This window comes from Telopea speciosissima, chromosome 11 (genome assembly GCF_018873765.1).
Source record: "Telopea speciosissima isolate NSW1024214 ecotype Mountain lineage chromosome 11, Tspe_v1, whole genome shotgun sequence".
Classification (NCBI taxonomy): Eukaryota; Viridiplantae; Streptophyta; class Magnoliopsida; order Proteales; family Proteaceae; genus Telopea; species Telopea speciosissima.
The window spans coordinates 42580130-42636670 of NC_057926.1; the positions used below are offsets into that span (position 1 = coordinate 42580130).

Sequence of the window (56541 nt, forward strand, 5' to 3'; positions counted from 1 at the left end):
TCCAATTCCTGCCCGCTCCAATTCCTCACATAGGAGCGGAAATGACCACCTTATCCACTGCCCAAGGTGGGGTTGGGTGGTCATTTCTGTTCCTATATGAGTGATTGGAGGGAATTGGAGGGGGCAGCGAATTAGAGGTGATAAAAATTTGGCCTTTGCCTTATCCGGATACCCGACCGGCCCAAAAAGATCAACCCCACACGCAATGGAATCCCATAATCAGCTTCCATGGATCTTAAAAGATCCGGCCCGCACAAGCTGTTTCTTGATTCCTCCACTAACTTTGAATGTTTCTCTCCATTCTGGTTTTTCACTCTAATTTGGGCTTGGATTTTAAAAAAATCCGGCCCCTCGGTCCAACTGCAGCACTTACTAACACCCATAGGATTCGACTCCTCTACTTCCAAGACTGGTACTTCCATCCTACTTCTAAGCTTTGTGATGGTGACACCTGGCCTGGCAACCATCTAACGGTTGCAAGACTGTGTTTTTAGAATTAAAGTGAAAAACGGTTGGGAGATGGGATAAGTCACTTAAACCATTGTAAACCCACCCGACTGATCGGTTCACTGACTCTCAAACCGGATTCGGCTTACTCTACTTCCAATCGAGAGCAGTTAGGGTTACCAAAAATCCCAAATCACTTATCCTCTTCTTCTTCCACCGAGCTCAGTTTTCCTCTTCTCCATCAAGCTGCCATCTCTGAACTCCATTCCTTCAAATCCCCTGTTGCTCGGCCGACGAAGAAACTTCTCCCTACACCGAGCTGCCTGACCCCTGTTGCTCACTCTACTTCCAATCGAGAGTTAGGGTTCCCGGAAATCCCTAATCACTTCTCCTCTTCTTCTTCTACTGAGCTCATTTCTCATATTCTCCACCAAGCTCTCGGCCGACGAAGAAACTTCTCCCTTCTCCTCTTCTCCTTTCATCTCTTTTCTGTTGTTCCTTCTTCTTTATGTTTTGCCCATTTCGTTTTTGGGTGGAAGAGACTTTAGACTTTGAAGACTATGAATTTCTTTAATGGTGAATCGAGGGAGAATGGTAAAGACTAAAGAAAGAAGAAGAAGAAGAATCCATTAAATTATTCAATTTATCATTGGAGGCCGGGACAGCAAAAGACCATATCCTCTTCTTCAGAGTTCAAAACTTTAGACTAAGATCTGTCATGTTCGTAGCTATCAAGTCCTTTCTGCTCTGCCTCTTCTTCCCTCTCTATGCCTAATACCTATTGAATGTACATACTATTGGGGCTTTCTCCCTCTTTTCTAAGGAGTCAAAGTGAATAGATATAAAGTGAAACAGCGAAAGCCTAAAAGGGTTTAGTTTTTGAGAAACATAATCTGGTATGAATCTCACAAAAATTTCCCAAATCCAAACCCAAACAAAAGTTATTCAAATTCATGTATTTTCTTGTTTTTCGTCTTCTTCTTAGATTGAACCACAAACATTTTAATCATGATCTGTATAGACCTAAATTTGGATCATGGGTTTTGAGTCCATAAGAAGATAAATTGAAGAAACCGCTGAAATTTGCAATTGATTCTGACCAACCAATAAAAAGTTTGGAAGAGAAAAGCATGGTTTTCAATATTTTAGATTTTTACAAAAGGGAAAAGAGTGTAGTCGAAAATGTGATACGGCTCTCGCCTTCAATGTCCGTTGCTTGGACTCAGAGATTGAAAATTTCATTTAATTTCCCCCCAATTTTCTCCTGCAACACTCTTAGTCACATTGATTGCAGTTTGAGAATCGAAATATGTTGATTCCTGCAAATTTTTTAGTCTTCTTCCCTTGTGTTATCATTGTACTTCTATTTCGATCTTGGAACCGTTCTCTCTATCTTAAAGGAGATTCGGGTTGACATAGTCGGGTGACATTGATTTGCTTTCTCTTTCTGTTGTTCTTCCTTGGTCCATTCTCGGCCGGCTTTCCTGTCTGGTTTTAGTGGTTCCTCCGGCGAGGGAACCTCGTGAAGCTGAAAATCTGGCAGGGGGAGGGATTTGAAGGAATGGTTTCAATCGTTTCAGGTGTTTGGTCTCAATCGCCTCCGTGGAAGAAGAGAGCCGCAGTGGGAAAGTTCTCTTAAATGAATGAACGAATGAACCCTAACTCTCGGTTTGGGGTTATGATACGTTTTGGTTCTGGAAAGAGTGAACCAACTGGTTTTGGTTTGGAATGAAACGGGTTTAAGGGAGTCTCTCTCTTCTCCCTCCCAAATTCACTTTAATTTGAATTTAAGAGATTCTTAACCGTTAGATATTTAATAGGCCAGGTGTCACGATCCTAGCTCATGGAAGTAGGATGGAAGTAGGAGCAATGGAAGTAGAGGAGTCGAATCCGCCACGCATACGAATTACGAACTGTCCATAATCATGGAGCAAAAACTCGACCGAAACCTGTCGAAACCACCAAGGTAACTCGGTTTCCCAGGTTTCTGAGACGAGTTGAAGGGGGATTTTATAAAATCCTTGGTTTCGATCATATTTCGGTGGTTTCAACACATTTGTCTATCGAAACTAGGGGAAACTTGGCTCGAAACTAGGACAGACAAGTATTTATGCCAGAAACTACATAAATACCCCCTATTTGAATCCAATAAAAATAGTTAAAAAATCAAATTCCAAAAGGATAAAAAATCAACCCCCTAGTTCAAGAACAAAAACTGGATTTTTAACGGGGTAGGTTAAATTTTCAACTTTCTAATGCTGGGGTTTTTCTCAAATCTAAAAACTCCATAAATCTTAATATGGTAAAATATTGCTAAAAACCAAAAGTGTAGTAAAATATATTTGTTTTGATTTCCAAAAAAATATTTTCATTCAGAGCGATTTTGACAGCATTTGCGCACGTCAATTAAGTTTGACCGGTACATAACTCCTTCAATATAAATCAGATTTAAGCAATCTTGGACTTATTGGAAAGCTATCAAAACAAAGCTGTCTAACAAATCTAAAATTTCTTAAATCTCATTTATATTGAAGGAGTTATGTTCCGGTTAAACCTTATTTGATACCATTTCCAAGAACAATATATAGTATTAAACGTGGATCAAAACCACAAGTAATATTTTTTGTATTCTTTATGTGAACTATTGCATTGATTGAATTTAAAATGTCAAAAATAGGCAACACAACAAGAATTAGGGCAAAAAAACAATTTTTGGGCCTCGAAACTAAGGTTCGAGTTAGCCTGGAGAAAATCTCAAGTTTCAACCGAGATATGGTCGAAACCGAGACGAACTCGTTTTCTGGTTGATCGAAACCTAGTCGAAACCCGAGTTTTAGAACTTTTCCATAATAAACTCATTGCCTTTTCCCGCGCTGTTTGAGATTGATGAGTTTTATGCTCCGCTTACATTCTTCTTCTCAGAACTCTCTTAGATCTAAAACCTTCCAATCCTTCCTCTCCAACTGTTTGAACCCTCCATGGATCACTCGCCATTGCTATTACTATTCTTTCTCTCTATCTCTGTTAGAAAAGTCCCAACACCCGTCAATTAAATCAAATCCTCTCTCAGGCCATCACCAGCGGCCGCTTCACAGACCCTTTTATATCAAGTAGGCTCCTTTTATCTCTCTCATCTTCTGATCTCACCTCTGCTCGCATCCTTTTCTCCCAAACCTCAAACCCCAATATTTTCGCCTGGAATTTCATGTTCAGAGCTTACGCTTTTAGCTCTTTGCCTTGGGAATCGATCTCTCTTTACAATTTAATGCGAAAGAATGATGTTTTACCAGATAACTATACTTTCCCTTTCATCCTTAGAGCTTGTAGCCGAATCCAATTCCTCGAGAAGGGTGTAGAAATTCATGGGTCGAGTCTGAAATTGGGATTTTAGTTTGATGTCTTTGTGCAGAATTCTCTTATTTCGATGTATTCAGCTTGTGGTGTGATTGAAATTGTTCGCAGGGTATTTGATTTGGTTCCTGTTTGGGTCCGAGACTTGGTGTCTTGGAATAGTATGATTTCAGGGTATTTGCAGAGGGATTTTTGTGGGAAAGCATTGGAATTGTTTGGTGAAATGATTGATGCTAGTTCAGAGAGGCCGAATGAGTTAACTACAGTTAGTGCCATAACGGCTTGTGCAAGGATTGGAGACCTGGATTTGGGTAGGAGGGTTCATGGATTTGTTACGGTTAATGGATTTGTCCTGGATGTTTTTTTGGGTTCATCACTGATTGATATGTATGCAAAATGTGGCCGCGTAGAGGATGCTCGGAATGTGTTTGATAGATTGCCGGATAGAAATGTGGTTTGTTGGACATCTATGATTGCAGGTTATTCGCAGTTGGGCTTGTTTAAGGAAGCAATTCAGTTGTTTAGGGTGACGCAGATTGAGAATGTGATGGCAGATGAATTGACAATTGATTGTGTTGCTTCTGCATGTGGGCATTTGGGTGCACTAGACCAGGGGAAGTGGGTACACGCTTACTGTGAAAGGAATCGAATCGAGATGAACCTTACTGTGAAGAATTCATTGATTGATTTGTATGCAAAGAGTGGCGATATTAATAAGGCTCTTGAAATTTTTCATAAGTTAATTCAACGGGATGTGTTCTCATGGAGTGTTATGATTTCTGGGCTTGCCATGAATGGTAAGTCTGATGAAGCACTGGACTTGTTCTCTGATAGGTTATTGTCAAGTGAAGTTAGACCAAATGATGTCACATTTCTTGGGGTGCTATCTGCTTGTAGTCATGGTGGGTTGGTGGAAAAGGGAATTTACTATTTCAATTTGATGACCAAAACGTATAACCTCACCCCTGGAATTGAGCACTATGGCTGTATGGTTGATCTTCTTGGACGTGCCAACCTTTTGGCAGAAGCAGAAGTTTTAAGATAATATCAAAATGCTCATCTTTACGAACAACAGAGACTTGAGTAAGATATACAATCATAAAGTTTTAAGATAATATCAAAATGTTCAAGAGGCCAGCCTTTCTGATTCCCCTACCAAAATTAATGAGACAGTTGCATAGGAATTTCAAAATGTTGCAGCTGTTACCTTATTCTAATATTTTATTAACTATTTCAGTTAGGAGTTTATTGATGGCATGTCTACTCACTTCACTCAGTATACGAGACTTCAACAGAGTTACACATTGTCTCAAACAGTGACACAGATTAAATCCGAGTCACCATTGCAAGTTTTATGGTTTTGATTTGTATTCTTAAATATTCTTTGAGTGGGAAGGCAAATACAGCAACAACAACAACAACTACAACTACTACTACTACTACTACTACTACTACTACTACTATACAGTTTTATCCCAATAGAGAGAGAGAGAGATGGAAGGGGTTGCATCCATGATAAGGTTGTTTTTGCCACACCAGAGTTTGATTTAAAGATCACTACTAATTGTTCTTCTGGTGTACTCGTTCTTTTCTCAATTTCTTCCTATATATCGAGCCAAGACAACTCTCTCAAAGAACTGAAAATAATGGGTGACAAGCCCGCCAAGGTTAGTCATCGTCGCGGGCAAGATGAGTTGCATGTTAGGGCTTCTCCTTACCAGAGATGGGAGAGACGATGCGTCCATGGATGATTCTCTGCCGTTAGGGTTCTTGAAGAATAGAAATAAGGGAAATAATAGAAGCAAAGGTTACATGAAGGGCAATTTGGTAAATATATGATATATTCTAACGTTTTCATACCAGATTAACGGACTACATTAGCTTATTCAATATTTTGAAAAGTAGGGGAGGTACATGTAAATAATGAAGCATCATGAATGCATTGGTAATTAATAGATACCTCAGGGGAGGCATGTGTAAATTTCCCTTATTTTCATTACAGAGAAAGAACAAATAAATAATATAAATGGGGTGACTTTCAGCCAAAACCCCAAACAACAGATAAGCTTACAATGCCTCTCTACAACAACCCAAGTAGGGTAGAATCAGTCCTAAAACCCAGGGAAAAAACCACCACTCCAACTCCAAGATTATACAAATGTTGTATTATTATTTTATAGAAGCACTTTTTCAGTCAAAGCACTTGTTTCAAAAAGCACTTTTTCAAGTGTGTCAAAGTTTCAAAATTGTGTTTTGTTTCATTCCTTCCTCTTTTGTTTCCCTCCTCTATTTTGTTTGAAATTGGTTGTACTCTCTTGTGTGCAAGAGGCTAGAATTGAGCTCAAGAATAGTCCCACATTGGTTGTGGGAGAGTTACTTGAAGGGTATATATATAGGATTGTTTCCTTAAGGTGTGAGCCCTTTGGAGAGGAAGTCACCCTACTCTCTAGTGTGTGGGGGGTCCTTGGGGTGCTTTTGAATCGCGCGCCCCCGCCGGGCAGGACCTTGGCCAAGGTCGGGGTCGGAGTGTGGGTGTGGGCAAAACCTTATAGGAGTTTTGCACGTTTGAGTTTTAATGTTTTATTTAAAACTCGGTTTGGTTCATCCGTGGTTCATCTATACGGTTGAACCATACTTGTCTATTCGAACATATATATGAATAGTTACACCCCCTCCCTGTAAGTGGAGGTATACATACGGTCACACCTCCCTTGTAAGAGTTACACCCCTATACGTATATCACCTGTATTCATACGGATGTATCCCTTCATGAAAGGGTACTCCAACATTATATATACACCATATCATGCCTGCATTTCAGATACACAACAGAAACGTATTATCTCTGCAACAGTCCGTTCCAGAGACAGATACTTACTGTATTTTCGTTTAAGTAATAAGAGGGTTGTATAGCCGTTTGGTATCCTTGGTACTCGTATTAGGTTCTGCAACCTATACGTTTAAGAGTTGTATTTATCTTGGAGGGTAAGGTGCAAGGTCAACCCCATTGCAGAAGAGGGGGCATCTAAATCCTTAAGGAAAGTATCTTTCAGATACGACTCAACTCGGTCGTCCGTGCTTCTTCCTTTCTGGTTCGTTTCACTTTGCAACTGTTGTGCGATAACAGGTATTTCTCTATTTTTGTATACCTGATTTGTCTTACAGTTTATGCCTAGTATAACAACAAACATTACAAAAGAAAGAAAAAAACAAAATCTCAATATTTTTTCCAAATTGAAAATCTTTAGAGCTTTGAACTTATTCTGTAAATTTTTCGAATCGTGCATTACATCTGTTACATTTATATGCCTGACGTAGAGGTTATTGCTTGATTTAGCTTCTCCACAGTACAGTATGAGATCTTCTTAATTACCTTTTCTGGAAATTGAACAACCTTATTGAGATAGCAAATACGAAAATAAATATTATGATGAACCCAACAATCACAGAAGCAACAACTCCAAGGAAACTGTGTTCATAGCCAAAATAGTTCTTCACAAATTCTTCTACTGTCTCCCCTGTTTCCAACCTTTCCTGTATATCTCCAAATTGAGACGCAACCAATCCATACATTGTCCAAGCAACAGGGGTCATCCAGTAACACCAAACCCACCACATTGGAAGTTTCTGTTAAGAATCAAATGGTAGAAACATAAAAGAGAGGAATTTCATGCACAATCACCAAAATAAATAATTACAGGGACGGATTTCGTGCAGGCTATTGCGTGAGTCGTCGAATAATGGAGTATGGTATTTCAGCAGGGCATTGGTCTCCATTATACGGTTATATGTATGAACGTGCACCATGAACAGCCAAACATATAAACTTTTGTCATAATTAAATAATTATGAGGAAGGTATTCGTACACGGGAGATTCTCCCATCAATTCCGTCAAATAGAGGGGGCAGAGGTGTTTATGTCACTTCGAATGGGCATTTATGCTAATCTAACCACATTTAATGCCGGTTGAACATCTACACAGCAGTGCATGAAAACGTCTGCAAGTAACTATAATAAAAATAAAAGTTAAAAATTTGTGTTTCTTCTATTATTTTTTGTGCTTTTGTTCTCTTAGATTGGTAAAACATTGATGTAACTTACTGATTTTGGAATTATGAATCCAGAGAAGAGGTTCCACATTGCATAGAATGCCGCAGAAATTAGAGCAGCAATGTTACAGTTGGGTGTCATGTATGGCCACTGTCATCATACCATAGAAGGTAAAAGTATAACAGTGTAATAAAGTATATGAAGAAGAGATACCAAAAGAAATTTTCAACCTCCCAATGAAACCCAATCATTGCATACACAATAACAGCATATACTACACTTTGTATGAAGACATATGGAAGCTCAATGAAAATCTGAAATAGAAACAAGATTTTTTGGTTAATGTGTTATTGAAAATCAAGTAACTCTTTGTATGAAGACATACGAAAGCTCAGTGAAGATCTGAAATAGAAACAGGAATTTTTTGTTAATGTGTTGTTGAAAATGAAGTAATTACCGCTTATACTCTTTATCTTACAATCTTCTTCTAAACAGATGGATATCGTTAAATACTTGAGCAAAGGCATATGGCATATACAGCTGAATACATTCCAACAGCCCTTTCTCTAAATAAAATTAAAAAAAAAAAACAGTTCTTTCAATATCCACAACTGGTTGCGCACGCATTCTGTATCCCAAGAAAGATAACAGCAGCATACATAGAACCCATTGCATTTAGTATATCTTGTTGCTTCTGCCTGCAGTTTTCATCATCATTTAATCTAGTTTGAAAAAGAAATAAAAATAAAATATGACAAGAATGTAAAATATTGATATCTCCTTCCTAACATAGATTATTACCTTTTGGATCCAAGATTCTAAAAGATTGTCCCAAACAATGAGGGCTACGAAGGTTGTGAAGAGGAACCTTATGCGCGGCAGTGTATGATGATGGGTTACGCCAGTAGGACCACTGCTGTTTCAAAAGGCAAGTAAGGCATTGGTTGATGAAAGATTGAGAGTATTGGGTAGAGAAATGGAGTTCTTGTGAACCAGGACTAGGTTTGCTTAGTTCCTCCTCGATCGTTGCTTTGCTTTGTTCCTCCTCCTGAATGGTTCAATATAAAAAAGAAAGGAAGAAAGAAAAATTACAATTGAGATTATAATAACATCAGTATATATTATATTAACTCACACACCTTATTAGAAATTTAGAATCAGGAATTAAACTCAGCTGTTTATATCTGAGTTCTTATATATATCTGCAAAGTTGACTGATCCATGTTGCTGGATTTTGACCATCTTTTATTTTACTTATTTATTCCCTCAATTGCCTTCATGATGGAGATACAATTGAGATATATTGCATAATAAGTATTAATCGATCTGAGATTGGAAAAATCTGCTTGGAAGTACAATTTGTATTATGTACTTTCTATTGTATAGGTCAGCATACATAATAAAATTGATAAAAGGCTCAAAATCCATTGACCTTTGCACTAGCATCATCATCAACTTCTGTTTAGCAGAGATTCATATACTGTGACATTGGGGGAGTGGATGTCATTTTGCTCACAATATCCTGCTATACCAGCAAATGTCTCTTGTTTCTTTGGGTAACCTGATATGGTTATCCTTCCATCAATATATCCACCAGTTTTTCTTCGTGCTAACACCCATTAAAGCTGTAAGAACTCCGGGCCTAAAAGCTCCACTAACTCACTCCCTTGAGAAGTTCCAACCGGTCTTCTGTAACGCCTTGTGCTTTCAATTCCTGTATCCAATATTGAACAGCAAATAAGAAACTATGCTGCTCTGCTAGCTACATAGTTTTAGCATTTTTGTCGAGGATACCTGTGGCATGTCTACAGAGTATCTTACTCCCTTGTTAAAACATGTTGAATCACATTTGAGAGTTCAGGAAAACATAACAGATCAACGCCCTTACTCCAATCCAATACCAGTATGCTTCAGTAAAAAATCCTTTAGACAGATTGTAATCTTTAAGATCCATGTTGGTAGCGAATATGCCCATGGAGGGAAGAAACGAAAGTCTCTTTGCTTGTAAAACCCAGAAAATTTCAAGAATGGAAATTATTGACATTATAATTAAGTTGAAAACTACCTAGAAAGAAACATCAAATAAACAACAGGTTACTCACTTGCCCTGCCCTGTCTTGAAAATGTTGACAAATGAGTTTCTCTTCATCAACAACAATTCTCTTGTCATCCATTGGAGGTAAGCAAAATCACATAATAAAAACTCAAACTCTATTTTCCCCCTTTCTATTCATTTGAAGATAATGATTTTCATTATGACTACAAAAATTAGGAATTCATATATGGAAACACTCGTATTATGAAATAACACACCAAAAAACTTCGTAAACAAATCCATACCATAAGAAACTTGAGATATGTTATCCCTATGACATAAAGTAGCTACCAAGTTTTTACCAAACAAAAAAAGGTAGCTAACAAGTGAGCTACCCATATAATATGCGAAAGAAAATTAAAAGATGATAAAAGGATCATTAACATCTAAGTGACGAGGTTAAAGTAGAGGCATGACCATTCTGTATAACTGTTTTTCATCAAACAAAATTGGTCACTGTCTCTTTTGTATCAGACTCCCCCAGTTGCTCATCAATTTTCATACCTTTGGCTTGTTGCAATTCTTATTGAAGAGCCCTAATTTCCATTCTTACAACTGATCTTGAACCTGCACACTAAAATCCACATATTACACAACCACAAAACAACTCAAGTGAATTCTTGTGATCGAACTGATGATGCCTTAGGATGTGTTTGCTATGCATTCTCAGAATAGATTTTGGGTAAAAAGCACATTCTAAAGTGAGAAAAATACTCAATCTTAGTTTGTCAAAATACTTCAAAAGTCCAATCGAAGTTTAGCTTGAATCAGCCTGTTTGGAGGCTTCCAAGGGCTGATAATATCAGGCATGTTGCTTATAATGCTCTTAGGATGAAAATCTGTTTTTCTAAGAACAAACACTATTCCTAACCCTTCATATGTAATAACATCTAATTGCAACATAACTAAGCATGTTTCAAATCACAAGTTTTTCAAATTTGGAGAGTTGATGATGTATGAGTAACAAGGAATGGTTTTAAAATTAAAGAAAGAGTAAGAGTGCAAATTTTGTATATTCAACCAACATGCTATTGGAATTTCTCGCAAGAGTTGCCATTATCATGTCATCAAATGCTTGAAAAGACTCCTAAGATACATGATAACAACATTTCTAACAGATTCCTATCAAAATATCTGAATCTTAGGGGGAATATGAAGTTCCAAATAAGAGATGACCTCGATGTCACTTGAACCATATCTTTTGAATCCGGAGAGAGTGCCACTTTGAAGAGGAGTCTCCGACCTAATTCCAGGGCCATGCCTCTGTTTTAAATTTTTTCCTTCATAAGCCCGATAAAAAAAATTTGGAATATAGAGTTACTTGTCAAAAACTGATACAACCTTGATACAGATTGGGCTCCAATAAGGTTGAAATTGAGTCTTAAATTCTTCCAATTATCAAATTAATTGTTATCATATGTGAATCATGGTTTTAAAATGGTATTGAATCAGGCCTATCGGCGGATCCATATTGGTATTGGTCGTGATCTGCTCAACCCTGGTCGGTATCCATAACGGTATCGATACCATTTTTAAAATTTTGGTGTGATTAACCCTAGATCAGACCTTAGTTAGTAAGTTCGGGAACGGCAATTGAACGGGAACGGATACGTACGGCAGTTAAACGGATTAGACGGTAATAATACTTTTCAAAAATCCGGCTTCATAAAATGCATACGGTAATAATACGGTACGCGTTTAATACGGATATAATACGGCATAGACGGCAATAATACTTTAAAAAAAACGGACATATATTCATTATATAACATGCATTCACCACCTAATAAACAAAATAATATCATGATTTTATTAACTAAAATAAACACAATAATATAATATGCTATATAACATCTCTAAGATTATCATTTAACATACCAAAATATCAATAATCTACAAGAAATGAATGTAGATTGTCTGAAAATGACATGAGCAAGTTGAAAGACCAGAGAAACAAGAGGAGAGTACAAGACTTAAGTGCCGCTTTGTTGAACGGAGATGGCGAGGATGATTGGAGATGGAGGGCGGCTACTTTTGCCTACTACGGTTGGATGTTCAACGCAAATCGAAAGGGACGAAAGGGAAAGTGAAATCGTTTCCCTAAATTCTAATCTTTTGGATAATTTTTTTTTTATAAAAAAAACGTATAATACGTGTATTATTCGAGTATAATACGTGCTTGCTTAAAAAATGCGTTTTTTTATAAAAAATATGGGAAAATATGGGGACGGGAGTATTATACGTTTAAAAATACGGGAACGCGTATAATACGCATATGATACGCGACTTTACTAACTAAGGTGACAATACAATAAATACAAAGATAATAAATTCAGAATCACCTTATAATCAAGCATAGTTGTTCTGTATTGATAAATTATTGCTTCAAGAAAATTTTCCTTTGATTAAATGTAGTCCTCTCGCAACATCATTCATGTTCATACGTTCTTTTGGCGATTCCATGGAGCACTGGACTGCAATTTCAATTATTGACGTTATGCAATCTTGCAATTGATTTGTCCTATTACTAGGAACTTTAATCCTATTGGTAGCAATCTCTTCAATCTCTTCACTTTGTTCTTCCTTGGGTAGGAGTGTTGGGTCTAAAATTTGCATCACATGTACATGTAAAGCTGCTTTTGCAAAGTTATGGAGATTTAAGTCACCAGTAAACATTTGATCTGTTGGCCTTTTTCCTGTGAACATCTCCAATAAAAGGATCCCATAGCTAAACACGTCCGCTTGGATGGTTGCCCTTCCACCCATTCCATATTCTGAAATTTAGAAACCTCACATTGTTAGTATAATAATAAGAGATACGCATATTTTCATTATACAATAGAAATTACGGTATGAGACCAAGTTACATGGTCATTTTTTCAATTTGTAAACCATGGTTCTTTTGATGATTTTGAAAACAATCCAATCTAATTCGATCCAATTAGATACTTGGGTCCATTCATAATATAATGAATTCCTAATTGAAATGAACAAGAACAAAACTATAATAAAAAGACATCCACCCTAATAAGATAGAAAAGTGTGTTGATATACTTAATCAAATATTAAGAACAAGATCTGAACATCCAATACTAGTTGGATTGAAGTATTAACCTAATAAATAATTGAAAACAGATTTAATGTATTGATTGATAGCTCAAAATAAAATTGTATTATTTATTTGTTACCTGGAGCAGCATAGCCAATAGATCCTTTTATCCCAATGGTACAAGTTTGAGTCTGGGATGAATTGTCATCGTGTTTTAAAAGTAGCCTCGCCAAACCAAAATCACTGACATGTGCAGTCAAATCTCTATCAAGTAGAACATTGCTTGGCTTCAAGTCACAATGAACAATTGGCACATAACAGTTATAATGAAGGTAATTCAAAGCAGAAGCCACATCAATTGCAATGTTTAGTCTTTGAAGAAGGTTTAAACTTCTTGAATGATTATGTGCCTCCACCGGCATATGCAACCAATCATCTAGACTCCCATTGGGCATGAACTCATAAACAAGGGCTCTGAAATCTTTGCCTTTTGAATCAATACTTGAACAAGAAGTCAAAATCTTGACAAGATTTCGATGCCGAATGTTTCTTAATGCTTTGCATTCAACCATAAAGCTCTTGTAGACTTTTGGATTTTGAAGGTTGAGTACCTTGACTGCAACATTGGTTTCACCTTGGTTGATAATCCCTTTGTATACAGAGCCAAATGTACCGGAGCCTATGACATTAGCTGAAGAAAATCCTCCAGTTGCTTGGAAGAGATCTTTGTAAGAAAGCTTTAAGAACTGGTCACCGATTAATGGTGTGGATGGAGGTTTACTTTTTGATCTTCTTATCCAAAAGAGAGTAAGCATGGAAGATATCAAAAAAAACCCAAGAATCACACCGATTATTGGCAAAACTATTCTAACAGCATTAGACTTTTCTTGTTTCGTAGATCCATGGTTTGTGCATGCAGGCAGATGTAACTCCACAATTCCACCACAAAGTTTATCATTTCCATTCACAAAAATTGCAGTTGCATTTCCAAAGATTCCTTTTGTTGGTACCTCCCCTTCAAGATTATTGAAGGATAAATTCAAACTCTGCAATGCTGAAAGTTTTTCTACATCTTTTAGGATGTGCCCTGATAAGTTGTTGAGTGAGAGATCTAAATCTTGAAGCCCCTTCAAAAGAGTCAGAGATTGAGGAATGATTCCTTCAAAGAAATTACCTCCCATATAAAGATGTTCCAAACTATTACAATCACCAATGGAGGAGGGGATTTCTCCAGACAATCTGTTTTTGGAGATATCTATTGTAGAAAGACTCTTCAATTTACCAATTTCAATGGGTAGGGAACCGGTCAAAGAATTAGAAGATAAGTCGAGAGATATTGACAAGGAGGAAATAAGGAAGAGTTGTTTAGGTATCAGGCCTTGGAGGCTATTATTATACAAGGTTAGGAACTGTAACTGGTGGCAATTTCCAATGCTGGAAGGAATGCTTCCATTCAAGTTGTTTTCTTCTAAATGGAGTTCATACAAAAGAGTGAGATTGTCTATAGAGGAAGGTATTTGTCCTGAAAGTCTATTTCCACCCAAGAATAATCTTTGAAGCTTTGGAAGCTTCCCTATGAGAAAAGGAATATTACCTTCTAAGAAGTTAATCTCCATGCCCAATTCAGTCAAGTTGACGAGATTCTCAATCCCAACAGGAATGGTTCCAGATATTTGATTCTTTCCCAAAAGAAGTACTGAGAGTTGTGTTGAGAGATTGGCTTTAAAGTTGGGAAGGGGACCCTTAAAACCATTATTGGTTAGCTCCAAACCAGCTAGATGTGTACAATTGACTAAAGAATTTACAAATTCTAAATCATCAGCTTCCCCTATTCCACATTGATTTCCATTAATTAGGAACTGTTGAAGGTTTTGAAGATTTCCTAAGTTGTTAGGGACGGATCCAACAAAACTGTTTTCACTGAGATCAATTTTTTCTAGTGTTGAAATATTGGAGAAGGAATTTGGAATTCTCCCCGAGAAAAGATTCCCTGAAATTGCTAGGATTTTGAGATTTGGAAGAGTGAGGGCTATGTCTTGTGGAAGGCTCCCATGCAGTTGGTTGATTGCAAGGGAAATCGTTTCAAGAGATGAGAGATTGTATAGTGAGAGAGGGAACATACCAGATAGGTTGTTTAGATGAAGTGATAGACCGTATAAGTTTGTTAGCTGACCAAAGGATTCTGGAATGCTCCCCTGTAGTCTATTGCCACCCAAAGAGATAATTCGGATGGAGGAAATGTTCCCAAAAGAAGCTGGTATTTCTCCTGTTAAAACATTATTATAAATACGAATTACCTCCAGCTTTGACAAAGACGTAAATAGTTCACCTGGAATCTTCCCAACAAGATTGTTATAGGAGAAATCAATTTGTCTTAGACGAGTGCAGTTGGCCAATCTGGTAGGAATTTCTCCTTCAAGAGTATTGTTTTCAAATCCAATGTATTGCAGTCGAATCAGATTACCGATCTCTTGGGGGATTTTGCCATGGAAGCTATTGTTTGTAATGTCGAGGAAATGAAGAAAAGAGAGATTCCCTACGGAAGGAGATATGTTACCTCCCAAGCCCTGCCCTGCTAAATACAAGCTGATAACCCGTTGTCGGTGACGATAGCCACATGTGATCCCAACCCAGTTGCAGAAATGGATGGAATCGTTCCAAGAACTTAGTGCTCCATAAGGATCATAAATTTGCTTCTTGAAATCCAGCAAAGCAAATCGATCTGTCTCGCTATTGTTGTTGTTCCCTGCTACAGCTAGACTCATCATCATCAATGAGTTGCTGCTCCCACAGAGGAGGAGGAGAATATTGAAAACTAGAAAAAACTGAAGGAGTGCAGCCATCATCGAACAGTAGTAGTGTTTAATAAGGATTATAGCTCAGAATTATTGTGACTGGGAGAATTGAAGTATCCAACTCTATTTAAAAGGATTGTTATACTACGTGGCAAGAGAAAGAAACAACGATAATATTATATTATATTATATTCCACCAAAACAACCTTAATTGGCCTTAAAACTAAAGTCTTTCATGTCTTATTACGTGTTTAACCTAAAACCATTTAAGTCTTTCATGTCTTATATTCCACCAAAACTCAGTCAGTCAGTCAATCAGTGAATCCATGAGATGAGAGAAGACAAGATCACACGCACCCCCTACATTTTCCACGTATTATCCCTATTTTTCAACCTAAAGCCATTTAAGTCCACACCGTTAATTTTAGGGGTTGAATGCTAATGTGAAGAAGGTAAAGTATAATTTTACCCTTTCTAGGAACACAAGAGCATGGATTTATTTCTGATGGGACTGCCCATGATACCAGCAATCCCTTATGGAGTAAAAACACACTTAATGAGCTTAATGAAGGATCTTAAGGTCATATCGAGAATCCGAGTGAAGTAGGCCTATAAGTCCATCCTAATTATCCGTCCACAGGTCTAGATTCTTGTGATACTGCTGCAAGTGGAGCATTTAATAGTGGTGTTTGAGAAATTTTCAGTATCCAGATCGTAAAACAAGAATAAGATATTATTGAAACTTTGTGAGCTCATGAGGGGCGTTTATGCCGCCACTGAACTAGGGTTGAGGGAGTTCGATCACAAAAGGGAAAGGGAATGGGCAAAAGGGAAAGCGGAGAAAGGGTGATTTGGGTATTTTATATTTTGAATGATTCTGTTGTTTTTTTGTTATTTTACTTAAAGGTATTTTGGTAATTTAACCCTATAAAGGGTAAAATTGTACCAAAAAAATTGGATCCAATTAAATAGTGGGTCTCCATACACCCGATTCTTGAAAGCATTCACGCAATAGATGGGAGGATTTCCTTCCCCAGCCCCATCATCTCTAAAGTCAAGAGGCAATTAAATTCTATTGTTACCATATTCTCCATGGAATTTTGTAGAAAGAGACGCGGTGCCAAATTCCAAAATCAAAATCATGGCGTGCGAACTATGTGACCCCTCACCCACATCTACAAGACTGGTGATCAATTTTTCCAAAATTTTTATTGCGTGTGGAATTAGTAGGTCACACAAGGACTAAGGTCACTACACAAGTGGGCAATGGTATCACCACTCGGATTTACGTCATCCCACCAACAAAGGGATCTTATCCCAAAGGAGATGCACCCTGCTCGTGCACTCCAGCAAAGCAAATCGATCTGTCTCATTCCTTCCTACTATGATCATCCATGTACCATTGGTGACTGATTCTACTGGCCTCATCATCAAAGAGCTGCTCCCAAAGAGGAGGAGAATATTGAAGACTAGAAAAAGCTGAAGAAGTGCAGCCATCACCAAAATCAAATTTTGAGACGCAAATGCAGATACCATGCAAGTAAGATAGCTACTAGATATGTTATTGTCTTTGAGAGAATTGAAGCATCCAACTATTTAAAGGATTAGTGCTAAGAAAGAAACAAAAAAAGCTTGACCTTAAAAGTAAGTCTTTCCTCTTATTATAAATTTTGTAAAAGGAACGTCACCCGATCAGTTCTGTGCTGTGACATGTACCTGCATCTAAATACAAGCTGGGCATGAAATGACCGTCCCACCCCCTATGAAAAGGCAAGGGTGTTTAATTAGGATAAAATAGAATCGGAACGATCGGGATAAACCTAATCTTAACCCTATATATATAGTTTTCAAATAGATTCGACCCGATCGAGCTGAATCGATTAGAATCAATCAAAATCAATCAGCATCGGCATCGGCCTCGACAGATTTGGATCAGAATCAGACCAGCCAGAGACTGATTTTTAAATCCTTTAGATTGCGTGTTTTCTTCACCATAACTTTCATTTTTCTCTTCCAAACTTCCCATTGGAGACCCAGGGGATTTTGTATGTGTAAAGGACCAGTATGTGGTGGGAACATAGGTAGAGAATTTTGGGATAGAAGGTTTGATGTGGTGGATTAGGAATCGATTGCTCTCTTTGACTCTTAAATTCACACAACACAAGTTTTCTCTTCTCAGGTTTCTTGCCTGGTCAGGTTCATGCGTTCCTCTCATAAGGCAGGCGAAAATAACGACCTCACCCCAGTGCCTTCTCCACCTCAATCATTGACCAATCAAAGTTTAACTCTTTGGGCTTTTTCTAGTTTCAAGAGTTTAATAATTTCAAACAAGACTATCTTTGTAGAATTTGGGACATATAGAAGGTTTGATATGATGGATTACTCGCACCAAAAAACAAAAAAGATATGGTGGATTAGGATTCGATTCCTATTTAGACTTTTTTAAGTCACACAACACAAGTAGTGCCTTCTCCACCTCAGTCATTGACCAATCAAGTTTATTTAATTCTTTGGTCGTTTTCTAGTTTCAAGAGTTCAACAATTTCAAACGAGACTGACTATCTTTGTGGGACTTGGTGCTCCCTCCACTCCTATATATATATTTATATCAAGAGTTTGTAGGTTAATATATAGGCAGGCCCTTGGAAAGATCTTGCAACTTGCAGTTGCCCACGTACTTGTATAGATCAATGGTTCTTTAGTAGTTGGGCTCCATACCTCAGATCCATTTTAAGGATATATGGTTATCTCTGTTGAGGCTTTGGTGTCTTGATTTTCTGAAGATGGATTATAATGTGGAGCCTTTGGGGGCCGCAAGGCTCTTGTGGGATTCACTCATCGGACCCGTTTCAGACTATTGAAGGGTACGGAGGGGGTTTGGGGGCAGCAGGCCCCGAGGAAAATTTTTTAAGGACTATATGGGTATTTGGGTAAATTTTTTGTATAAGGTTTTCGCTATAAATCTATAGTAAGAGTTCTTTCTCTATATTGAAAAATCTGAGAGAGGTGTGAGGAACGAGTGACTGTAACCCTATTCTCCATTGATAGTGAAACAGATCTCATCTCACCATGGACGTAGGCAACCTTGTCGAACCACGTAAATTCTTGTGTGCATTGTGTGATTGTGTTTATGATTTTCTCTACATCGTGTTAGGTTTTTTTACAATCTCAAGTACTATCGCACACAATTGGACTTGAAAGAAGTTGATTAGCCAATCAAAAACTAACACATGGCACACCACAATTATAGGAGTAGCTAGCTACGTAAGGAACTCGTTCCTATTGATGGGTTTGCTGTAGGTGGGGTTGCTTTTCCTTTAGTCCTTTGCCTAGGGGAATGCTTCGATCGATACCGATCCGATCCGGCCAATATCGGCCGATCTGAGCCGAAACCTCAAACCATGCTCTTGACTCTATAAGTCACACAATAGTCATTGACCAATCAACGTGTTTCAATAAATTTAATCCAGTAAAGAAAGTCCTCTTTAGCCAGAAGGATATTGAACCATTTTCGACACAAAGGAGGATCCACCCAATCTTAGGAAGCGTCCCATATTAATTTCATATTACATGAATCTGGTTATAAAATTGAGGATCTAAGAGAAATTGCAAATCTCTTTATTGACCACCTATCCAACATTTTCACATCTTCCTGCCCTTTGGACCCTAATTTTGTTGAGCGTCTTTTTGATAGGTTCATTGATCATTCTCTATTGCTTTGAACATTTCATCTATACGTAACCATGATGAAATTAAACATGCAACTCTCTATTGGAGTAGGACCTGATGGTTTCCAGGCCTGCTTATACTATAAGTTCTAGGACATTATTGGCTCAGATTTCTATAATTTTGTTTAGGATTTCTTTTCTTCTCTCTCCCTCCCCCTGGGTGCAATCATATTCTCATCTGCTTGATTCCTAAAAAGATGTGGCATCTAGAGTATCTGACTTTAGGCCTATAAACCTGTGTAATGTTATTTATTAGATCATTGCCAAGTTTCTGGCTAAAACTGCCTCAAAGGCCTTCTTGCCTCTTTTTATTTCTCCTTTGCAGGCTGCCTTCATTCCTAATAGATAAATAGCAGATAATATTATCCTAGCGATCTTGCCCGCATCTCAATAATGATAATGAACGCTTTTTGAAGCATAACTGGCATGTAGAAGAGATCGATGATCTCAAAACCCAAATTTCGCACAACTTACCCATTTAACCCCATATATGAATGATCTGTTAAAACACACACACACACCAAAATTAAAGAATGCCCTACTGGTTTACAAACCACATTTCCATTATATTGAAGCTCAATTTGATAGAAGCTCCGGCCTTCTCCCCACATATGCTTGGGTAGCTTTGGTTGTGGGAGGAGGGGAGTGAGAAGATAAGTTCCTTCCAAAATGAAGCAATTTTTGCTACAATATTATTTCTTCTATAATCCTTCAACCACACACTTCCAGAAAAGAAAAACTGGAGTACATCTTCAAGAATTTTTATCCTCTCAATTACACTGCCCGTACTTGACGTCAAGTACATCTAATAGAGGGAGGTGGACCCCACCTCGGGCAGGGGGTAGGATAGTCATTTCTGCCTCCTCTGTTAGATGTACTTGACATCAAGTACGGGCAGTGTAATTGAGAGGATAAAGATCCCGTCTTCCATGCTAGCTGAGTCCAAGAACTTCAAATTGTCAAAGAGTAGTGCCATAACATGTACAGCTCCACGAATTGAAGCTTGGGGATTTCATTCCATTGTTACTTTCTCCGAACCATTAATTACTGGTCTTCATGTTCGAGTATTGTCTTCTGCTGCATTAAAAAAGTCACTGATTATCTCTATGAAGGATTAAATCAATCAGAAAGAGGAAGGGGGCAGAAAGACGATGGATGGATGGGGATGATGAAACAGAGAGATTGATAGAGAGGGCAAAGGGAGGAAGATAAACGTACAGGAGAAAGTCACGGTAATTGTCGTGAGTTGCCCGACCCTGATTCGTATCCATATCGGTATCAATTCCATTTTTTTTTTTAAACCATAGTGTGATTAACCCTAGATCAACCTACTTCTTCTGCATGATCTAGAACTTTCTTTTCCCCAGTTTTTCATGAGCATTAATTAAGCGGCAAAGACAATACAATAAATACAAAGATAATAAATTCAGAATCATCTTCCAATTAGGCATAGTTGCTCTGATTGATTGATAGATTCTTGCTTCAAGAAAATTTTCCTTTGATTAAATGTAGTCTCCTCACAACATCATTCATGCCCATACGTTCTCTTGGAGATTCCACGGAGCACTGGACTACAATTTCAATTATTGATGTCATGCAATCTTGCAATTCATCTGTCCTATGACTAGGACCTTCAATCCTATTGGTAGCAACCTCTTCAATTTCTTCACTTTGTTCTTCCCTGCGTAGGAATGTTGGATCTAAAATTTGCATCACATGTACAGGTAAAGCTGCTTTTGCAAAATTAGGGAGATTTAGGTCATCCGTAAACTTCTGATCTGTTGGCCTTTTTCCTGTGAACATCTCCAATAAAAGGATCCCATAGCTAAACACGTCCCCTTGTACAGTTGTCCATCCACCCCTTCCATATTCTGAAATTTAGAAACTTCACGTTAGTATAACAATAAGAGATTTGCATTTTTTTTTTTATACAATAGAAATTACGGTCTGAGATATAAAAACTGTGAACACGTTATTCAAAATTAGCAAGTTACATTGTCATTTCTTCAATTTGAAAACCATGATTCTTTTGATAATGTTAAAAAGAATCCAATCTAAATTCGGTCAAATTAGATACCAGGATCCAATGTGTTCGTAGTATAATGAATTCCTAATTGAAATGAACATGAATAAAAAACCATAATAATAAAATAACATGAATAAAACCATGATCCATCCTAATTAAGATAGAAAAGTGCATTGATATACTCAATCAACTATTAAGAACAAGATATGAATATCCAATACTAGTTGGATTGAAGTATTAACCTAATAAACATGATCTTTAGATCTGGACCATTTTTCTAAACCATTATTTGGGTCATGTTTAATAGCCTACATAAAGATTATGACTAGAATAGATAGAAAAAATGGAATACAAATTTAATGTATTGATTGATAACTTAAAATAAAATTGTATTGTTTATTTGTTACCTGGAGCAGCATAGCCAATAGATCCTTTTATCCCAATGGTATTAGTTTGAGTCTCGAATTGGATGACTTGTCATCAGATTCTAAAAGTAGTCTCGCCAAACCTAAATCACTGACATGTGCAATCATATCTATGTCAAGTAGAACATTGCTTGGTTTCAAGTCACAATGAACAATTGGCACATGACAATTATAATGAAGGTAATCCAAAGCAGAAGCCACATCAATTGCGATGTTTAATCTTTGAAGAAAGTTTAAATTTCTTGAATGATTATGTGCCTCCATCGGCAAGTGCAACCAATCATCTAGACTCCCATTGGGCATGAACTCATAAACAAGGGCTTTGAAATCTTTTCCTTTTGAATCAATACTTGAACAAGAAGTTAAAATCTGGACAAGATTTTGATGTTGAATGCTTCTTAATGCTCTGCATTCAGCCATAAAACTCATGTAGACTCTTGGAATTTGAAGGTTGAGTACCTTGACTGCAACAATTGTTTCATCTTGGTCGATAATACCTTTGTATATAGAGCCAAAACTACCGGAACCTATGAAATTAGCTGAAGAAAATCCTCCAGTAGCTTGGAAGAGATCTTTGTAAGAAAGCTTTAAGAACCGTTCACCAATTAATGGTGTGGATGGAGGTTTACTTTTTGATCTTCTTTTCCAATAAAGAGTAAGAAAGGAAGATATCAAAATAAAACCAAGAACCACACCAATTATTGCCAAAACCATTCTAAAAGCATTGGATTTTCTCGTTTCATAGATCCATGGTTTGTGCATCCAGACAGATGTAACTCCGCAATTCCACCACAAAGCTTATCATTTTCATTCACAAAAATTGCACTTGCATTTCCAAAAATTCCTTTCGTTGGTACCTCCCCTTCAAGATTATTAAAGGATAAATTCAAATTCTGCAATAAAAGCTTTTCTAGATCTTTTGGGATTTGCCCTGATAAGTTGTTGAGTGAGAGATCTAAAGCTTGAAGCCCCTTCAAAAGAGTTAGAGTTTGAGGAATGGTTCCTTCAAAGAAATTACCCCCCATATAAAGATATTCCAAACTATTACAATCACCAAAGGAGTAGGAGATTTCTCCAGACAATCTGTTTTTGGAGATATCTATTGTAGAAAGACTCTTCAAGGTACCAATTTCAATGGGTAGGGAACCGGTCAGAGAATTATCAGATAAGTCGAGAGATATTGAGAAGAAGGAAATAAAGAAAAGTTGTTTAGGTATTGGGCCTTGGAGGCTATTACTATAAAGGGTTAAGTACTGTAATTGTTGACAATTTCCAATGTTGGAAGGAATGCTTCCATTCAAACTGTTTTTTTCTAAATGGAGTTCATACAAAAGAGTGAGATTGCCTATTGAGGAAGGTATCTGTCCTGAAAGTCTATTTCCGCCCAAGAATAATCTTTGAAGCTTCGGAAGTGTTCCTACGATAGACGGAATATTACCTTCGAGAAAGTTCCCCTCCAAGCCCAAAAAGGTCAAGTTGACAAGATTCTCAATCTCAACAGGAATGGTTCCAGATATTTCATTTTCTCCCAAAAAAAGTATTGAGAGTCGTGTTGAGAGATTGGCTTTAAAGTTGGGAAGGGGACCCTTAAAACTATTAGTTCTTAAATCCAAATGCTCTAGACTTGTACAATTGACCAAAGAATTTACAAAATCTAAATCATCAGCTTCCCCTGTTCCACATTGATTTCCATTAATACTGAACCATTAAAGGTTATGAAGATTTCCTAAGTTTTTAGGGACGGGTCCAACAAAATTGTTTTTACCGAGATCAAATATTTGGAGTGTTGAAATATTAGGGATGGAACTCAGAATGCTTCCAGAGAAAAGGTTCATTTCAATTGATAGTTCTCTAAGATTTGGAAGAGTAAGGCCTATATCTCGTGGAAGGCTTCCATGCAGTTGGTTTCGTAGGCGATAAATACTTTCAAGAGATGAGAGATTGTTTAGTAATAGAGGGGACATACCAGATAGGTTGTTTAGACCAAGTGATAGAAAGTATAAGTTTGTTAGCTGACCAAAGGATTCTGGAATGCTCCCCTGCAGTCCATTTTCTATCAAAGAAACAACTGAGATGGAGGAAATGTTCCCAAAAGAAGATGGTATTTCTCCTGTTAAACCATTATAAAAAAATATAAATTTCCTCCAGCTTTGACAAAGACGTAAATAGTTCACTTGGAATCTTCCCCACGAGATTGTTACGGGAGAAATTAATTACTCTTAGACGAGTGCAGTTGGCCAAGCTAGAAGGAAGTTCTCCTTTGAGGGTGTTGTTAGGAAAAACAATGAACTGTAGTCGAATCAGATTACCGATCTCATGAGGGATTTTGCCATGGAAGCTATTGTTTGCAATGTCGAGGGAATGAAGAAAAGAGAGATTCCCTATGGAAGGAGATATGTGACCTCCCAAGCCCTTCCCTCGTAAATCCAAGCCGATAATCCGTTGTCAATGACGACGGCCACATGTGATCCCAATCCAGTTGCAGAAATGGATGGAATCGTTCCAAGAACTTAATACTCCATAAGGATTATAAATTTAATTCATCAACTCCAGCAAAGCAAATCGATCTGTGTCGTTGTTCCCTACTACTACGATCATCAAAGAGCTGCTCCCAAGGAGGAGTAGGAGAATATTGAAAACTAGAAAAAGCTAAAGAAGTGCAGCCATCATCAAAATCAAAATCAAAGTTTGAGACGTAAATAAGATATCTAGTAGCTACTAGATATGTTATTGTGTTTGAGAGAATTGAAGTATCCAATTATTTAAAGGATTAGTGGTAATTAAGAAAGAAACAAAGAAGCTTGACCTTAAAAGTAAGTACTCTAAGTCTTTCATCGATCTCTTAATATATTTTATTACTTATTAGACCGACCATTAGTTAGGGTGAGTCAGAATCGGAATAAACCTGATCTTATCCCTATATAGTTTTCAAATAGAATCGGCCTGATCGAGCTGAATCGTTAGATTCCACTGGGACAAGACAACGTGTTTCACCAACCAAATTCAAGATGAATGTAGGCCAATAAGTGTTTGTTTAATTAGTCAGTTCAATGAATTCACGTGTTTAATTAATTGACCAAATTCAAAAGAAGAATTAATTTTGGCAAAAAGTGTTGTTTAATTAGTCAGAAATCACTCAATGAATTCCACCCGTGAGCCAGAAGTCGCTCAATCATGAATCCCACAAAAAAGTTCATGAACTACACCACTAGACATTAGAATTTAGAGGTGCTGCCCACTCTATACAAAATGGATAGATGTGTCCGTCAAACAAATCATTCTTTAATTACTCTCTTCTCTCGTCTCTGTACATATTATTCTGTGGTTCTATTATGCATTTCTAGTGTCAGAAATTAATTATACAACTGAGGAGAAACTTGTCCGTAACCGTACATAGACTGAATCACGCCTGTCTAATTTAAAAGCAATAATTAGAACTACTAATACAACTTGCTTTATTAGTACACCTATTAGGTAGTGTTTGGTTCGCTTACTCTTAAGAATTTGAGTCTACGGACTCATAATTCTTACTAAAAAAATAGCGTTTGATTGAATGTGAACTGGATTGTACGAAAGTCAGTGATTCTTCATTTCAACGTAAAATTGAGTCAAACAAGAATTCACCTCAATTGGTGAATTCCAAAGAGAAATTTACTGTTGAGTAGGGATATAAATGGATATTCGTAAATTCGTATTCGATCAGCATTTGTATCCGTTTAGGAGAATTCGAATCCGTCCAAAACTAATCGGATACGAATATGATAATCTCCCTATCTGATCGATTATTATCCGATTCGTTTAGTAGTTTGGCGGTAATAAAATATCTGAAATATAATTCTGTGTTTGTCTATCCTTTTAAGTTACCTTATTGGATTTTGTTATCTTATTTTTATAATTTATAAATTTATAAGTTAAGATAATGTGATTTTTTTTCTAGATTTGCTATTGGTTTATATATATATATATATATATATATATATATATATATATATATATATATATATATATATATATATATTTTTATACAATGTGATACATGGAATTACATATCTATTAAAAAATCAAATATAAAAAACATAAGAGAATAAAAGACTAAGAAGAGTAGAAGAAAGGGTAGTTACTGAATTCTCAAGTTTCAACCCTAACCCTCATCATAAAAATGGTAAATATGTCAACGAATAGTCGAAAAATTGTATTCGATCCGTATTCATATTCATTTAGGAGAACCTGTATTCAAAAAATCACTATCCGAAAACTATTCGAATCCGTCCGAAATCCGATAGGATATTATCCGAATCCGTTCGAATATAATCGAATACGAATATGGTAATGCCACTATTTCGATCCGTTTACATCCCTACTGTTGAGGTACCTAGTATATAAATTAGAAATTTGGGTGATTCTTACCTTAAAATCTACCCTAATTTCAAAATCGTGATATTCCAACGAAGAGGAGGAACCCAAAAAATTATCACCTCCAGTTTGCTGACCGGCCCAGTTCCCCAGTTCCTCTAATAGGGGGATGGTGGACCCCACCCGGGCAGGGTGTTTGGGCATGGGTAGAGAGGTCATTTCAACCCCCCTTTGTTAGAGGAACTGGGGAACTGGGCCGATCAGCAAACTGGAGGTGATAAAGATCCGGAGGAACCCTATCGTTTTCTGGATTTTTATCGTCTCAATTACATCTTCGTCAATTACACTTCAAGTGCACATCTAAGATGAGAACACGTGGCTTAATAGAATCTCACGGTCGAAATTGAATTGAACGATTTCACTTTCATTTCACTCATTGCTATTTTTCCCTCCATTCTCTCTCTCTCTCTCTCTCTCTCTCTCTCTCTCTCTCTCTCTCTCACCTCTCCGCTCGCACGACGACCTGACCATACGACGGTGGAGGTGGTTTCCGTCACTGTAATCTGCATCCTCACGCCGGCGCAGCAACCTGACGTCGATGGAGCACCCTCACAAACCTCTTTCTTTTTAAATCCCTAACTCCCTCTCTGCCATAACTCCAGATTCGAATCGTTCTTCTTCTTCCTCACACAAACGAAGCTATTGGCCCTGCAACTTCAGGTATGGGACTATTTCAGTCAAAGAATCATGGTTTTCCCTATACCAAACCCAGCTTTGTTCTGATTTTGCGTTTATTTTACAGACCAAATCCTATCTCCTCTCCTCCAAGGCAGTGGCGGCGGCGGCGGCGACTCCTCTTCACACTCCAGGTATCCCCATGACTCCTTTCCTTCGATCTCTGTTACCTTTACATTGCCTCTTTGTTTGTGGTTTTTTTTTTTTTTTTGTTGTTGTTGTTGTCATTGTGTCGATTTGGAACCAAATCAATCAGTGATTATTTAGTGGATTCTGAGTGGTGCTTCTGTGGATTCAGAAGTGAAGACCTGGTGGATTCCTGTTCTGTATTTTTTTTTTTTGTTCTTTCTTTTTTATGTATCCCTTTCTATCATTCAAGCAAGGTTTAGGTTAGATTTGTTAGTTTCTAAACCCGATGGCTATAGTGTTTTACCTGAAATTACAGTTTCAGATTTGCTTCCATCCTTGATTCTAGCTTCTGATTTGGTTATTGATTGTTTCTTGCCATACCTGAATGCAGTTTATCTCTTTCTCTGTTTTCAGTCTCTTTTAGATTTAAAACTTTCCATCAATTTCTGGTTTTTCCTGGTTCATGTCAAATTTTTGTGTCGATTTGGTAGAAGATAGAATGTAAACTTGATAGAAATGTTAAACCTTTAAGACAAAGTTCAACTTTTGTCAAGTTAAGAAGGAAAATTGATTTAAAGTGGGACAACAATTCTCTAGTTTGGAGGTCTTTATGTCATTGTGAAAAAGCACATAATAGATTAGGAAACCTGTCTATTTTGGCATCATCAGTAGCAGCTTCAGTTTGACTTGCTATTGCTAACTGCTTCCATGTCCATGCATTTTGAAACGTCCTTAGAAAATGCCAGATTCACGAGGCTGTACAAGAAAAAGAGAAGGGACTGGATGCTTTAGGCAAGTTACTTATATGGACTGCCTTATCTTTCTTTATTTATGATTTATCAGCTCTGAATCATTTTTAATACCTAACATTATAGTAATTGAAGATGATGGATCAAATTCTCAAGAACTATAAACACAGACCTGAACCCGGCTGTCTCTGCTCAGTGCTTACAAACTACACTTCCTCACTATTTCCTCATGATGGTGCTTCCTTGTTAGAATTTTACTAATGTACAGAGGAGGATCAATATGAGCTGAACCCAGTGCAATAATATTCATGAAGATATCTCTTTAACAACTTGAGTTTTATTTTGGGTTCTGAACACCATTTCTCATTCCATTTGATTGGGATCCATAAGAGCTAGGACCATTCCAAGTTCCCTGCGTTAAACCCACCTTTGCCCTCTCTCTCTCTCTCTCTCTCTCTCTCTCTCTTTCTCTCTCCATATAACCCCCATCTAACCAAAAAAAAAAAAATGTACACTGATAGATACCTTATATAAAAACTAGACACGGTAATAAAGTGTCTATTAAATGTGGAGTCTTGGAGAATTTGTTCTTATCATATTGACTGTGGTTTTATTTTGTTTGTTTGCAGGGATTGCTCTGTGAAACTGTTGAGGAATTCCCTGACAGCCTTGCGAACCCATACTCAAAGAGGTTCTTATGGGCAGAGAGCACTCCAAGAGGGCCTACTTGGTCTTATGTGGATGACATAGTTCTTAGGGAGAATTATTACAAGCGTCCTATGAAGAAGAGTACTCCAAGGCGCTTGAAGCTTATTTTCGGGTTTCATAATTCTTAATATGGGCAGACCAATTCAGTCAATTGAAGAATTGTTACATGTACTTCATCTTGTAAAAACTTTTATAAATGGTTGATATGTGAGGATTTAGTTCCTTTTTTGTCTAGTTTTGTGTGACTACAAAATTCAAGTGATCACATATATATCCTTGCTATACTAGCAGGGGAAAGTAGTGGGGCTTATGGAACGAGAGACCCCTCATTGAGAATCATCCGTTTTTGGTAGCTAGAAAAATTCCATTTTCTGGTATGATGACAAAAGACTGCTTCACCCACTCATGTTAGTGGTGGAAAGATGATCCCTTCTAAAAAGAATACCACCTTAAAAAACAAGAAATTAGATATAGATGATCATTATTACTCCACACTAAATGAGCTTTAAAATCCAGAACCTCATATTTGTCCAAACTCATGTCATCAACTAAGCACATCTAAGTGACAGACTTGTTGTAGTAATTGACTGATTCATGACTCCAAGAGTTGATACACTGCTATTACCACCCAAAGTTGGGAACAAGAACATACATGAAATTTCTAATATGCACTTAATAAATTTGTTAGCTGTGCTTGCAAACTTTCATTCAAAGAGAAGACATTCAAAAAACCTTGTGCTTACAAGGGGTCAATCCCTACATGTATGCTAAGGGATCAGCCTTGGCTTCAATTACAAGCAATAAATTTTCTAGAATCTTAAAAAAAAAAAGACTTGCTATAACCAGTCCAAATAAACAAAATAGAAACTCAAAAGGAGGCTGATAGCGGCAATTGAGGCTAATAACCCATGGCTCAGGCTAAAGCCTTCCTCCCCTTTTTCTTAGAGGCTGCAGCATCACTTTCTTTTTTCTTTCATTATCTACGGCACCACCCAGTTATTGGAGTCTGAGCGTGTGACTTGAAGCATCGAAACCTACAGTATAAAACCAAGGTTAATAAAAGTCAATTTTTAAGAGCATGAATGTAGGAAAAGCTAGAAGTAAAGTCAATTTTTAAGAGCATGGATGTAGGGCAGCAATAGGATGTATTTTTTAGGATGCAAATACTCTTCAAATCAAGCTAGAGTGAAGATAATTTATTGGACACAAACAGCTACAATCAATATCAAAAGCAATATGGCAAAGAATATTGAATGGAGGGTTTTATTTTAAACCCCAAAAAATGTAAGAGTTCTAGTCACTGAAAAATGAGGTCCATGATCTATCAGAAGGAGGGTTTTATTTTAAACCTCAAAATGTAAGAGTACCACACTGTAAACTCACAACATAGCTGTTAGTATTTTAGGGGGATTCATACCCAAACTCATGTCATCAACTAAGCACATCTAAGTGACTGACTTACCATGCAAAACAGAACCAATAACAGGTCCAGAACTTGATATACAGTAGTCTCCAAATATATACTTGACCACCCACCCTTCACCCTACAATTCCATAACACAATTCGTAGTTGGAAACAGAACCAACAGAACTAACCTCTCCTCTCCCTCAACACAAAATCTTAACCCCCCAAAAAAAAACAGCAACACAAAAGCATCCGTAGTCCTTAACATGAATTGGTATATTTTCCCAAGGAAAACAGCTAACTCAAAAGCATCCTGTCTTCACCTAACAACTAACCACCAATCAACAATATGCCTATCAACAGCCTTGAAGTCATCTCTAATAATAAAGAAGAGCACCAGAAATTACTCCTGAAGACCAAAAAATCAAGAAAGAAAATTTAGTCTGAAGGAACAAAGAGAGTGTTTATCCCCTTTATCAAGGATCAAATACTCCAATCATACAACAATAAAGAAATTTATCACCAGAGTTTAGAGATATAACAATATCTAGTGACATGTTAAACCACAAAGATGTGATTAGACACAATAAAAGCACATCCAGCAACTGTAAAAGAGTTCAAGAGAGGACCAAGTACTCCAATCATACAAAAAGAAAGCGTTCCATTGAAGGAAAAATATATTCTTGTGCCATATCTAAAAAAATTCCCCACCAACTCAGCTGTATAGACAATTCAAGAGAGAAAACAATATAATAATAAAGGTCTATTCAGAAGGAGAAAAAAACCAAGGGAGGAAAAAAAAACCAGCAAATTAAACAGGACAGAGCTGAGGGAATACTAGTAAGAAACCAGCAAAATCTTTTTCCTCTCCAATACTAACCATCAATCGAAGGCCAAAATAAAATATATTGATCAACCATTTGGTTCATGAATCAACAGGTGCAGAAGGTAAAAAAGACTGGGAGGCAAATTGATCAACATTCACCTGCACATGAAGCAACTAAACATAAATATGATATATTCATCAGCCATACCTTAAACTTAAGTTATTAAAGCTATACTTGAGATATGGAGTATTGAGAGGAATATATAGGATGTATAGAATGCTCGAGTGTCCTCTGTGACTATAATATAACAAACAAATAGTCACAAAAGTGAAATAGAGAATTTAAAACTTTAAAAACCAATAATCAAAATTAGTAGACAGTACCAGAAGTAGATCCATGTGACTATGGTTGGGTTCACTTCCTTGACATCCATCCAGTTGATTCAAATGCACCATATTGCATGGTGTAAGGGGGGCTATATAGGCAGCACTTCCAATATTCAAATTAGGCTCCTCAGCTGACTCATCTGGAGGTTGGCTTTGGTGGAGGTCAATTGACTCATCTAGAGGCTGGCCTTGGTGGAGGGTCCTTGTGTTTCACTTTCCTTGGTTTTTTCTTGAGGGCTGGAGGTTCTTTCATTGTTTCTATCCAAGGTTTCAATCGTTTATTTGTTTTTCTTGAGGGTTGGAGGTCAATTGACTCATTTGGAGGTTGGCTTTGGTGGAGGATTCTTTATAGAAATATCATGCTTGTCTTCCCTCCGACAACCTTGTTTATTACATACATATTTCCTCGAAGTTATTACTGGCTTATCTGTTCTGCGCTTATTTGCATATATTCCTTCCTAATACTAAAACCCAATCTTCCTCCATAGCTATTATAGAAATCATATGCCTCCGTCTCTGAATTAAATTGCATGCCGATTTTGGGCTTTTCCTCATCATCTAGACCTATGTTTTTATCCGGTGTAGCTATTGGATTATCCATAACCCACCTGAACAATTTAATGCAGAATAAACTTATTAATTAATTGTCAAGTTTACGTTCTATCTTCTACCAAATCGACACAAAAATTTGACATGAACCAGGAAAAACCAGAAATTGATGGAAAGTTTTAAATCTAAAAGAGACTGAAAACAGAGAAAGAGATAAACTGCATTCAGGTATGGCATGAACAATCAATAACCAAATCAGAAGCTAGAATCAAGGATGGAAGCAAATCTGAAACTGTAATTTCAGGTAAAACACTATAGCCATCGGGTTTAGAAACTAACAAATCTAACCTGAACCTTGCTTGAATGATAGAAAGGGATACATAAAAAAGAAAGAACAAAAAAAAAACAAAAACAGAACAGGAATCCACCAGGTCTTCACTTCTAAATCCACAGAAGTACTACTCAGAATCCACTAAATAATCACTGATTGATTTGGTTCCAAATCGACACAATGACAACCAAAAAAAAAAAAAAAAAAAACACAAACAAAGAGGCAATGTAAAGGTAACAGAGATCGAAGGGAAAGGAGTCATGGGGATACCTGGAGTGTGAAGAGGAGTCGCCGTAGTCGCCGCCGCCGCTGCCTTGGAGGAGAGGAGATAGGGTTTGGTCTGCAAAATAAACGCAAAATCAGAACAAAGCTGGGTTTGGTATAGGGAAAACCATGATTCTTTGACTGAAATAGTCCCATACCTGAAGTTGCAGGGCCAATAGCTTCGTTTGTGCGAGGAAGAAGAAGAACGATTCGAATCTGGAGCTATGGCAGAGAAGGAGTTAGGGATTTAAAAAGAAATAGGTTTGTGAGGGTGCTCCATCGACGTCAGGTTGCCGCGCCGGTGTGAGGATGCAGATTACAGTGACGGAAATCACCTCCACCGTCGTCTGGTCAGGTCGTCGTGAGAGTGGAGAGGTGGGAAAGAGAGAGAGAGAGAATGGAGGGAAAAATAGCAATGTGAAATGAAAGTGAAATCGTTCAATTCAATTTCGATCGTGAGATTCTATTAAGCCACGTGTCCTCATCTTAGGTGTGCACTTGAAGTGTAATTGACGAAGATGTAATTGAGACGATAAAAATCCATCGTTTTCTACCTCCAGCACCCCATCGCCTGCAACCTCCAGCACGCAAGTTGAACGAAGAGGAACCCTACGGCTGAACGAGGAAGGTACTTCTCACTGCTCTCTGCTCTCTCTCTCTCGTTCTCTCTGCTCTCTGCTCTCTCTCTCGTTCTCTCTGCTCTCTGCTTTCTCTCTCTTTTTCGCTCTGTCCCTCTTTGCTCTCTCTCTGACTCTTCATCGCTCTCGCTCTTCTCTCACTCTGTCCCTCTGTGGTGGAAGCAGTGGGTCCAGGAGTCCAGCCCTAATCTTCAGTTTGAGGGAGATTCGGAGGGAAGAGAAGGGGTTGCATTGCCCTAACGTTTTTGTTGCTGTTGTGAGTTGTTCTTACTGTTATTATTGTTTGCATTTGCAGAGATAGAGACAAAGTTTTCCATTCACCGATTGAAGCACGAGAAGCTCGATCCAAGTCTCCCGAGTGGCCGAGGTATGGTTCTCTCTGCTATCTGCTCTCTCTCTCTTTTGCTCTTGCTTTGGGTTTGTGGTTGGCATTAGTTTTAGTTTGATGTGTTAAAGAGTTAGCTGGATCCATTGATAAATAAGCCAGGGGTTCCCTCGCTCTTCTGGTTAGCCACTTTTCCGGAAAAATGTCGAGTTAACCATTTACGATTCTGAAAAAACAAGGCAAGCAATTGTACTCCTGTAGCACATCTCTCTCTCTCTCTGTATGTTTGCTTTGTGTCTGCAATTGTGAATTCTTCGGTCAAATGCAAGCCTGTCGTCAAGGTCTTTGCGTTTGAGACCTAGATTTCATCAGTACCAGTGTTTGTGATTAACGGAGGTTTCTTCTTGTTGTTTACTGCTCATTTAACTGTGCTGGTTAGTCACTCATGCATCTATCTATTTTTTTTCTTTCCCTTTTTTATTCTTTGTTTTTGATGATACTTAAATTGTGTGTCGGGATTAAGGTTTCTTGGTTGTAAGAAACGATGTCTGGAAGTTCTATCTGCCTTCAAAGTTCAGACTATTTAATGGTTTTGCTGACTTACAAATGAATTTGAAACACAAAAACAATAAAAAAAAAGGAATTCTTGAGATATTTGGGTTAAATATGGTTACAATGTTGCTTTGCTTCCCCTCTTTGTTGCTGTTGTGAGTTGTTCTCTCTGTATACTCTTAAGATTATGCTAAACACTGAGCCATTTTAATTTGGAGTAGGAGAAATTAAGGAGAGGGTTAAGGATTTTAAGATTTTAATTAGGTTATTTTTAGTGGTTTTAATTTGACAAATTAATTGCTGTGTGCTACCAATCAGTCTTTGAAATGAGCTATAATGGTCCTTAATAATATGTAACCCTCAAAATTTTGCCTAAAGGCCACGCTGCTAGTAGTATATAATATAAATCATATTAATTAAAAATAGGTTTCAATTTATCAAATTACTCTCTAAATCTTTCGTATTATCGAAATGCCCTAAACATTGCCCACTCTATGAGAGGCCCTTATCCGTATACATTTTTGACATTCCCCCCCTCCCTCAACTATTGCAGCAAAAATATTTGAAGGAACTGTTAATCGTGTGCACCACTCTTGAGCTGTAGTTATCACTTTCTCCCTTGGACTTGTTATGGCCGTGTATCACACCCGTGCTTAGATGATTAACAGCACCTTTGGACATTTTTATGGTGACGTCAAGGGGGGGTGGGGGGAAATGTTAAAAACATACACGAGTGAGGACTACAAAGTAGAGTGGACACTGCTTAGGGCATTTCAGTATCACATCCTGATTTTTTTACCAACAATTTGACAAATGTGGACCACTAATTTTTTTTTTGCTTTTTTAAAAACAAGGAATCAATCAATCAATCAAGAAATAATTGTACTATGTGAACTGTTAAAACTTAAAAAGCAATTCTGTCTTCTACAGTTCTACTCTTCTTCACAGAGTTTCTAGGTTATTTAATTTTGTAACAGAGTCAATAACTGGCTCAGGGTAACCTGCCATTAATTTAGGCTTTTGATTATTTGTTGTTGGTTCTTGTAATCAGGCCTATCAAACCTTAATCGGACAGGCCAGTAGAGTATTGGTTAACAATGTGAGCTGAGAGAGATGTAAATGGTATCTTTACTTGCATATCTCACTACACAGTCAAACAAGATATAAAAGTACAGATTTTAAAAAATCCCAGTCAACTAAGGACCACTAATAATTAGTAAGTTAATCCTTGTCATAAGCTCAGATACAAAATTTAAGTATTCTAATGGTTTAGATGATAGAGGTCAGAAAATGCTTTTGTTTGAATTTGAGTATTATATATGTAGTTGGCAACAATACATGTTGGGCTCATCAAAAAAAAAAAAAAAAATACATGTTGGGCAATTTAAATTCAACCCTAATATGAATAAATAACACCTTCTTCCTTAGTGCACATGTGAATCATTTTATTCATAGGCACTGTTAATCCCAACTAATGTGCTGGTTATAATTTAATGATGGGGTGGGTGGTCTGGTTGCAGATGAAGAAGTCTCAGGCTCAAAGCTTAATTGGAAAACTACTTCTCTGTAGCCATGTAGCTAGGGCAAATTTACTGTTTCTTTAATTTGGATCCAATTAATAATTATAATTGTGGATTACTATAATCCATGCAACTTGATTCATAATAGAATCCAATTTGTTGTTTGTACAATTATTATCATAATACAACTTGGACAAGTGTGCGTAGCTCTCTGATTTGCAGAGTATGTGACATGTTTGATTCAGCAAAGGGTAGAGGCAGCATGGGGTGGGGGTGAGTGTGAGTGTGTGAGTGTGTATAGGGGCAGCATGGGGTGGGGGTGGGGGTGAGTGTGAGTGTGTGAGTGTGTGTAGAGGCAGCATGGGGTGGGGGTGAGTGAGTGTGTGAGTGTGTATAGGGGCAGCATGGGGTGGGGGTGAGTGTGAGTGTGTGAGTGTGTGTAGGGGCAGCAAGGGGTGGGTGAGTGTGAGTGTGTATAGAGGCAGCATGGGGTGGGGGTGAGTGTGAGTGTGTGAGTGTGTGTAGGGGCAGCATGGGGTTGGGGTGAGTGAGAGTGTGTGAATGTGTGTAGGGGCAGCAAGGGGTGGGTGAGTGTGAGTGTGTGAGTGTGTATAGAGGCAGCATGGGGTGGGGGGTGGGGGTGAGTGTGAGTGTGTGTAGGGGCAGCATGGGGTGGGGGTGAGTGTGAGTGTGTGTAGGGGCAGCAAGGGGGTGGGTGAGTGTGAGTGTGTGAGTGTATATAGAGGCAGCATGGGGTGGGGGTGAGTGTGAGTGTGTGAGTGTGTGTAGGGGCAGCATGGGGTGGGGGTGAGTGTGAGTGTGTGAATGTGTGTAGGGGCAGCAAGGGGTGGGTGAGTGTGAGTGTGTGAGTTTGTATAGAGGCAGCATGGGGTGGGGGTGAGTGTGAGTGTGTGTAGGGGCAGCATGGGGTGGGGGTGAGTGTGAGTGTGAGTGTGAGTGTGTGTAGGGGCAGCAAGGGGTGGGTGAGTGTGAGTGTGTATAGAGGCAGCATGGGGTGGGGGTGAGTGTGAGTGTGTGTAGGGGCAGCAAGGGGTGGGTGAGTATGTGTGTGTGAGTGTGAGTGTGTGTAGGGGCATCCTAACTTTTATATATTGAATTATATAGCGCTAGACACATATTAATGGAGCTTAAGTTATAAAGTAAGGATACGAGGAGAGTTATTAGATGAGGTTTTCATGTGAGGAATTTAGGTTATATCTCGATCTAAAAGTGTTGTGTTTTGAATTGTAGATCAACGTATAAATGGATTTCGATGACGAACACGATTAGGGTTATGCGAAGTGCAGGAAAGCAATTATACTAGGGGCTGCTGCTGCTGTTATTGGAGCGGAGCACTATAGTAAAATGTTTCACTAAAGAGCCCTATCGTCGTGACTCTCTACGTGGAATGAAAGAGAGAGAGAGAGGCGCGAGGGAGAAAGTTGCAGAGAAAGGGGCATAGTGCTTTGTTAAGAGTATCATTTCCAGCTTTATTGGGGAGAAACATGAATAGAGCTTGATTAATGCTTCTATTCATGTCTTCCTTCACGATTTTCAGTAGCTAGACATTGAAGTTCTTTTCGGCAGTAGAGAGTAGTTGAGAATTATTTGATTAATTTTTTTCTCCTTCCTAATCTGATCTTAGAATCTTCTTGTTCGTTTTGACCGGCATGTACCCTGGTTGAAGTCTATTTCATACTTTTCTTTCCCCCCAATTTTTTTTTTTTTTTTTTCTGTTTTCCTTTTGTTTTTGGTAATATAAGTTGATTTTTGGAGTGTCTTTGAACTTGTGGCTTTGGTTCTTAGTGCTGTGCCTATCTTTGTTTGTGGAAAATGAAGAATGCTCTACAATGCTTGGCTGTTTCATAATCCTGTGTGCTGTTACTTTGTTGGGAATAAATTATAGAACGATCAGATGGTAGCATAGAGATATACTTTTCCTGCAGGACTACACATGTAAGGTCAAAAGAATTTAACCCCAGAAGATACATAATGTAAGGTGAAGTGGTTGCTTTGCACAAAGATCAGCAAAAGACCTATTTACTGGATCTGTGCATTATTCAATCAAATGCTAGAATGCTTTAGTTAGAATGTAGAAACTTGTCAAATGGGTTATCTTTTTGAGAAAGTGTGATTGAAGGATTAGAAGAAGAGTGAAGGCATATCAATTTCTTATCAATTTCTGCAGAACTGTTCAGCCCTGAGAAGAGTACATTCGACCAGAATTATAGGCATATCAAACTTGTCTTATTTCTGTTACTGGATTTCTTTTGAAATCTGGTTTAGTTCCTAATTTCCTGTGACTCATGTTTACATGAGGTTTTCTTAAACCTACACCCGCAGGGCTTTTGTGTTCATGCCAAGCAAAAAAAATATTTTGTAGAGAAAATCTGAAATAAATGGGTGAAGGGACCTGGTTGAATCCTAGGTTTCTTTCGTTCAAGGGTAGCTTCGATCCTGAAAATTTTTTAAAGTCCTTTCTTTGGTCGGTTGCATCTTTAGATGCAAATCTTCCTTTGCAATCTACTGTACTGCTGAAATTGAATGTATGCAGCAAAATTCCTGCTTTGGATTTTGACTCTTGATTTCATTTGTTGATTTGGCAGGGTGAACACTCTGCCCAGGTGGGATCCAGGCAGTCCGAGTTTGGATTTTGGCTCTTGATTTCATTTGTTGATTTGTTGAGAAGCGTTATTCATTTAATCATGGTAGACCTCTTTATACCATTCTGTTCGGTTAAATAAAATAATTTATTTATTTTGATGATCAGAAGGTGCTATTTTTTTCTCCTCTCATTGGTAATATGTTGGTCGTAACTTAGGGGCTCTGTTTTTGCTGGTGAAATCTTGTAATCAATTAGGGTTTATTGATAAGCCAATTTCAAATAAAAATTATTTCTAGGCAATCCTGTTAATTGCAAACTGTATCCACCCAAAGGGTTACACTGGATCCAAATTGCTTCATAACCTAGGCAACCTTGTTAGATATGAGATTACTCTCTCTCTCTCTCTCTGATAGTCTGCTTGATGCCCTGAGGTGTTTGATAGCCAACCAACACATATTGATGTGTTTTTTTTGGCAATCGGAATGGAATGGCTAGTGCAGGTAGGTGACTCTTTAGCTCAAAAATGGAAGAGCACCTTGGATTTACCAAGGAGATGGTGGTTTTTTTTTTTTTTGGCTAGAAGATCCTTGTATTAAAGAAAAGGCAAAAGAGTCACAGAGCCAAAAACAAGAAGAAACCAACAAAAACCCAAGCACAGACTGGACCAGCCAGCCACCTCCCCTAAATCATTACAAATCTATATCTAGGCAAGCCCAAAGCATCACGAGCCAATTGATCTACAATACGACTAGGAAAGAGCAGATTTGTTGAAGACACTCCGTTAATCGCCGCATGCTTAGCCAAGTAGTCTGCGATAGGATTTGCTTCCCTAAAGCAATGCGAGATTTTCCAATTGCAGGAGTCAAGGAAAGACTTGAGGACCTGCCATCTTTGGAGCGCAAACCACGGAATGTTGAGTGTTGAATGGCCAACACCAAAGCTGCCGAATCAGATTCAATCCAAAGGTCCATGAAGCCACTCTCCCAAGCAATAAAAAGCCCGTCTAACAGAGCCTCAAACTCAGCCACAAAGCTATTCGAAACCCCCAGGTATCTGCAGTAGGAATGCACAACTTGGGCTTGATGATTTCGAAACACACCCCCCACGCCCGCCCTTCTTGGATTCTCGAACGAGCTGCCATCGATGTTAAGCTTGATCCACTGCCTAACTGGTCTGTACCAAAAAACCTCCAGAACATCATGATGACATTAGAAACCGCCAAACCCAGGTTTCTGACACAATTCAAGTCCTGAATATTTTTCACCCCTTTGATCACATGATTGCAATCTCTTATCTCCCCTTTCACACAATCCAGGATCTGCTTCACACTTCGAAAAATACCCTCATGTCGCCTTCTTTTTCTCTCCCCCCACAAAAAAGCACAGATGATTGTAGCCCTTGCAGCCCAAGGCTCCTTGACATTCGTCCATTTGAGTCTTCCTTTCCACCACTCAAAAAACTCTTGAATGGCTCTTGAAGGAGATGGTGGTTCGAACCCACCAAGAGTCATGGAACTATTTTACCATGAGTGTTAAATTATGTGGAGAAAAGCATTCAACTGCGAAAGTGTATAACACAAAGGGGGAAAAGTGGTTATTTGTAAAATTAGTATGGGATGAGAAAACTACACCGGATTGAGTTTTCTTACATGATTTTTTAGGAATAATGCCTTCAGTAAGAATTTTGTTAAGTTTGTAGACTTGTTTCTGACATCATATAGAAGTCATTGTTTTGTTTCAAATGGATCTGTTTCTGCCATTTCAATTCTACCATTGTTCACTGTAAGAGAACCCAATTCACTGCACCCTGGCTTACCAACCAATCAAGAAAGCGATTAACAAACCCATCTGTGTGCACAGCACAATGGAACACATGGGTCACGTACAAGGCTGACCAAGGATTAAGAAGGGGAAAAAGGTCCAACCTTATTCTTTCTCTGTTTATCAGATAAGGAACTTACCATCCATTTGTAATAGTTGTGAATTACTATTAGATAGAAATTTTGATCTCTCAAGTCTCTCATTGAGATTGAGAGCCATTCAACTAGGGCTGTAAACGGATCGGATTCGGCTTGGATAGTACTATATCAGCATTCGCATTCGCATCCAATTAGCTATCGGATGGATTCGGATAGTGCTAAACGGATACGGACACGGATACGGATCGGATATTTTATCCGTTTACATGTAAATATAGCTTTTCGGATAGCTATAGCCTATCCGTATCCGCATCCGTTTAGCTTTCGGACGGATTCTGATAGTGCTAAATGGATACGGAAACGGATTTCGGCTATTCATTTACACCCCTACTTTCAACTGAATATCTTTGCCTTACAGTTACGTGAACATCAGTCTGAGATCTTCCTCACCATAAATGCATTTCAATTAAGCAAGACGGGATCATATTTGTTTCAACTTGTAGAAATAAAGAACTACTACAAAAAGGAGAAGCAAAACCTGCACTGAACTATAGATTTGGTGTTACAGCACCAAGGCTTGAACTTTAACCCATAAGTGAACCAAACTAGGTACTCAACCAAGTTTAACCAAAACTAAGCACAAGTCTAACCCCACTTAAGCTTCCAAATTAGCTTCCCACATTTCGAAACAGAAGTCATACTCTTTCCTCAGCCAGTGTTTTTTTCTTTTTAACTTCAAAAACTAAAACTTCTGTAGGCTTCTTTCATGGGAAAGAATTTTTCAAAAGTATGGTATGTGATTGGATTTTGGTCTACAGCCATGCTCTGTCCACAGTTGACAATCACATATTTTAGGATTGAGCCCTGATATTGCATTATCCCCCACAAGAATGAAAATAAAAGTAAAATTAGACAAATTTAAGCACCTGGGAAGCTTGTAGAGGAGCAGTTACAACCAAGGACTAGAATCTGCTGGCTTGTTTTTGCAATTGAGATTTCCATATTATATATGTTTGCTTGTATAAGATGAAAAATCCAAGATGATATGGGAAAAGAAGATGTAAAAAACGGTTATTTAGATAGCTTCAGGATAAATCCAAGTCACAGACTCAAGGTAACCAAACGGTTATTCATATAGATTCAGAAGAATCCACCTGATAGACTCAGGGTAACCAAACAGTCTTTCAGAAAGAATCAAGACACAGAATCAAGGTAACCAAACAGTTATTCATGAAGAATCATGTTACAGAATCAGGGTAACCAAACAGTTAAATTTCAAAATTATGAATCCACAAGAACCTGATTTTAGAGAACCTGATCCAGAATCAGAATCTAATTCTTCAAAACAACTGAACCAAACACTTCCTAAGCGTATCAAAAGAGTTACAGATTCAGGAATGATTACGTTCCTTCAAAAAATTTACCCCCATATAAAGAAAAATATTCCAAACTATTACAATCACCAATGGAGTAGGGGAATTCTTCAGACAATCTATTTTTGGAGATATCTATTGTAGAAAGACTCTTCAAGTTACTGATTTTAATTGGTAGGGAACCAATCAGAGAATTAAAAGATTAGTCAAGATATGAAATGACCGTCCCACCCCCATGGAAAGGCAAGGGTGTTTAATTAGGATAAAATAGAATCGGAACGATCGGGATAGTTAGGACCGTTAGGCTGAGATAAAGAAGTAGATAGAGATCAGGTTTGAATTTGAAAATTTCACCTTATCATTTTATGTGATAGGGTGTTGTATATTTATAGTTTATCTCCAACGTTTTGGTAATACAACGTACAAGTCTTTGAGTTTGAATTACACTTAACAAACTCCTACTTTGTAGGATTAAGATAATCCTTGGACGATGGAACCTCTCCAATGTCTAATGACTTATTCAAAATATTTGAAATTTGAATTTTTGAATTTCCGTTTACACGCCCCCTCAAGCGAATTGGCCGGGCGCAGACGGTGAGCTTATTTCTCAATAATTTGAACCGTGGTCCTGGTAGCCCCTTTGTTAGTACGTCGGCAAGCTGATCTTGGCTAGGCATGAACCGAACATAGAGTTGCTTGGATGCCACTTGCTCCCTCACAAAGTGGTAGTCAATCTCGATGTGTTTTGTTCGTGCGTGGAACAATGGATTGGCCGCAAGGTACGTTGCACCAATGTTGTTACAGTAGATAACTGGGGCTGATGATTGTATCCCAAGATCACACAAGAGTTGGCGCAGCCATAATAACCAAGGTACTAAAACTCGGGTCTCGATACCAACTCGGCTCTTGGAAAAACCAAGACGAGTCAAGATCTCGCCGAGTTGGTGCATTTTTTTTTCCCCAACTCGAAGCCTTAACTTTGGGTCAACCCGAGATCTAGACCCGAGAACCGAGATCTCGTCGAGATCTCTCCTAGATCTCGCCGAGATATGTCGAGTTATGGCAATTTAGGTAAGGTATTTAAGTGGCAGGTGGGGTAAAAAAAGGGTCGAAACCGAGATCCGAGATCTTGCCAAGATCTCGCCGAGATATTGCACTTTTGAGACTCACAGGCAGTCTCGTCTCGGCTTTTCCAAAAACCGAGAAACTCGGCGAGATCTCGCGAGTTCTTGATCTATGATAATAACTCTGCAGCCGTGTTGGCAAGCCCTTTATACTCTAACTCCGTTGAGGACCTTGCTACAATATGTTGCTTCTTGGAGCTCCAAGAGACCAAGTTGTCACCCAAGTAAATGCAGTAGCCACTTGTTGAGCGCCTGTCATATGGACAACCAGCCCAGTCAGCATCTGTATACGCATGGAGCTGTTGGGTATTGGATGGCTTTAGTTGAATGCCCATGTCCACCGTGTCTTTGAGATATCAGAGTATTCTTTTAACTGCTGCCCAATGCTCATTGGTAGGGTTGTGCATGAACTGACAAACCCTATTGACCGAGAAGGCTATGTCAAGTCTTGTTAGGGTTAGGTATTGCAATGCCCCCACAATACTCCTATAAAGGCTTGGATCCTCAAATCCTGTCCCTGATCCTGAAGTCAACGCAACTGTAGAACTTGGTTTGGGCATGGGTTTAGCTGCTTCCATGTTGGCCCGATGAAGAAGATCTAGGGTGTACTTGGTCTGCGACAGATGTAGCCCTGTTGAATTTCAAACTGCCTCAATTCCAAGGAAGAAGCTTAAGTCCCCCAGTTCTTTGATGGCAAATTCCATGCCAACTTGTCGAATTAGATCTTGCACAATTTGCAAGCTTGAGCCAGTCACAATTATGTCATCCACATACACCAGTAAATAAATGGTGTGGTGTTTGGATTGGCGAACATAGAGGGCTGTATCTGAAGAGGAATGATGGAACTCAATGGAGACCAAAAACGTCCCTAGTCTGGTGGACCATGCTTTAGGAGCTTGTTTAAGCCCATATAGTGCACGCTTCAAGTGGCACACATGATTTGGAAACTCCTTGTCCACAAATCCTTGAGGCTGAGTCATGTAAACATTTTCTTCTAGCGCCCCATTGAGAAAGGTGTTTTGAACATCAGGCTGTTTTAGCACCCATCCATTGGATATTGCAACTGACAGCACAGTCCGAATTGTATTTGGCTTAACAACTGGACTGAATGTATTAAAATAGTCAAGTCCTTCCCACTGGTGAAAGCCTTTTGCTACAAGTCGTGCTTTGTAGCGTGAAATTGATCCATCAGAGTTTCTCTTGATGCGGTACACCCACTTGTTGCCAACCACATTCATCGATGGATGATGGGGTACTAATTGCCATGTGCCATTTTTTAAAAGGGCATCAAACCCTTCACTCATAGCTTGTTTCCACTTGGAATCTTTGCTGGCCATTGTGTAGGAGGTGGGCTCGGTCTCTGTGGGTTGGGATTCAACTAGGTAGGCCGGGGTGATGGGATATTTAGTTGCAAGTAGGTTTAGCTTTTGGACTGGTTTAATAACCCCAGACCGAAGCCGAGTAACCATCGAATGGTGGGCTGGTGGAAGGGGCGGATTTGGTAGACTGTGGTTCGTTGGACTTGGGTTTAGTGGACTTAATGTTGGTGGGCTTGAGTTTTGTGTTTGGGCCATGTGGTCAACTGGTGTGGGTTGGTTGTAGATAGGACTACTAATGGGTTGAATATTTGGTTCGGTGTTTAAAGGAATGGGTAAATGTAAGATGGGATTTTGGTGGTTGGATGAAATGATGTTGTCAGTAGTGACAATGAGTGGGTTCACTGGGTTGGATCCAAGTGGTTTATTGAGTTGATCCTTGATGGCAAAAGGGAAGCATGTTTCATCAAATGTGACATGGCGAGAGATGTAGGTTCTCCCACTTGATGGGTCAAAACATTTGTACCCCTTGTGACTATTGCTGTATCCAAGGAAAACACACTGAGCAGTTCTGTACTGCAACTTATGCTTATTATATGGTCTTAGCCATGGGTAGCAAGCACTACCAAAAGTGCGAAGCAGCTTATAATCAGGATCTTTGCCAAACAACACCTGAAATGGTGACTTGTTTCCCAAAACTGGAGTTGGTAATCGGTTGATGAGAAATGCTGTAGTCTCAAAAGCCGAATCCCAAAAGGTTGGGGGAACTGAGCCACGGGCCATAAGAGTGAGGCCCATCTCTACAATATGACGATGCTTACGTTCTGCCCTTCCATTTTGTTCTGATGTATGAGGGCATGAATATTGGTGGACTATGCCTTTTTCTTTGAAATACTTGTCAAAGGATTGATATGTGAATCTGCTGAAATCATCAATGAATGAAATATAATATTGAAAACCATGCTTAGAAGGAGATGGTGTGGGTCCCCAAATATCCGAGTGAACAAGCTCGAATGGAGATGAAGCCACCAAATTATTTGCAGCAAAAGGTAATTTATGTGCCTTTCCCATTTGACAGGAAACACAAAATTGGGAAGCCGAAGATGCCTGAACTGGTAAAATATGCTGATGAAGTAAGAAATCCATGCACTTGGAGGAAGGGTGCCCTAATCTGTCATGCCACACAGACTTGGAAACTCGTTCTCCAATATTTATTGATGTTTGTAGACTTGATGACTGTGGATGAGGAAGACGATACAATCCATCTTTAATCAGCCCTTTGAGCAGAATGATCCCCGTGCGCGGATCCTTCACATAGCAGCAATTTGGGTGAAATTCCAGTATAACATCACTATCGGCTGTAAATTTACTCACTGATAACAGATTTTTAGTGATCCTAGGCACATGTAAAACATCATTTAATGAAAGATTTCTCAAATTAGATGCAATATGGGAAGTGCCACTGTTTTGTATACGCAAACCTGCCCCATTGCCGACCCTTACTTGGTCGGTTCCTGTATATGGAGAACTAACATTGAGGTTAGTTGGAGGAAACTTGTTCCTTGGAGGAAACTTGTCTGGTTCAAGCATCACATTCCTAGGCACAGCTTCACGGTCTGGGGAGTCTTCTCCAACTGCCTCCCAACGCAAGCTTTCCTCAGGTATCGTCATATTTTGGTCTCTCCCAATTGTGGCCTTTGTTGGAATGGGATTGAAGATTCAAACCATCTCTTCTTTGATTGCCCTTTCTCCTGCTCTATCTGGAAAGGGGTTCTCTCCAATTGCTGGCCTAGAAACAGAAGGATCCTTCCTTTTGACCGAGAATGGATTTGGGTTGATATGACCTTTGGTGGTTCAACTATTTGTGACGTGATTGGGAAGATGGCTTTCTCTGCTACAATCAATCACATTTGGATGGAGCGCAATTTTCGGAAATGGACCTCCAAATCTAGATCTGCTAATCAGATTTGGGAGTCCATTTCTTTTGAAATCAAATCTAAGCTTAGTTTGGTTGCTCCTACTTCTTGTATTGACACCCCAAGGAACAGACTAATTGTTGTATCCTGGGGTCTTTCTACCATCTCCCTTGTCCCAGCAGGCTCCCCTGTTTGAGCTTCTTTTGCTGGTTCTTGTTATCCTCCCTCCTATTTGAGGGCTGTTCGCTTTTAGTAACGCAATTTTTATTCACCCAAAAAAAATCATTGAGGTTAGCCATATCAAAAGTGATGCGGTGAGTTGCACCCGAGTCTGGGTACCATGCACCATCAAACGTGGCAGTAGGAGTGGCCAGTAAAGCTTCGGTTTGAGCTGGTGCAGTTGGAGCATGATAATTTGGATTATATCTGTTGTAGCAGGTGGCTGCAGTGTGGTTAGTCTGATGGCATATTTGGCAGCCCGGACTGCCACTTGCTTGTGCATTGGTTTGATAATTCCTGCTACGGCCTGCATTGTTGTAGTTTCTATAGCCACGTCCCCTTGAAGTTGGATTGCTATAACCACGACCACGAGTTGTGGAAGCATTGGTACTCTTGGCAGCAACATTGGCTTCGACCGTTGGAAGATCGAGGTGAGTCGAACGCTGGTCTCGAAGGATTTCCTGGCTGAGCAACATACCAGTGAAATCATCCAGCGACAATGGCTCAAGTTTGGTGGCGATGGACGTCGCAAACGACTCATATTCAGGCCCGAGTCCTCACAAAATACTCAGAATAACATCTGAATCTGAGACTGGATTAGCAGCAGCCGCAAGGTTGTCAACTAGGTTCTTAATTCGCTGAAGGTACTCGGCCATTGATAGGGTCCTTTTCTTGATTTGGAGCAGTTGATATTTGAGCTGCATTATTCTTGCCTGTGATTGGGACGCATAGATGCGTTCTAGGGTGCTCCAAGCTGCATGTGAGGTAGTGAGACTGATAATCTGAGCCAAGGCAGTCTCGGTTAGGGACGATATTATCCAGGAGATAATAATTTGATCTTGCTTTCTCCGGGTGAGATAAGCCGGGTTGGTAGTAGGCACTTCAGAAGATAAGGATTCACGAGAGAGAGGAAGAGTTTTCGGTGGAGCAGGAGTACTACCATCAACATAGCCGAATAAATCATGGGCATGAAGCAAAGGAAGGAATTGGGATTTCCAGAGAAGATAATTATTTCTATCCAATTTCACAGGGAGAAGAGAGATAAAATTTGTTGGAGCGATGATGCTGCTGTGAGAAGTGATGGTGTTACCTGAAGTGGTAGAGTTGTCGGAGTTAACCATTGGAGAAGATGACGTTGGTCTTTTGGCGACTGATACCAAGTTAGGACGGTTAGGCTGAGATAAAGAAGTAGATAGAGATAAGGTTTGAATTTGAAAGTTTCACCTTTTCATTTTATGTGATAGGGTGTTGTATATTTATAGTTTATCTCCAACGTTTTGGTAATACAATGTACAAGTCTTTGAGTTTGAGTTACACTTAACAAACTCCTACTTTGTAGGATTAAGATAATGCTTGGACGATGGAACCTCTCCAACGTCTAATGACTTATTCAAAATATTTGAAATTTGAATCTTTGAATTTCCGTTTACAGGGATAAATCTGATCTTAACCCTATATATAGTTTTCAAATAGATTCGTCCCGATCGAGCTGAATCGATTAGAATCAATCAAAATCAATCAGAATCGGCATCAGCCTCGTCAGATTTGGATCAGAATCAGATCAGCCAGAGACTGATTTTTAAATCCTTTAGATTGTGTGTTTTCTTCACCATAACTTTAATTTTTCTCTTCCAAACTTCCCATTGGAGACCCCAGGGGATTTTGTAAGTGTAAAGGAGCAGTACGTGGTGGGAACATAGGTAGAGAATTTTGGGATAGAAGGTTTGATGTGGTGGATTAGGAATTGATTGCTCTCTTTGACTCTTAAATTCACACAACACAGCAAGTGGAATTTTTCTCCTCTCAGGTTCTTTGCCCGGTCAAGTTCGTAGGTTCCTCTCATTGGGAGGGCGGAAATGACGACCTCACCCCAGTGCCTTCTCCACCTCAGTCATTGACCAATCTAAGGTTCAACTCTTTGGGCTTTTTCTAGTTTCAAGAGTTCAATAATTTCAAACGAGACTATCTTTGAAGAATTTGGGATATATAGAAGGTTTGATATATATGGTGGATTAGGAATCAATAGCTATTTTGACTCTTTTAAGTCACACAACACAAGTAGTAGTGTCATTCTCCACCTCAGTCATTGACCAATCAAGTTTATTTAAATCTTTGGGCCTTAATTTTCTAGTTTCAAGAGTTCAATAATTTCAAACGAGACTGACTATCTTTGTGGAACTTAGTGCTCCACTCCTATATCGTATTGAGTCATTCAAACCAAAAAGCTAGAGTTTGACCACCTATCCAACATTTTCACATCTTCCTTCCCTTTGGACCCTAATTTTGTTGAGTGTCTTTTTGATAGGTTCATTGATCCTTCTCTATTGCTTTGAACATTTCATCTATACCTAACCATGATGAAATTAAACATGCAACTTTCTCTATTGGAGTAGGACCTGATGGTTTCCAGGCTTGCTTTTACTACAAGTTCTAGGACATTATTGGCTCAGATTTCTGTAATTTTGTTTAGGATTTCTTTTCTCTCTCCCTCCCCCTTGGTGCAATCATATATACTCTCATCTGCTTGATTCCTAAAAAAGATGTGGCATTCAGAGTATCTTACTTTAGGCCTATAAACCTGTGTAATGTTATTTATAAGATCATTGCCAAGTTATTGGCTAAAACTGCCGCAAAGACCTTCTTGCTTCTTTTTATTTCTCCTTTCCAGGGTGCCTTCATTCCTAATAGATAAATAGCGGATAATATTATCTTAGCCATCTTGCCCGTATCTCAATAATGATAATGAACGCTTTTTGAAGCATAACTGGCATGCAGAAGAGATCGATGATCTCAAAACCCAGATTTCCCCCAACTCACCTATTTAACCCCATATATGAATGATCTGTTTAAAAAAAAAAACAACACACACCAAAATTAAAGAATCCCCTACTGGTTTACAAACCACATTTCCATTATATTGAAGCTGAATTTGATAGAAGCTCCGGCCCTCTCCCCCACATATGCTTGGGTAGCTTTGGTTGTGGGAGGAGGGGAGTGAGAAGATAAGTTCCTACCAAAATTAATGAAGCAATTTTTGCTACAATATTATTCATTTCTTCTATAATTGTTCAACCACACGTACACTTCTTCTCAAAATAGAAAAGAAAAAACTGGAGTAAGTCTTCCATGCTGAGTCCAATTAAGAACTTTAAATTGTCATGCCAGAGAGTAGGTGCCATAACATGTACGTACAACTCCACGAATTGAAGCTTGGGGATTTCATTCCAATATTCTTACTTTCTCCGGACCATTAATTACTGGTTCTCTCTTCTTTAGGGCTCAATATTCCTTAGACCAAGCTAGGCTTGAACGTTGTTGGACGCCAAGTCTTCATGTCCGAGTATTGTCTTCGATCTGCTACATTAAAAAGTCTCTGATTATCTCGATCTATGAAGGATTAAATCAATCAGAAAGAGGAAGGGGGCAGAAAGACGATGGATGGATGGGGATGATGAAACAGAGAGATTGATAGAGAGGGCAAAGGGAGGAAGATAAACGTACAGGAGAAAGTCACGGTACTGGCCGTGACTTGTCCGACCCTGATCGGTATCCATATCGGTATCAATTCCGTCGTTTTTTTTTTTTTTTTTTTTTTTTTTTTTTTAAACCATAGTGTGATTAACCCTAGATCAACCTACTTCTTCTGCATGATCTAGAACTTTCTTTTCCCCAGTTTTTCATGAGCATTAATTAAGCGGCAAAGACAATACAATAAATACAAAGATAATAAATTCAGAATCACCTTCCAATTAGGCATAGTTGCTCTGATTGATTGATAGATTCTTGCTTCAAGAAAATTTCCCTTTGATTAAATGTAGTCTCCTCACGACATCATTCATGCCCATACGTTCTCTTGGAGATTCCATGGAGCACTAGATTGCAATTTCAATTATTGACGTTATGCAATCTTGCAATTGATCTGTCCTATGACTAGGACCTTCAATCCTATTGGTAGCAATCTTTTCAATTTCTTCACTTTTTTCTTCCCTGGGTAGGAATGTTGGATCTAAAATTTGCATCACATGTACGGGTAAAGCTACTTTTGCAAAATTATGGAGATTTAAGTCATCCGTAAACATCTGATCTGTTGGCCTTTTTCCTGTGAACATCTCCAATAAAAGGATCCCATAGCTAAACACGTCCCCTTGTATAGTTGCCCTTCCACCCATTCCATATTCTAAAATTTAGAAACTTCACGTTAGTATAACAATCAGAGATTTGCATTTTTTTTTTATACAATAGAAATTACGGTATGAGATATGAAAATTGTGAACACGTTATTCAAAATTAGCAAGTTACATTGTCATTTCTTCAATTTTGAAAACCATGATTCTTTTGATAATGTTAAAAAGAATCCAATCTAAATTCGGTCAAAGTAAATACCAGGATCCAATGTGTTCGTAGTATAATGAATTCCTAATTGAATTGAATATGAATAAAAAACCATAATAATAAAATAACATGAATAAAACCATGGTCCACCCTAATTAAGATAGAAAAGCGTGTTGATATATTCAATCAACTATTAAGAACAAGATATGAATATCCAATACTAGTTGGATTGAAGTATTAACCTAAAAAACATGATCTTTAGATCTGGACCATTTTTCTAAACCATTATTTGGGTCATGTTTAATAGCCTACATAAAGATTGTGATTAGAATGGACCAAAAAAATGGAATACAAATTTAATGTATTGATTGATAACTTAAAATAAAATTGTATTGTTTATTTGTTACCTGGAGCAGCATAGCCAATAGATCCTCTTATCCCAATGGTACTAGTTTGAGTCTCGGATGAATTGTCATCATGTTCTAAAAGTAGCCTCGTCAAACCAAAATCACTGACATGTGCAGTCATATCTCTATCAAGTAGAACATTAGTTGGCTTCAAGTCACACTGAACAATTGGCGCATAACAATTATAATGAAGGTAATCCAAAGCAGAAGCCACATCAATTGCGATGTTTAATCTTTGAAGAAGGTTTAAATTTCTTGAATGATTATGTGCCTCCATCGGAAGATGCAACCAATCAACTAGACTCCCATTGGGCATGAACTCATAAACAAGGGCTTTGAAATCTTTTCCTTTTAAATCAATACTTGAACAAGAAGTCAAAATCTTGACAAGATTTCGATGCTGAATGTTTCTTAATGCTTTGCATTCAGCCATAAAACTCTTTTCAACTCTTGGAATTTGAAGGTTGAGTACCTTGACTGCAACTATTGTTTCATCTTGGTTGATAACACCTTTGTATACAGAGCCAAAACTACCGGAGCCTATGAAATTAGCTGAAGAAAATCCTCCAGTAGTTTGGAAGAGATCTTTGTAAGAAAGTTTTAAGAAACGTTCACCGATTAATGTGGTGGATGGAGGTTTACTTTTCGATCTTCTTCTCCAATAGAGAATAAGAAAGGAAGATATCAATATAAAACCAAGAACCACACCAATTATCCCCAAAACTATTCTAAAAGCATTGAACTTTTCTCGTTTCGTAGATCCATGGTTTGTACATGCAGGCAGATGTAACTCCACAATTCCACCACAAAGCTTACCATTTCCATTCGCGAAAATTGCGCTTGCATTTTTGAAGATTCCTTTTGTTGGTACCCCCCCTTCAAGATTATTGAAGGATAAATTCAAACTTTGCAATGCTGAAAGCTTTTCTAGTTCTTTAGGGATTTGCCCTGAAAAGTTGTTGTGTGAGAGATCTAAATCTTGAAGCCCCTTCAAACGAGTTAGATTTTCAGGAATGGTTCCTTCAAAGAAATTACCCTCATATAAAGATGTTCCAAACTATTGCAATCACCAATGGAGGAGGGTATTTCTCCAGACAATCTGTTTTTGGAGATATCTATTGTGGAAAGACTTTTCAAGTTACCGATTTCAATTGGAAGGGAACCGACCAGAGACTTAGAAGTCAAGTTGAGAGATAATGATAAGGAGGAAATAAGGAAGAGTTGTTTAGGTATTGGGCCTTGGAGGCTATTATTATCAATGGTAAGGTGCTGTAACTGGTTACAATTTCCAATGCTTGAAGGGATGCTTCCATTCAAGCTGTTTTCTTCTAAATGGAGTTCATACAAAAGAGTGAGATTGCCTATAGAGGAAGGTATCTGTCCTGAAAGTCTATTTCCACCCAATAATAATCTTTGAAGCTTCGGAAGCGTTACTACGACATACGGAATATTACCTTTGAGAAAGTTCCCCTCCAAGCCCAAAAAGGTCAAATTGACGAGATTCTCAATCCCAGCAGGAATGGTTCCAGATATTTCATTCTCTCCCAAAAAAAGTATTGAGAGTTGTGTTGAGAGATTGGCTTTAAAGTTGGGAAGGGGACCCTTAAAACCATTGTTGTGTAATTGTAACATCTTTAGATTTGTACAATTGACCAAAGAATTTACAAAATCTAAATCATCAGCTTCCCCTGTTCCACATTGATTTTCATCAATGCTGAACCATTGAAAGTTTTAAAGATTTCCTAAGTTGTTAGGGACGGGTCCAACAAAACTATTTCCACCGAGATCAATTGTTTCGAGTGTTGAAATATTGGAGATGGAATTTGGAATTCTCCTTGAGAAAAGGTTCGCTCCAATATCTAGTTCTATGAGATTTGGAAGAGTGAGGCCTATGTCTCGTGGAAGGCTCCCATGTAGTTGGTTTTGTGTAAGGCCAATTTTTTCAAGAGATGAGAGATTGTATAGCGAGAGAGGAAACATACCACATAACTTGTTTAGAGCAAGTGCTAGAAAGAATAAGTTTGTTAGCTGACCAAAGGTTTCTGGAATGCTCCCTTGCAGTTCATTATCACTCGAAGAGATACGTCGGATGGAAGAAATGTTCCCAAAAGTTGCTGGTAGTTCTCCAGTTAAACCATTATAATTAATAGAAATTACCTCCAGCTTTGACAAAGATGTAAATAGTTCCCCCGGAATCTTCCCAACCAGACTGTTAAGGGAGAAGCGAATTTCTCTTAGACGAGTGCAGTTGGCCAAGCTGGTAGGAAGTTCTCCTTGGAGAGTGTTGTTTTGAAAAACAATGTACTGTAGTCGAATCAGATTTCCGATCTCTTGTGGGATTTTGCCATGGAAGCTATTGTTTCCAATGTCGAGGGAATGAAGAAAAGTGAGATTTCCTATGGAAGGAGAAATGTTACGTCCCAAGCTTTTCCCTTGTAAATCCAGGCTGATAACCCGTTGTCGATGACGATGACCACATGTGATCCTAACCCAATTGCAGAAATGGATGGAATCGTTCCAAGAATTGAGTGCTCCATACGGATCATCATAAATTTGTTTCTTCAACTCCAGCAAAGCAAATCGATCTGTCTCATTGTTGCCTACTACGATCATCATCGTCAAAGAGCTACTCCCAAAGAGGAGGAGAATATTGAAAACTAGAAAAAGCTGAAGAAGTGCAGCCATCATCAAAATCAAATTTTGAGATGCAAATGCAGATACCATGCAAGTAAGATAGCTACTAGATATGTTATTGTCTTTCAGAGAATTGAAGTATCCAACTATTTAAAGGATTAGTGCTAAGAAAGAAACAAAAAAAGCTTGACCTTTAAAGTAAGTCTTTCCTCTTATTATAAATTTGGGAAAAGGAATGTCCCGGTTGGTTGTGTACATTGGAAGAGATTTTGGGATAGAAGGTTTGATGTGGTGGTGGATTAGAAATCAATTGTTCTCTTGACTCTTTTAAGTCACACAACACAAGTAGTGCCTTCTCCACCTCAGTCATTGACCAATCAAATTTATTTAACTCTTTGGGCCTTTTCTAGTTTCAAGAGTTCAATAATTTCAAATGAGACTGACTATCTTTCTGGGACTGGGTGCTCCACTCCTAAATCGTATTGAGTTATTCAAACCAAAAAGCTAGTGTTTGTGGGTTAATAGGCCCAATCATGATGTCATTCAAGATTCCATACTTATTTCTTGACAATAGGTTATGGGCATGGAAAATTATCTCCTTCAATTCCCTATCCGGGTCAGTTCCTCGTATACCCAAGTCCTCCATTACCATCATAGATCTCAGAAAAAAAAAATTCTATTCGAGTTGTCACTAAAAATGTCGGAACAGGTCATTCTTCAAAACGGGTACAAGAATTCAAGACACACATAACATATAAGGTTAGCTGGCCAAAATTTTGTCTTCAAAAATCTGAGGGACGATTGGGGCTTCATCGAGTCACGAATTGGAATAAAACTGATTTGGTTCGACATGTTTTGTCTCTTCTCTAGAGTAAGGGGCGGGCACTCACTGGACTATTTGGATACTAGAAAGATACCTTGTCCATAACTCTATATGGTCATTGAAAATTCCAACTCAATGCTCATCTTGTTTTAGAGCAATTCTTTAAGTTGGGGATTAATCCATCTGTTGATTCAATACATGATTGGAAAAGGTAATAATCAATGTTTTGACTTTTTGTTTGGCTTGATCCTTGGCTCTTCCCTGGCACGATTGAATCTATAATGAGAAATGAGATTACTCCGGAAAAGGATTCTGTCTAGCCGTGGCGGGAGCTGGAGCATCCAACTAGCGCCGCTAAACGACAGCAAAAACAGGGGTTGGGTGGTCATTTGACAGGTGGGTCCCACCTGAGCCCCACATGTGAAATGACCACCCAACCCCTATTTTTGCTGTCGACCACTACTGGATAACAGCCAATACCGATTATTCCTGCTTAATAGTTTCTATGTATTTCCTTGATTTGGTTTCTCTCAATGGAAAGTATATATGCACAATACAAGGGATGAGATCCTAGCTGTCCTAAACTAGGAATGGATTGCAATACAATCACAATCAAATATTGTGTTACCCTATGCAAAGGGATTGTGTTTCAATCAAATATTGTGCTACCCTATGCAGAGGGATTGTGTTCCACAAGGTAAGATTCTATGATCACATGTGGATAACTAAGAAAGGAAGGGATATCAGTCGATATCTCTCAATACACCCCCTCAAGGTGGAGAATCGGTGGGCCATATCTTCAGCTTGTCCCTTAAGAAAGTGAAGCGCGTCGAAGCAAGTGGCTTTGTCAGTGTATCTGCTAGCTGATCATGGGTCGAGATGAACTGGACTTGTAGTTGCCTCTTTGAGATGCGATCACGCACAAAGTGGAAATCAATTTCCACGTGCTTGGTACGCGCATGAAATACTGGATTGGCAGACAAATAGGTGGCACCAATATAGTCGCACTACAAGATCGGCAAGCATTTTGGAAACCTTGACTGCGACCACCACGGCCCCTGCCTCCCCTACCACCACGACCACCATGTTGAGAGGATGGTGAGCCGTGAGGGCTTGGAGAGGAGGAGCGTTGCACATTGTTTGCCGATGGAGAGGATCCGCTGGATGTAGAACCGATCACTATGACTTTGTTGAGAGAGGTGCCATGTAGAAACTCATGGCTTAACAACATTGCATGAAGGTCATCATATGATATGGGATCAGTCCTTGTCAACAGAGATGAGACCATAGTCTGAAACTCAGGCTTAAGTCCCTTATAAATGTGTAAATTGAAAGTGCTGGGTCGAAGTGTGTGACCAGTGGCATTCAACTCAGCCGCAATAGATTTAGCCCGCTGCAGAAATTGAGACACGGGTTCATCAGATTTCTGTTGTATCTCCTGTAAAGCCATAGTAAAAGACATGATATGGCTTTCAGATGGAGAAGAAAAAGCTGTGGAGAGAGTCTGCCATATTTCTTGGCTAGTGCGCTTGCCAAGGATGAGTGAAAAGACCTCCTCAGAAAGGGATGCTATGAGAAAACTTCGGATCATGGAGTCCTGGCGTCGCCAAGTTGCAGTTGCAGAAGCTTCAGTTGGGCACGGAATAGTGCCATCTAGGTAACCAAACAAGTCCTGCCCATTGAGAAAGGGCTCAATCTGAGTTTGCCAAAAGAGAGAATTTTTGGATGTAAGCATGGTACTAAATCTCGTTTCGTTTCGATGTTTCGGTCTGACCAAAATTTCCGAGATACCAAAATTTCGTCGAAATATGGTATTTTTCTGTGGGTGTAAAATGCCAAAAATACCAAGATTTCCGAAATTTTCGAAACGAGATTACCGAAATTACCGAGATTTCCGAAACAAGATGACCGAAATTTCCGAAATATTCGAAATATTGCACGTGACACTTTTAGTGACTTTTTCAATATCTCGCGATATATCGTGAGTCCACGATATTTCGTCGATATCTCACGAGATATCGTCGAAATATGGTATTTTTCCATTTCAGATTGGTATCGTATCTCGGACAGCTCGAGATATACGAAATTTGGCGAAATATCGCCGAAATTTCGCGAGATTTTGAACCTTGGATGTAAGTTTTAGGGAAATGTAGTGATGAGCATTATGAAAGGAGGGAGCAGAACCGATGGGGAGAGAGGGGGAGGTTTCAGCGGTGGAGAGAGGGCTAGATGAACTGTCCCCCATGAAGAAGAAAGGAGAGAAGAGACGGAGAGGGGAGGGTAGAACTCGTTGGAGTTTTTAGGCTCTTGATACCATAATAGTTTCAATGTATTTCCTTGATTTGGTTTCTCTCAATGGAGAGTATATATACACAATACAAGGGATGAGATCCTAGCTGTCCTAAACTAGGAATGGATTACAAACAATCACAATCA

General features: G+C 38.6%; 3 protein-coding genes and 2 pseudogenes across 4 annotated transcripts; 1 reads left to right on the forward strand and 4 right to left on the reverse strand.

Annotated features, from left to right (window-relative positions):
- The first annotated feature begins 3871 nt into the window (after nt 1-3871).
- On the forward strand, nt 3872-4843 carry LOC122645140 (pentatricopeptide repeat-containing protein At1g08070, chloroplastic-like). Its single transcript, XM_043838481.1, has one exon. The coding sequence runs from the start codon at nt 3872-3874 to the stop codon at nt 4841-4843; it is 972 nt and encodes a 323-aa protein (XP_043694416.1).
- A 2237-nt stretch (nt 4844-7080) lies between these two features.
- On the reverse strand, nt 7081-9129 carry LOC122645141 (annotated as a pseudogene).
- A 3133-nt stretch (nt 9130-12262) lies between these two features.
- On the reverse strand, nt 12263-23643 carry LOC122645690 (probable LRR receptor-like serine/threonine-protein kinase At3g47570). Of its 2 annotated transcripts, XM_043839019.1 has the most exons (3): nt 23406-23643; nt 13133-14587; nt 12263-12718 (listed from the first exon to the last, which is right to left on the reverse strand). In XM_043839019.1, the coding sequence occupies exons 2-3, from the start codon at nt 14172-14174 to the stop codon at nt 12330-12332; spliced, it is 1431 nt and encodes a 476-aa protein (XP_043694954.1). In that variant the 5' UTR covers nt 14175-14587; nt 23406-23643; the 3' UTR covers nt 12263-12329. The 2 variants fall into 2 exon arrangements, with proteins under 2 accessions (XP_043694954.1, XP_043694953.1); XM_043839018.1 differs by lacking the exon at nt 23406-23643 and having other exon boundaries at nt 13133-15714.
- Nucleotides 20999-22731, reverse strand: LOC122645142 (annotated as a pseudogene).
- Nucleotides 23644-49781: 26138 nt separating the features above from the next.
- LOC122645143 (probable LRR receptor-like serine/threonine-protein kinase At3g47570) lies at nt 49782-53372 on the reverse strand. The gene is made up of 3 exons (XM_043838483.1): nt 52631-53372; nt 50649-51668; nt 49782-50086 (listed from the first exon to the last, which is right to left on the reverse strand). Exons 1-3 carry the CDS (start codon nt 53370-53372, stop codon nt 49782-49784), a joined length of 2067 nt encoding a protein of 688 aa, XP_043694418.1.
- Nucleotides 53373-56541: the final 3169 nt, after the last annotated feature.

Coding starts and splice junctions, on each gene's coding strand:
- LOC122645140 (XM_043838481.1), top strand. CDS start 3,872: ATGTATTCAGCTTGTGGTGTGATTGAAATTGTTCGCAGGGTATTTGAT.
- LOC122645690 (XM_043839018.1), bottom strand. CDS start 15,113: ATGTTCCCTCTCTCACTATACAATCTCTCATCTCTTGAAACGATTTCC. Junction 12,719..13,132: donor TATTGGCTATGCTGCTCCAG/GTAACAAATAAA, acceptor TCTAAATTTCAG/AATATGGAATGGGTGGAAGG.
- LOC122645143 (XM_043838483.1), bottom strand. CDS start 53,372: ATGGTATCTGCATTTGCATCTCAAAATTTGATTTTGATGATGGCTGCA. Junction 51,669..52,630: donor TGCTCTAAACAAGTTATGTG/GTATGTTTCCTC, acceptor ATTTCTTTGAAG/GAACCATTCCTGAAAATCTA. Junction 50,087..50,648: donor TATTGGCTATGCTGCTCCAG/GTAACAAATAAA, acceptor TCTAAATTTTAG/AATATGGAATGGGTGGAAGG.